The 72,089-nt window shown below is 39.3% G+C and overlaps 1 protein-coding gene across 1 annotated transcript; it reads right to left on the bottom strand.

Moving 5' to 3' along the window:
• Positions 1-21,960: 21,960 nt before the first annotated feature.
• Positions 21,961-42,910, bottom strand: LOC149798668 (uncharacterized). Its single transcript, XM_089957512.1, has 2 exons — positions 42,661-42,910; positions 21,961-27,054 (listed from the first exon to the last, which is right to left on the bottom strand). The coding sequence occupies exon 2, from the start codon at positions 26,826-26,828 to the stop codon at positions 24,384-24,386; it is 2,445 nt and encodes an 814-aa protein (XP_089813638.1). The 5' UTR covers positions 26,829-27,054; positions 42,661-42,910; the 3' UTR covers positions 21,961-24,383.
• Positions 42,911-72,089: the final 29,179 nt, after the last annotated feature.

Here is a 72,089-nt window from a genome sequence, read left to right as displayed (position 1 = left end):
TCCCATAACACTATTTGAACGTTCCGGCTCGAAAACCGTGTAGTAATGTTTTCTTTCACGTCCGCGCTTTGACAAAAAAAACGGGATAGTCTCCAGTCTGCCCATCCATTGTTAACTCATCTTCCTACGAAGATGTGCTCAAGATTAGCCAAGTTGAACGAAGCCTATGTGAATTTGCATAGGGTCATGACAAGTCTGATACCGAGACCTGAAGAGATAGACAATATCATAATGTTGAAAGTCACTGAAGACCTGAAAGAAGAGCTCTTCAAGGAGGAATTCAAGAAGGAGAAAGAAGGATGGATGGAGAAGTACAGACTTCATAAACAGCAGAGAGAGCAGCAACAGCAGCAGCATGAACCTGACAGAGGCTTTGTCAACAGTTGTATCGACACCAAAGAGTTCTTCTTCTCTTTTCCGAAGAAGCAGACCTTATCCTGTGAGAAAGCCTCCATCTTATAACCTAAGCGATCGCCATAGCTTCAAGTTCCAAAAAAAAAATTTCAGGGCTACCCCATACTCTCGAAAAGAAATAACATTCCATTGCCTATGATATGTTAGTCAGTTAGAAGAAAAAATACAGAAGTGAGTCTATCAGCACATGATTTTTTATCTTGGTTAGAAAGTGCGACTCTAAGTCCTTCGTTTCCGTCGCTTATCAAAATTTTAAAAATAGTAATGTTCTGTAAAAAAGTGAGTGAGTGTTTCTTTTAGGTTTGTGCGTTTTGTTTTTTTTTGTTGGTGATAATATGGATAACGTAAGTTCGGGTACAACGAAATTAAAAGAATTAGGCCCAGAACTCGGTGTGGAGGGAAGAAATATACGCAACAGTAGCGGGAGCAAGAAATGCAGACCTAGCCAGTTAGCACTCCACCCACCTCGAGAACACAAATAACATCTAGTCAACAGCCGACTATACCTAACAAACAACCTGCCCCGGAAAGAGTGGTGGCAAAACAAAGGGCCAATTATGTTAGACAAACGGTATGGCAAACTCAAATGTAATTATCGGAGGCACTACGTTCTTTTCTGGGGTCCCGAGTGGCCGAGTGGTCTAAAGCACTCTCCGTTACGGATCACTGTCATCTCACCTTTGTCTGCGTGGGTTCGAGTCTCGGATTCGGCTAATATGGGTATGTGAGAAAGCTTGCCAGTAGCTTCTCGTGGGTCGGTGGTTCTTTCCGGGTTTTTCCCGGGTTCTTCCTCCAGCATTAATACTGGCCGCCATGTATAGCCTATCGCGTGCTGAAAAATGGCGTTAAACCCTACAACAACAACAACGTTCTTTTCTCACTCCGATACTACAGGCAATCTCAGCTGAAAGAACAACCACAACAACAATAACAGCGACAGACACCATAGCAGCGGATTTGAAACCATCTACCTCAACTAAAGAATTAGTACCAGAACCAGAAGAGGAAATTGAGGCGGTTGAGGAGGAGGAGGGGGACGCTGACCCTCGTTGAGAAGTGCACCGAAATGGGACTAGATCAAGCATTGTATGACGTCAACAAAGCAGGGTAGTTTATTAGAGCCATACAATACGTTGCCTACAAACCTCTAGACACCTTTAAACCAAGACCTTCTCAATGGGGATTAGGGTCAGAGTTCTTCCCCAATTCTACAGACAAACCTACACTGGATACCACCTCAGTCAACTGGTACAAGCCGCTGCTCACATTGCCGCCCATCATGGCTACGCATTTCCTGATATCAAGAATCATGAGACTAGGAGTGCGGGAAAGAACGTGAAAGACAAAGACAGACGTGTTACCTTCTAACAGAAAAAACAGACTTTTTTAGGGCTCCAAAAGATTGTTTTTTATTAACTAGGGAACCATATTTGGCTTGATATCCCTCCTTGACTAAACTATTCTCGAAACAAACTTGACCCATTGGAACACCGCAACAAACTTAACTTTTTAAACCTAACAGTGACCAAACTGGTATATGTCTCTTAGACATAATAATTTAAATAAGATCAGTATGGCTATTTTTATGTACACTAAGTACTAATATTAGATAGATATGGTAGGAAGTAGGAAATTTAACAGACTCGTTAGATTTGAACTAATTGCACAAGTGGTTAACACATTATTGGTACTTTTTACGGTCCATTAGCAAAAAACGGGACTTGATTTGAAATAAGTACGGGCTAGCGTTTTGTTGAGTACTTAACACCCATGGCTGTCTTTTTGAGCACCTTTTTCCTCCTTTACCACGCTCGGACAGAAAAATGAGTGTGTGGTGAGACTATTCCCACTCATGTTTAAAGCCTTTCAGTCGGGTTGTTAAGAACTAGTTAGTCCTACACCTGAGTGGCTAAATTTAAAAGTAGTCTGTGAGTACATAAAAGCCTGGGAGATGAGGCTCTCTTTCCTTCCCCAGGAGTAATTAAAAATCACGCGGTGCGTTATTAAACCAGTGATATATGCTCCATTAGAGCGAAAATCACTTTAATTCAAGTAAGCAAGCAAGCAAGTTCGGGTACCGTCTCTAGCACTCTTGATGACACCAACTGTCTGGGTTATTTTCTTTCTTGCAAGCCCCTATGTTCCACTTCTGTTTGTGATAATAACTTGTGATACTTCACATTTTTTAAAGTGGAAATCTTTACAAGCCGTACAAAATACAAACTTATATGACATTGGCTTTTGACACTTGCACAGACTCTTCACTTTATAAGTGTCACGAGAAAATTGTATATCCAATTTTTACCATTTTCAAAAACACGCACACACTTGCAGCTTGACCAGAAATATGTACATCTTGTTTTGTGGATAAGTCACAGACAAGTCCAAGTCCATAGGTGGTTATGAACGTTAGGAATATCCCCTCATTTTTTCAGAAATATCAAAGCTTGTATGTGCATTTTCCCTTTTCCACTCTATATTAGTGCTTAGATTTGTTCCAAAAAAAGAAAAAAGAAACGAAACAATTTTGAAGACAAAAACAACTGAATTTTGAATTCAGGTTTCTCTCTGTTTATAATTTTTTCTCAAGTTGATGGTGCATGACAGAGTACATTAGCCTACCTTTCCAAAGTGAGAGACATTTCTTCACATGTCACTGCCTTTGTTAAATTCGGTTTCATTGGTTAGTTATCGTTAATCTTTAATTTTTTGATGCATTTCTTTTTGATAGAAGATTTAAGGATTTCTAGTGTTGTAACGGTATTTATGTTGTTTAGTCTGTTGATGAAATTATCTATAGCAAAGTGCTTAAGATTTTTTCAGGTTTTTTATTATTTCAAGCCCTACAAAAGGAGACCAAGTTTGTCATCAAAGAGGATTGAAACTCTAAATTACACGGGCGTGAAGGAAAACATCGTTATGTTCATTCTAATCATGCTTCCCGTATCTCTTTGTGTTTTAGAGGTCATATTTCTTCTTAAGTAAATACACGCATCAATAGACAGACAGATTGGGTCATCATCCTTGAGTTTCACTGTACCTTCGGTTCTTTACTTCATACAAACCCCAAATTTATTAGTTTGAAAAAAAAAAGATAACATGCCCCTCAATACTGTAACACGTATGTTCTGACTCTACCGATGTGAGTGTGAGTGTTTATGTTAAAATGTTTAAGTGAGATATAAAAAAATGGTCAGCTTGAAAACGCGAACCAATACTGTGACGCTCAGTATTTTGATGTGGTAAGAAGAAATGGTACAACACACACAAAGAGGGCTTGTAAGTTCACATCTCAGTCTGTCTGCACTGTAATGGTAACAACGCAAGAACATAGGGATTATTATGCCACACAGTCCTAGAACAAAACAATGCATCACCCGTTGTAAGCCATTTCATTGGCTATACTTATTTTCTTACCGCGTTCCCTTCGAATTGGCTTGAGTAGCTATTCACACAGTGACAAGAATGGCCATGCTTTACTGGGTCTATCCTATAGGCGATTTATATAAAAAAATATTTTAAAAACTTAAACTAATGCACGAACAATGGGTTCCATGGGCGATCCCATAGAAATTGTGTCCGTCTTATTGCAAAATACATCAACATTTAATTTAACCGTGCAGATCGCTAGAACAAACCTCTGATCATATACATTTTGAAAAGTGTTGTGTGACACGGATCGTAATTGTCGCTTGGTGTCTGCTTTCTTCTTCGAAAAGAGATCGTTTCGTCTTGACTATAAAAATTTAATTTGACTAAGTTTTACGCACTACTTGAACTCATACATTTCACGTTCTAGGTGTAAGCCGTCGTTCTCAGTTTTCTGGAAGTTCGTTTTTGCGTTTCTCAGATGTGATACTATTTTTTATGGACCGAACGAAATTTCTTTTGGCATGAATCAGGACTCGTGGTTTTGTGGCATAAATGGAGAGCATTGATAAAAGCTAAGTTATGTCGTCTTCGAAATCGCTGACACGGATCTGAGCTAACACTTCAGGTTTTGTGTGAGGCGATACGGTACATCATTGCCTTTTACTTCCTCAATGAAATCGTTTCATCTTATTGCAAAATTACATTTGACTAGGTTTCATACGCAGCAGGTCCCTGTACATAAGGACAGTGTCTTAGCGTCAGAGTATTCATTCCACTCTCAAACGATCAAGAAGATGGAAGAGTCAGCACAGATCTACCTGCTGGTCAAATATTTGCTAAAAGTCATACGAAAGCATAATTCACAGGCGAAAGTGGCAACAAAACTTACCCTTTTGGTCGTTGATTTGATGAGAGTCATACGAAAGTGTGTGCTAATGAAGTTTGATATATCTGCAAAGGTAAATGGGTATTTGTCTCCAGAATACCTGCTTCGTCTAAGAAAGAGAGACAAAAGTCTAGATACCTAATATCGTTGTCAGGAGAAAGGACACTGGAATTCAGAGTGCCCTACGAGAAAAGAGAAGAAACAGAAACAAGACGAAACAGAGAAGAGGGATTCAGATGAAGAAGAAGAAATTGAAGATGATGAAGAACTTGTGCCAGTAAAGACATGGAAATGGAAAAATTGACAATGTGAGCCGATGCGTTGGCCCTGATGTGAAATTTCATACTACCTTCTAAAAGAGAATAGACCAGAAAGAAAACGTAAGTGTCTCTTGGTCTTGACATTGTATAATAAGGATGGCGTGTTTTGTTTTTACTCACACTTTATGAAATTGTGCTCTTTCACCTCTCTCTATCCCTCTGGATCATGTTTTAGTTAGAATTGAAATGGAAGGATGTTTTCCTTCACGCACGCTCTTCAGGCATGCAAGTCCGTAAACAATAGTCAGTCTATTCATCCATCATTTTGTGTCTTGATGTTTCCTAAATCACACACTGATGCCATAAAATAACGGGTTAAATGGGTTTTGTAGTGTTGGGAGTGGGGGGTGGGGTGTAGGTGTTTGGCAGAGTTGGTCATTGCCGGTGAGGGCTTAGGTGCTTTCAAAAAACTTTTTCTTCTTCACTCTGTGTTGATGGAATATAATGGGTTATTTTCTTCACTCTCTGTTGATAGTATATATAAAGGGTTATTTCTTCACTCCGTGTGGTTAGTGTATAATGGTTTTCTTCTTCCCTCTGTGGTGTGCGTGTGTGTGTGTGGTGTGTGTGGTGTGTGTGTGTGTGTGTGTGTGTGTTCGCGTACGTTGTGTAGATGGTATATTTGGTTGTTTTTTTCTTCTTCTCCCGAGTGTGGATAGTATATTTGGGGTTTGTATGCGTTAGTGACGTTGTGTGGATAGTATATTTGGGGTTTTTATGCGTTTGCGTACGTTTGTGTGGATAGTATATTTGGGGTTTGTATGCGTTCGCGTACGTTTGTATGGATAGTATATTTAGGGTTTGTATGCGTTCGCGTACGTTTGTATGGATAGTATATTTAGGGTTTGTATGCGTTCGCGTACGTTTGTGTGGATAGCTTATTTGGGGTTTGTATTATCTCCCCTCTGTGTTGATAGTATATTTGGGGTTTGTATTATCTCCCTTCTGTGTTGATAGTATATTTGGGGTTTGTTTTTTCCTCTTCCCTCTGTGTGTGTGCGTGTGTGTGTGTGTGTGTGTGTTGGTCTCTGTTTGTCCCTATAAAACTCACTTTATCACTATCAGATACACTCTACCTACCTACCTACAGTAGCGCGTATTCAGGTCAGCCACTTGCAACACTGTTGCCATTTATCCCCTAGTGTTCAGTACAGTGACGTCACTGACGCTGGAAATTTTGAGACTATAAATATGGACTTGGGGATTTTCACATTTTGTAGCTATACATATATACTAGAGTTCATAAACAGGAACGTCACTCAAGCTGAGGCTATAAAAAGATAGTGGGATTTTCCAAAGGAATAACCCACAAGTTGGAGCTATAAATAGATAGTGGGATTTCATAGGAATTTCAGCTGATTATAGATACATAGGTATTTATCCACGATCGTCACACAAGTTGATATTGTAAGTAGTTACTAACTTTATCCATTTTAGTCTAAACCATTGTAACTTAATTTTCGGGGATATGTTTATTTTCCTTTAAATTCTGGGACAATTTCGTCATTTTAGTGTTTCTTTTAGTCACATCCATTTTGTCGTTGAGCATTGCCTTGATTATAGCTATTTATAGCATCATTACAATTATGCAAATTTTTGAACACCCCAGCAAGATTTCAGGTCTTGGTAATGCTTTATATATAAATCTCACGCTTGTACTAGTGTATGTATGTTTCTGTCTCTGTTGTGTTTAACCCTCTACCATCATTGTCCCTAGACAATCCCACCATGTTCAATTCCCCTTGACGCTATACAGACCCACCATGTTCAATTTCCATATGTTAAATTCCCCTAGTCCCTAGACAGACCCAGACTCTATTCCCATGTTCAATTCCCCTTGACACTCAACAGTCCCACGATTTTTCTCCATGTTAGTTTCCCATTGTCGCCAGATTGTCCCACGATTTTTCTCCATGTTAATTTCCCTTGTCGCTCAACAGTCCCACGATTTTTCTCCATGTTAATTTCCATTGTCGCCAGATTGTCCCACGATTTTTCTCCATGTTAATTTTCCATTGTCGCCAGATTGTCCCAGGGGTGGTCTGTAATGCTAATTCCCATTGTCGCTAGGGTATCCCACTTCACTACTCACGTACACAAACACAAACAAAAATACACACACATCCAAACACACACACACACACACAAACGTACGCTCGCACAAATGCACACACAAACTCATAACCACTATATTTCGCATTTAGGGATAACATTTTTGTTAAGGAAAAACCAAACACATATACACACACAAACGTACACGCATACACATACACACACATACACGCACAAACGTACGCACGCACACATACACATACTATTACATCAGTAAAAGATTGAATGTTTATAGTCACACTACTCTACATTAAGTCAAACACAAACACTAATATAGTTTGGCAAATTGATCAGTCTCTATTTTCTAGAGATCTGGTTAGCCATGTGCAGGGCTGTTTTACTTGTGAACTTCACTTGCACCTTGTTAACGTCCGAACCGAGCACCACACACACATCTAAGACTCCAATCGTTCTCTCACGAAATGGTAAAGATCGGGAGTGATAAAGATTATTGATTCGCTTAAATCTCCGAATCTTCGGTTTGAGGGATTGTGAAGACTGCGTCCCTTTCACGTACGTTTTGATCCTGCTGATGCTGTGGTCGCTGAGGTTCCTACTCTTGGCGTTTTGGCTCCAGTTCCAAGTCCAAATCTTCTTTACAAGGCACCCTGAACGATGGAAGTGGTTTTTTTTTCTTTAAATTTTACCCTCACCACAGGCTTTACATGACAAATGGATCTCATCTGAAGGATTATACCCTTTTCTTTCTCCTTCTCCACCTCTAAGTCAACTTCTTCTTCCTCAGCAATAGCTTCCATGGCTAGTTTGTCTAGGAGGCATCTGGAGTTCCATTATTTTCCATTATCTTCTGTGCTCTATTCATTGTTTGAATGTGTTGACAGGTCAATGAAGGTTTCCAGATTGACGTTTTCTACGTTTTGTATGCCCGAAACACGGACGTGAAGGAAAACAACCCCTTACACAAAAACTAACAAATACCACACCACCATCAAAACATGGTACGCGTAGACCTAAATGAAACACCCATATTCAATTGTTTTACCTAGAAACACAGTTTATTTACACTCATCCATACAAAAAAAAAAATCCACACAGACTATCTTTCAAGATCGGAAAACGAAGTGCTTATAAGCATTCGTCTATTGTTTTCATACAGACAAATACATACACACTATCTTACAAACCCATTAAAACGAAGTATTTAAACGCAAAATTCTATTTTATTTCTTACAGACAACAGAAATACAGATAAATATCTTGGCAATTTGACTACTTTCTCCTTTCTAGATTGTTGGGATAGCCCTGAAAAGGGCTGTTTTGTTGGGGATTGTGGCAATCACTTATCGTCTACGATTGCGTCCCTGACTGAGTGCAGGCTTTCCGACAGGATACCGTCTGCTTCTTTGGAAGGAGAAGGAGAACTCTTTCGTGTCCACACGGCAAGTCGACAAAGCCTATGCCAGTCTCTCCTGCTGTTTCGGCTGCTGCTGCTGCTGCAGAATCTGTACTTCTAGGTCCATTCTTCTTGTTTCTTCTTCATTTCGTCTTTAAAAACCTCTTCTATCATGTTTTAAGCCACTTTTAACGTCCTGACATTCTCTATCTCTTTAGGCTTGGGTATCATAGTTTGCCTGACACAATGTAAATTAACAGTTTAGCTAGTCATCAAGTCATCTTCATAAGTGGGCAAGTTAACAATGGATGGTCAGACTTGAGAGCGCAATGTATTATATGATCAAGCGTGGACGCGATAGAAAACATCCAAACGCTGTTTACGGTGGGAACGCTATAGCTTATCTCATGGTGATGGATAGAGAGAGAAGTCAAAGAGCATATGTTCACAGTGTTCGTTTTAAACCAAACCACCAACACTTATTTTTCTTTACATTTTTATTCAACCAGCAATTAACAAACACATAATATAACAACAACACATTTATTTCAAATAAACTAGTTTTGACAAGGTTGACAACGTTGTGAAGTCAAATAATGATGGACGTCATTTAGCTCTTGATGTAAACTAGGTTTCCTAGCTAAAGACAAGAGATATTCATAATGGGCACAAAACCATATATCTACTTTGCAATCGTTTCATAGCAGCCTCCTGCATAATCTTTGTACGAAATACCGTGACTGGTGATGGTCCCTAACTGTCCCGTGGCTTCGTGCAAGGACAAGTACGATCTCAAGTAATTCTTCTCGGCAAACTTAGGTTCGAAGGGTCTGGTACACAAGGTTTTGCCATCGCCACTGACTTCGATCGTGGACACTGTACAGCTTAAACTCGAAAGGATTGGCAGTGACGGCTCCGTTGAGGACTTCGTTGCTAACGATATCAACGATTACACTTTTGGGTAACTGTCCTTGGAACAGATGATCTTCGATCTTTCATCGGAGTCCATCGGCAATGGTGAAGGTTTTCACTTCCACACGTCGTATCGGATACTTGGTGGTCGTTCTGCTCAAAGTGTGTCTAATGTCGTTTCCCATGTTAGGTAACACATCCACGCGTCGCACGTAGAGTCTATTTTCTTGGATGATGGTTTTGTACTCGTTGGCATGAGCCATTAAATGGAAAACGGTACTGCTGCGATTCCGTCTCAGGCGGATATTCATTCCGTTCAGCAAATACTTTTCTTGCAACCATGTGTCCAAATGCAGACGATTCATCAGTTCTGAACTACGTCATTGTAGGATTTTCTTTCGCCCGTCGTTAAAGCCAATATAGTGAGGATCGTAAGCTGCTGTTACGACTGTGTCGTTAAACATGTCCTGTCAGGTTTCCATACCACTCAAACATACAGATGAGTGTTCTTGGCATCTTTTTCATACGTAAAGTGATTTTCCAGGTAAATATCCATACTGCTGCGGACTTCTTTGTTACTCCAGTACAAATCAACTTTACTGAACAAGGAATGCATGAAATTGTTGACGGGAGCTACTCTAACATCGGATCCCAGGAGCGGTGTTGTCCGTTTTGTTCACTTTGACATTCAGGTACAAGTAACTGTTATACTGATCGATGTAATCTTCGGGCTGTCCCTTGCTTTCAAATTCGACGGGGAATGACGTATCAACTTGAAGACGGGATTAAATTTAACTCTCGGTGCATCATTTTGTCTGTTTAATAATCAGAAACAAATAATTCTCTGACGGTTCCTCTTTTCGTGGTCTTTCTAGCTCTGGTTGTGTGAATTTCCATGGAGGGATGCCTTCGTCGTCTTTTTCTGCCTTGTCCTTGCTGTTGTGCCAGGGAAGCAGAAATAGAAGTTTCTTGTCGGCCCAAAATATCCTTGCCAGTTTGAAGCGAGCCATTTTTGCCTGTCTCAAGAAAGCTTCTTTCGGGTTTTCGTTGTGGCTGATGATATTTTAGAGAAATTCATTGCCGGGCGTCAAAGCGGCATCGATCAAGACGTGCAATCCTCGCGTCACCATCAGTTTAAAAAAAAACGGGGGCCACCGAATGAAACACCGATTTTAGCATATCTCCTAAACCATGCCCTCGCTGTCAAGCAACTCCTCGGTACAAATTATACATGTCTTTCAAGTCGGTAGAGAATCGTTTTTGAAAATGTAGTTGCACTGTGTCCAAAAGAGGGTTATTGTGGTTGTTTTGATGGTGAATGTTGGAAGGGTGACTGGTGCTAGACGCAAGACTCCCGTTGTTACCGTTATAAGAGTATTTCAGGGAAGGATTGGGGTAAGGTAACCAATGCAACTGTTCAGTAAAAATTGTTCACGATTATTTGTCTCCTTGTTGCAAACTCAAATTCGCAATGGAAGCATCGATAAGACAAAGATTTGGCAAAAAAGACAATTTGCTTTTTAGGCACACGTTCTCCACACCACACCCACAAAGGTTGCTTTCGTAGATCTTGCAGAGAAGAACCCGGTGAAGGAGTGGTCACTGTGGTGGTTCTCCACACAAAACCTACAAAGGTTGCTTTTGTAGATCATGCAGAGAAGAATTCGGTGAAGGAGTGGTCACTGTGTTGGTTGAGGGTGTGTTGAAGGGCACGATGGTAAATTCTTTTTATAGTCTATAACTTGAGACGAGTCAAAACGTCGGATATCCTTTCCAATGTACCTTTTCTTGTTTGACACGACGTTTTGCATCTTTTTTGCTTCTTCGATCGATAATGCTTTCGATGTCGTACACTTCGTTTTCTTTTTTCGTCACTAGTTGTAAGTCGGTTAAGTAGAACGTTCCTTTTAACATTTCCCCGTTCATGTCTTAAAATTTACAGGTAGTATGGTGACGGCCACGCACTCGTCTAGTGGTACAAAACAATACGGTGGTCCAGTTGGGTAAGTAACCCTTTGTCGAAAGTGCGTTTGGTTTTGCCAATGCGCACCCAAACTCCCGTCTTCAATACTTCACCTTTCTTGGGGGCAGCCACATGCGCTCAAGGACGGTCACTTCGTTGTCGAGAGTCACTTCTGGGTGGGGGGCATATCCGATGCTCCGGTCGTAAGAGTGGTTGTACGCTTTGACCAGGTGCGGTAAGACGTCGATGTACTCGAGAGTATGTTGATGCGAAAACTATTTCCACATGCTTTCTTTTCAAGGTGTTTTGATGCTGGCTTTGGTTTAGAGATTCTCTTTGGTGAAAAAATGAATGTCTCGTTTCTTTAATTCTTGGTGGAAAGCTTGGGTCAGAAATTTGGTGCCTTTGTCGGTTTGCCATCGAAGAGGGTGACGACGGCTTTGTTTTAACACAACTTTTGAGGGCTTGCACTAACTCAGTGCTCGATTTGGAAGTCAATGGCGAGACACAGGCAAATTTGGAAAATACGTCGATGACACAATGTTCTTTTTATGTATCCACGAATGTAGGTGGCCGAATGAGAGACATCAGCTAAATCGTCTTGCCATGGATGATTGATGCCCTCCACTTGGGTGCGATATCTGGAAAAGTTTCGTCTAATATGCTTGTGTAAGGTGTACGTGGATTGTTATTGTAACCATCGTTGAATTTGAGGTAAACGGACACTTTTGAGCCAGATTGTGGCAGCACGATACAATTTCTGGACTCTTCCGTATTCTGCGGGATGGGGATGGATCGTAGTAAATGCCAGATAACACATTCTCCATCAGGAGTTTTTTTTTTTTTAAAAGTCACCCACTGTTCACTGCGGCTGGGGTGAGGTGGTGGTGGATTGGAAACTGCCTTACGTGTCCGACGTGCCACGGGAGGAGAGGTCGAGGGCTGTGGTGGTGGTAATGGTGCTAATGGGATGGCTTTTGTCGTGCCTTCTTTATTCTCTTCTGCTTTCCCTTCTTTCTTCTTGACGTCTGTCGAAAACGGAATGGACATTATCTTTTTAACCCAAGCTTTGAATTCTTCTTGTTGGGCTGTGGGTCAACAAGGACGCTGATACCTATTGTCTGGTACAGGTCTTTCTTATAGAGGAATAGGTCGTCATTGATTGTCGGTCCATCGTATCATCTTCATGGCAGACATCATTCGATTTTACGAGGTTCGCAACGGTCTAAATTGGGACAGTTCTTGCTTGGATAAATCCAGTAAACTCTGTAACATGTCCGATCTCTCTTGAACTTTGATTTTGGGGCAGGTACTTTGTTAGCAGCTTTCGCAACAGCTAAAGAGGTGGAGGTTGTCACCACTGGAGGAGAAGTTCTTGGAGACACGGTTTATTATTTGTTCATCCAATTAGGAATGACGTGTGTCAAATTGATTTTGGCTGGCATCACCAGCGATGAATTATCTGAGGCTGCTGGAGACGCGGTCACCATCGCTGCAGGTCGTGGCTTGGGGGCTGTCTTGGGGATGGCTCTTGGGGCATTAGGATCTCATTTTATGAGGGAGCTAATGATGACACCTCCTAGAGAACCTCTACTTCCAGGTTTCAAAACGATTTGCCTTTTGGTTTGGGTGTCAATGCGGAAATATGCCATTTGCGTCAAGGCTACTTTGTTTCTCTCAAAAACACGTTTGGTTTGATGAAGGATGTGAATGACATCTTGCAGTAATTGACGTGCTGTCACCGTAAACCATCTTAAGACTTCTCTGAGACTGGCTTCTAGGACATGAGCTCGTATTTGTGGATTTTGTTTCGCCACTGATGCCGTACAAGGCAAGAATCAATTTGACCGGAAGATGAGCCTGAAAGGACGTCATGTTGACGATGTGTTAGACATACCAAAAGTGACAGAGGTTTTTATAGATTTTTAAGTCAACGGGAACTTGTACACAACAGGCCCTCCGTCGTCGCACGAAGTGGTGAAACACATGCATACGAAATCGCCAATAATTGGGAGTGGTGGGTTTTAATTTCACTAGTAAATAGGCGTGCGGTGTTTGAGTAGCATCGTCATGGGTCAGCCAATGAGTTCCTAACTGTTTGACTAACACTTGCACTTGCGTTTTGTCTCTAGGACTTTTAAACAAGACCACGAAATGAGAATAGATATTGATGATACGATGGTCTTTACTTTGTTGAAACAAATTTTAGTGATGTAAGTGACACTGACATTACGATGATGCCCTTTGCGTGTAATCCACAGTTTAATTTCTTCTTCATCCTTTCCTAACATGTCGTCGAAGATGATCAGAGGGGTTTGACTAGGGTCAGAGACGATCCCGTCGTCTTCGCCAGGAATGCCTTCCACAAACACGATCGAATCGCCTTGACTTTGTACACCGATTGCCATTCTTTGTAACACCACACGATACGGTGAGGTGGACAATCAATGAAATGATGCTTACATTAGATCAATCGTTTGACAAATTCGGTTTTCCTTGAACCGCCCGGTTCAGCGATTAACATGTTAAAGGGAGGGCGAAGATACAAATGGAGGAAGAGGGAGCAGTGACAGCAGGGAATGTCACTTTGAAACGAAGATTGACAAGACAAGAGTTTTTTTTTCAGGACACGTTTATTTCAAAAGATTTTTAACATTCAACACGAAAGACAAAAATACATAAAATCCAACTGGCTAAGTACATCGATAAAATACACATCAAAATGATCAAAGTGGAACATAAACAAGTCACTGTTCAGCATCTTTATTGACGAAGTTGTGGTGCCCAAGGGCCATTTGTAATGTTCTTGGAGTGTCTACATCACTTGGCACAGTCTCACCGGAGCCCTCACGGAATGGCATTTCGGGGATGTCCATGTCGATGACAGTCTGGTACCCACAATGAACTATCAGTCTTGAACCTTTTCCTTTTTTATGCTAAACAATATTGATGTGTCCGTAAGGTACAGTGAAGTGGTTGGGAAGCCGCACTCGTGGTACACGATTTGATACAGGTTTCCAAAGGTCGACTGACGATTTGGTGTGTGGCTAAACGTACACTCTCGCGAGGCTCGTAGGTGGTCACTTTAAAATGTTGATCCTCTCAAGATTCCAAGACTTATTGCAGTAAACCAAAGTTCACTACTTGATTGGTGCGATAATTGCGAGTCAATCCGTTCATTTTGCACTCGGTGTGCACTTCTCCTTGGGGGTCCGGAATTCGTAGCCGTAATTGATGCTACCGCCACTAGCGAAACTTAGAATCTTGTCGTCGGGGTGCTCCTCCGCCCAGGCTCCTAAACGGTCTCCTTCGATGTCAGGGTGACGTTGATCCAGGCGATAGATGTAGATGCAACTGTCCATATCTATATCCAGCACACGATCACCTAACAGTTCTAAATCTTCGTACAATTTTAAGCGAGCAGGTTGCAATGATTACATTTCTGAATTCCTCAGGCTGTACAAAGTCCAGTTCTTCATCGTAATTGATCATGACCAAGTCCTCACGAAGGTCGTCCACGTATTTCATGTATTTGGTTTTGTCGTGAATCATCTGGAAGTAGCAGGAAGGTTCTGTCAAATACTCCATCTTGGGTAAACACCGACCTTGTGCTATTTTGTCCAACAAAGAATTTAACATCACTTTGGCAAACGATCGCCTTCCTTCGTTTTTTTTTTCTTTCATGTGGTTTAATGTGATACCCTCCTGCTCTTTGAATTTTTCTTGGTCTTCGGGAGTGTGTAACCAAAATGGCATCCACGTAGTCTGCGAAAATGCTTTTCTGAGTCTCGTCTTCCTTGTGGTACTGTTTGGTCTTGGAAAGGTGGTAAATTTCGTACATTGCTAACTTTTGGTATCCTATGTCCAGAGCGTTGAACAATTTCATGCTGACCCACGGTTCCTGTCAGGGAGTGTAATTACTTGGTGTGCTGACCAGGTTGGCCTTGGTTGCATGTTTCGGCCAAGTAAAGCACAAGAGAAACATCTGTTTTCCTTGGCAATGGCTAGGTAAAACGGGATGGTACAAGTCCGCGGAGGCAAGGTTTTACATTGTATCAATCCTTTGTATTGTCGAATGTTGTCCTGGTCGATGTGATTTGTCACCGGTTGTGGGTGCCCTGCGGAAAAGTGACAATATTTGCACAAGTAAAGATACAACGAAAACACGTCTAGGTATTTAATTTATTCTCCTTTCTTCATTGTTGGTGTGGTACAGCAAACAGGTGACATTCCTTCGTCCTCCATACAAAACTATCCCACGGGTTCAGAAGGTACACCAACTTGTAACTTTCCAGGATGCGTTTAAACCCTGGTTAGATTTTCAAATGGTGATCGTACTCGTGTTCCCACATTTCCACCACTTGGTACCATTGCTGTTCTAACTGTAAGCGATGCTGACAAGTGGCCTCGTACAGTTCTTCCGTGGTACGTTGTAAAATCTTATTTTTGGTGTACCGTTGAGGGTAGCAGGTCGGACACCCGTGAAATAAACAACCGTTAAACTCGTGCACAATCTTAGGGTTTTCTAAGTCCCAACAATCGACGGAATACTTTCCAATGTTCTTTTCACCTCCTCCGCTTCGGGTGTGTTGGATCCATTTGTCTTTCTTGTCACATAAGTAATGTAGCCAGCGTAGGGCTTTGACTGGATATTGACAGCTAGGGTCTTCTACGGCATTAATCGTTTGCGGTACACTAAGGAACACGCTTTGGCAATGGTGCAGCCCTTTTCAAGGGGTCGATCGCTCCGTGCTAAAATAACTATTCTCGAAATTGTCCGCATCATCGCTGTAAAATGTCCACGTAGGAACGACAATACATTAACATTTCTTCTTGAAAGTCAAAGAGGTCCGAGGCTTGAGAGAGGTTCCAAGCGTAGAACGTTTCTCGTTGTTCGGTGAGCATGTTGTCAGAGTCGTAGTAGTGAGCATCAGGCAAATGGGGCAGAACGGTATGTTGATTGGCTTCGGTATTGAAAAAGTTCGGAAATGACCTTTGGCCATTTCTGTCATTCCAAATGTTTCGGCATTCGACTCAAGGGCATGGTCAAGTAATTCATTGAATCGTGAAACTGCACCTGTCTCAATTGCATGAAAATGAAATTGGCTGTGTTCAAACTCACTTTCAGACGTTATGTGCTTAGATCCGAATAGTATTTGAGAAGAAACTTGCTCATTGTATCCCGAGAGATTGTGAGCCATCACCGTGGCATTATCATGGCGAAATCCGTAACGTTCGACGTCCTCTTGACTCCACGTCTCGACGGTGGGGTCCAAGATCCATGAGGCAAAATCGGACAGCGTGTTCAGTTCCCGAAATTATTTTCACGGCCTCCAGGAATCTTGCTACAGTGAGGGCAATGACAAAAGATCGGTTCTTGGATGCACTTCTCACACGCTCGATGAGCCACGCAGAAATTAGCAGTTCGGGTCTCTTGTATGCATTCGAAATGGAGAAAGATTAAATTTCCTTTCTTCTTGTGGTTTTCTTCTTCCTCCTCCTGTGGGGATGGTATTTTTGAATGTAGATTTCGTGTTCCAAGTCCACGATTTGGTGACAAATGTGACATCGTTACCTTCCTGGCTAACGTTAGCCTTGTTATTATTGGTACGTATGTCTTGTCCACAAGTAGGGCACAATCACATGAGTTGACAAACACTTTTTTACTGTGAACCTTGCGTCTTTAGATGTTGTTGGTACCAAGTAGAGCTCATAAAAGTGCGCTGACAAACTGAGCCAAGATAGGGGTTAGAGGCCAATCATTCCTCATATTTCGATCCACAATGCGTATGTTTCTTTCAGTTGTTATACCCATAGTCAAATTTCTCATAATAATAACCGAATCCCAGAAATGCGGTGATACTAGAATATGACATCAAAATGTTGTCGTGATGATAGACCTGAACTTATTTTTAATCTGTGAAATTTTTTCCTCGAAACATCAGACGTCCACGCACTGATGAGGGTGCACTTTCAATGTGTAACGTGTAGTCAAGACGTCTCGCAGTTTTTGCATTTCAGGAATGTCAAAGGGTGTGTCTTTGGACAGGCCAGCTTGCTGTAACAGAAGTTCTGCTTTTTTGAATAGTTTGCCAGCCACTTTTCCATTCTGCCGTGTCGTTCCTGTCGTCATACGTTCGTGCCACCACGATGGCACAGGCTAAACACATCTGGTCTTGAGTGTTGTTAACTCGGACAATGCTGCGCTTGATGCTACTAAGTTTGTCCACCAACACACCTTTCTGCGTTGTCCAGTCCCTTTGGGAATATAAACGTGGGCCATGTACAGTGTCGCTTTTCCATACGTGATGTGGAACTTGTCGTTGGACTGCTGAACATGTTGAATCTTGTCGATGACTTTGAAAGGTGTCATTTATGATGGCCTGCTAAACTCGATCCAAAAGGGTGATTTCAGACTATCGTGATAAATCGAAAGTGTCAAGCGATCGTTTTTGTTGGCTCGATCGACATTGTCTTTTCAATGTGGTTAACAAATAATCCCACAAATCGGAACCCCTCTGCTTTCTCCAGCGGTTACGCCTGACTTAAAGTCTTTAAACTTCACGTGTTCGTGTAGGTAGTGGTTCTAAATTTCTCGAGGAGCGTTTATCCGTCTCTCGAATGTGGGAGTGCTTTTCAGGAGTTACTGGGGGTGCACTTTGTTTTTATGTAGACTTTCTGAGTCAGGATTCTGGCTCATTCATGTTATCTTCAAAATCGCTGTCATGGATTTTCGCCAAGTCTTCAAATACTGTGTTAGGCAAAAAGTCACGTTTCTGCCTCTTACTTGCGTCTCGTTTCTTCACGAAATTAAGCGATCGTTTCATCTGGATTGCAAAATGTCAAATGACTACATTTTAAACGTCATGGTCCCCTTTGTATCAATTTGATTTTGATTTTTATAATAAGGACCTACACTCTCGCAACCACAAATGTCCATTATTGGGATAAAAGGGATTTGAGTTTTAACTGATTCTGGCAAACACTGAATAGTCTCTTTTCGAAAGAGAAGGGTGGCCCTGCAAAAGGACCGTTGGGTGTTTGTTTTATACTTTTTAAAAAACAAACTCAGGAACGGCAGGTATAGAGCATTAGCTGCCTTATCCATTTGCCTCGGCAAAGGTCTGCTTCTGGACCAGTTGCTGTTGATGATTTGGTAGAAATCACTTGGGTTGGTATCTCAGACGTAGTGGGTGTGTTAACGTGATTGGAATGGTTGGCTCGGGAAGGATTATTTTTCTCTTGGGTCGTATTATAGAAGTCTGATACATTTCTTACAGACTCCTTAACTCTGCTAAAATGTCTAAGAGTGCCATGACCTTTTGACTTTCACTGTCCTCCTTCTCTCCTAGATCTTGTTTCTTCTCTGCTTCTTCTTCTCGGTTTCTTCTTCTCGCTGTTGCTGTTCAACGAGAAAAGCTTGTTCTGCTTCTTGCTGCTGTAGCAAATATTTCTCCAATTCAACTTTCTGCCTCAGTTTAAAATCCTGGACGTACGTAAGGAAGGATACAGCGGAGAAGGTATTGGTACCAGGAAAAAAATTGTGAAGAAAGAAAATCCTCTAAATCCAAAGTAAAATCGTTCTCTTCTGGAAGTAGAACTGTGGTTGTTTTAGTAGCCGATGCTATGCCATCACTCCTCGTCTCCACAGCCGGGTCACCCCAATTCATGGTTTTCGTAGTTTCCTTTATGTTCTAGCGCTGTCGCATTGATTCACTGCGCACAGGCACTAACGGACCTATATAGGGAATGTGATCTCACAGGCAGCTCTCTTCGGCTTGGATGAAAAACTCCTTCTGTGACTGAATTTTGTAACGGGTGTTAGGATTGGTGAAAGAACTCAATCCGTTCCTATCCGCTCTTCCACTATAATTAAGCGCGATTCACTTCATTCCGTTCACCTATTCTCGTCACAAGATGTGGACTAACGTAGAATCGGCTACCCTCCTATCGTCAATGCTGTTCAACCCGGTCTATCCCATGTCTACCAGAACGTCATGGGAAATTTCCCAAATCACAGACAAAGTCATCTGGAAACGAAGGATCTATGTGGAGAAGCAAGGTTGTCTGAAGTGAGTCTTAATCTGCGGTCCAGAGGTCAGACGAAGTTTGAGGATGACAAGAAGATCCGTGAGATGCTCTCTATGTTAACTGAATGATTTTAACAAAAAAACCAAAGCCCCTTTTCAGGGCCACTCTATTGCCTGGAAAAAAATATATATTCTCTCTTGCCTAAAATAATTTAGTTGATTTTGTGTGTGATAGATTTATGTTCATCAATCTATGTATGTGTGTGATAGATTTATGTTCATAAATCTATATTCAGGTCAGCTAATTAGTCTCTAGTAAACATTGACCATGAAATCCAAACAAATGGGGACATAGAAATAGGGATATAGAAAATGAACATTATAGAGACACATTTAGGGACATTGTAGGGACATAAAGCTACGCAAACTTTTTAATCCGCATAGCTATAGCGTATTTTATCATATGTCCCTAGATACACAAATATTCTAATGTGTAACGGATCACATAGACTAGCTCAGATAACTACTCAGATCTATACAGAACTTATTTATAATTAACTACGAGATCTTCTACTCGTTTCAGCCGAAGCTCGGAGTCTTTGTGTGTGTGTGTGTGTGTGTGTGTGTGTGTGTGTGTGTGTGTGTGTTTATGAGCAGGTACGTGTGTGTGTGTGTTTTTGTGGGTTTTTTTGCCTTAACAAAGAAACACTTGTCCCTAAACAAAAAATTTTTTGTATTAATGTGTTGGCTTGTTAAAAAAATATTTTATGTTAGCTCACTTCATTATGGAGATTTTTGGCAGGTGATATGGGTAGTTGGTGAGAGTGGATGTTTTCCTTCACGTCCCTGTTTGAGGTATATAAAGTGTAGCGTTCGTCAATCGCGCCATTCAACATTGAATAATTTAACCATGGTGACAAACCATATTGACATATTGATGACACTGCAAGCGGTAGTGGATGACATGGGCATGGTGGAGGAGATGATGATTAGAATGGAGTATGGTGCCTATAGACCACACCGACTCAACATGGAGATCAATAATTTGAAGAAGGTCAAGGTACGACTAAGAGACCTAACCAAACAAGAAAAGGAGGAGAAGGAGGAAGAAGATGATAAAGAACAAATGAGAAGATGGGGTGAAAAAATTGAAAAAAGAAGAAAGTAAATAGAGGAAAAAAGAGGAAGAAGAAGAAGAAGAACGTAGTGGAGAAAATAATATGTTGGTGGAAAAGAAAAAGACAAGACATACATTAGAAGGAGAAAAAACCCAAAGGCCCTATCCAGGGCCACTCTATTGCCTCGAAAAGAAATCTATACTCTCTTTGCTATATTGTTGTATTTGTTTGTTTGTATATGTCTCTGTCTATGTCCCTATACCTGTCTCCCACCACGTCTCTATGTCTATATCTCTATTTGTCCCAAGAGTATCGCATTTTCAGGCCAAACCCTTGCCACACTGTTCCGCCTAATTGAGGTCAGCGTCATGCAATACTGTTGCTATTGTTTCTCCATTGTCCAGTACCGTGACGTCACCCCTGCCCAATTTATATTGTCCCTAGGCAGTCCCTATACATTTCCCTTTGTCCCGCAATAGTCCCACCCATGTTAAATTTCCCCATGTTAAATTCTCATTGTCCCCATGGTACAAACATCCAAATTTAACATAGAAGTCCCATTGTCCATATATAATCCCCATTCACTACTTTCGGGTAATTGGCACACACAAACACATATAAGCTTTTATCCGTAAATGCAACATTATAATCGATATTTATCTTCTTGTCTCTGCCTGTCTGTCCCTCCCTCGCCCCCTTCTCTCTCTCTCTCTCTCTCTCTCTCTCTCTCTCTGTGAATATCAATGTTATAATTATGAGACAGAGGGAAAGATGAGTCATGGAATAAATGAAATATACTGCTTTTTGTATATTATACATATTGGACAGATGATTAAATACGAGAGGATGTGACTTTACTAGTGAAACCCAATTAGTATGTAGATTGTCCTTGATTCTTAAATCTAAACTCCAATTATGATTTAATTTTAGTCGCTCAGGTTTTAATTTCGTAGACAGTGTTATTTTTGCTACAGAGCAGTTATGCTAACTTTTACATAGAATATTAAGTACGGGATGGGTGTGTGTGGTTTCCTTCGTTCCACCATTGATACGAAGTGAAAGTGTCGGAAAGTCGCACGGAAAATGTGCGGATGACAAGTTACGGTTGAAATAAGTTCTATATTTTCTTATTTGTCCTCCTCCTCCAGTCTATTGTCTCTGTAGAAACCGGGTAACTGAATTGATGGTCAGTGTGTTGGACATGCGACTAGAAAGGTGCTTGTTCGCATTATGTTCTGACAAGGCCCCGGTGTCGCGTCAGTAAGTACGACACTTTACTTTATTAATTTAAGAATCATCTTTATCCCATATCCTTGTAATTGGTAATAGATTGGCGTCAATCAATACTCACAGTATAACCCTTCCAAACAAATTCATGTCTCAAATGCTCATCTAAGTGAAACGAGAGAGAGAGGGGGGGGGGGGAGGGGAGGAAGGGAGGGAGAGAGTGAGAGAAACAAACAATATAAATCTTCAATGTGATGTTACTTCATTAGCATAAATTCTTGGGCTGAATCAAGAAGAGTGCGAATTTTATTGTGCAAGACTCCATCTAAAAACAACATTCAATTAATATTGAAATGTGAATAATAGTTGTGTATATTAAGATTAGACAGTTTATTTATATGCCACCTACAGATAGGGGAGATTATAACTTCCTCTAAATTAAAAGACATAACTTTCACAAATAAAGTCAACAATACAATGCAGGAATTACTTTATACATACTTATGATTGACTTCTTTCTCGGCATATAGTCTAAACTAAAATGCAAGACTCGCTCTCTACTAGCTATGGCGGACACAATTCGTGGTACATTAGCAATATCAATATAATAAGCTGATGTATATAGATCAATACAAGTATAGCAGCTACCATATCTGACATCTCGTTGACACGAATAATAAGACAATGTTTAAAGTTTCTACGCTCCACAATCAAGAAGCAGAGTTTTTGGCAGTATACTTTTGGAAAATATAGGTTACATAATATAAAATAGATTTCCCCTCTTAATGAAATGTTTAATAGTTTGGGGTAATTCTGATATGATCATCAAACTGTTGAAAAGTATATCATTTTACAAATTATCTGGAACGCTCAATTCGTCTTAGACAATATCGAGACAGGTAAGATATGTTTTTTAGCATACAGGTAATTACTCATTAAGTGCATTTTTATGTTCTTGATTGTTCGCTATTATAAGGCATGAATGCGCCTCCACCAAACTTATATTTTATTAATACACTTATGAACTTTTTAAATATGGAAGAGAAAAACTATTTTATATCTGACATGTTATCAAATCGAGATCTCCCCATTTACATCAATGAGTACATGTGCCAGCAAATGAAAATCATCTCAGGTTCAAGTACACCGTTGCGTACAATTCATTCATGGAAAAGAATTGAGTTTTAAATTCTGGTAAATATTTTCGTCCAATCAGCTACCATCATTCTCTAACATGCAATATTTAATCTCAAGCCACATATAAGTTTCTATTGTAGCTGGGAAAAGTAGTAGTTGTAGGTGACCTAAAATCAAAATTTTGCTTTCATAGAAAATATTCATTGACAATATTCTTTTAATATTCTTTGACAATATTCATTGACAATATTCATGGACAAAATTCATTGACAATATTCATTGACAATATTCATTCAAAATTCATTGACAATATTCATTGACAATTTTCATTGATAATATTCATTTACAATATTCATTGACAATATTCATAGACAATATAGTATGGTAAAAGTATTTCCCAGATACAGAACGTGTTTTATGGCCAAAGGCGATCACAAATAATACCATTCCCAAAATAGTAATGTTTCATTTTTGGGGCAAAATTAGTATACCTTCCAAGCAAAACAAGAAATACACACTATTTCCGATCTAGATATGACTTCAGTTTCGAAAGGTGTGTTGTTGATGATAGTGCTCTTTGACATGCATCAGACAGGTAACTAATCTAAGGAAATTCATGACAAAGTCAGGTATGTAAGCAAATGTACGACTGTTACCAAGCAATCTTACATCTATCAAGCACTATAGATAACCGGGAAATATACATTTAAAACCCCAGTCTTCATATACATCTTCTATGATATTTAATGTATTCACAATGCTAATAAAAATACGCTCTTTCCCATTACTTAATATAAAGTCAGTACATATTATTCTGTGACAGACAGTTGTTAGAATATCTTCTCTAAATATAGGAAACAGAATGAGCATTTGCAGACACTAATTCAAATAAGAAGCTTAGAAGCTTGTTACGGAAACATAAACAATAACATTGTGAAGAGCAGATCCTCTTTAAGCTGTGTAAACTAAAACGTTAACGATCCTTAAACAACGTCATCTGCGAATAAAACAGTTTGACTGGATATGGTGAGTCCTATTACGAACATTCTTTAAATAATATTAACACTTTGCATGTTTCGTCTTCTTTGAATTATTTTGTTTAGTGTTGATATATACAAGTCTGTTTAGGTGTGGTCCACGCGAATCTCGGTCGACTTAAATGTATGATATACTAATCGTTTGCTTTACTGTTTGTCTTCGAATATCAGCATGACTCAATATCATACCACATAATCGTCCCGCGTACACAATTTCTAGCATTTACATAGGTCATTTCTTTATGTCTTTCGTAACATATATCAGGCGTATTCCAATATGGTCGTCGGTGCTCGATCATGTCTTCGATAAATATTATTGATAGATGCTGAATATACTGATTACACTTGAGCCTTAATCCAGTTGAATTTACTCGTAGAATTTGTGAAATTTTATAGGTGGCCATTAACTGGCAAGAGGATATCTTGATGACGTGTTTCTGAATTTTGTCGCAGATTATGTTACAGTGAAGATGAATTTTTCAGCGGAGGCAGATATTCTTTTTAACAGCAAGACTCGTTTAACTCCATTTTACTTTGATCGAACTCATGCATCAGCATCTCCAACATACGTAAATGAACCTCCCTGTGAACGGCCTTATCACTGTGGGATAGTGTTATCTCCAGAACACGTGGAAGAGCCCCAATCACTACAATGAAAAGCACGTGCATGACCTCACTGATCTCTGAAGACATTCCTTGCGAGTTCATAGATAGTTTCACGGTGCCAACTACGAGCAGAACTATCAGTCCAATTCTAAAGATTGCTTGGAAAACGGTTATGTGAACAGGCTTGGACTTTCGGACGATATACATAAAGAGACGTCGAGAAATTCCTGGAATGTGTTTATGGTAGTGAATGTACGTAGTGACATTGGCGGTTGCCGAGTTGTGCATCATATTCGTTTGCTCCTCTGTCAGATTTATAGTTGTGTCATTGACCCGCAAGGTAGTTATTTTTACACCAGGGGGCGCAATAATCATCACCGTTGAGTTGTGTAGCTTAGACATGTTGTGATCATGGTCACGATTGGAGCAGATTTCAAACAAGTCGGACAGCAACTCGCAATAAACATCCCCAATGCCTTTTAGAAGCTTCCAAATATAATACAAGAGAGCTCCTCCAAAAAACAAATAACCAAATGATGAGGATGGAAACAAAACAAGTGAATAGAAAAGAAAAACGATTATTTCTCCGACAATTGAGAAGCTTGCGAGATATATTGCAAGACATCCATACACAAAATACAATAAAAATGGCGCAATTATAGTATACATGGTAGTTCTCAAGACAAGGCCGCAAGAGAGGGGCATATTCATATGGGTCCGAGTTTGAATAAATTCCGTTGCACTAGAGACGAACCCTATGATCAACACAAGCAAAAACCAGATTAAGGGAATGGAATAATATATCAAAGAAAAACACGTTTCTAGTGATCCAAAGATTACATGTAATGGAACCATAATGCAGGCAAATATGATAAATATTGGCTGAGGCAAGTATTTCTTTAGGAGATCAAGGTGACACTTAATCCTACTCCAGACTATATGGACTGCCTCTACCCAGAACCCAGGCATCATAATAAGATAGAAACGAGCCAAAAGTAACATTGATAACCTCTTGTAACCATGGTACTGGTTAACCGACACCATCGATATTTGCTCAATCAGGTCTGTGCTTAATATAAGGGGAGACAATCCTGCATATTTAGAATCAAGGGATCCTCTCTGAATAATATTTCCAAGACTCCGGGGAGTCAGGAGAAAGATGAAACCTGTAATGTAGTACACGAATAATAAACAGTAAGGTCCTCCAAGCATAGGAACAAAGAGCCTTTTGCTTTTCTCCATTCCACCCAACATACTCAGAAAGCCCATAGGAACTCCGTGATCAATCAAATCCAATGTGATATCGCCTTGATACGTGCTGTACAGAAGAAATTGCAAAAATATTATAATGGGACTAAATAATACAAAAATCCCTCTTCTTAAACGGGAAACGGCTACTGGATGTTTCCAACCCAAGTCACACATGCCGCAAAACAGGTTTGTCAATGAAATGGGAGAATGTCCATCAAGGTATACCCATTGTCTTTTATCCGAGTCGTCTAAGTCCTCATACTGTTTTTCTGCAGGAATATTTCGTCCAGTTGCCTCCATTGTGTCACCCCAGCTACAAAGTATTAATGGGCAGTAGCAAAGAAGTACCAGTCCAATTATATAAGGTCCGAGTGTGCTTTCACTCCACTTTTGTCGCATCATTTCAGGACAAGAAACCTCGACTTTTTCATTAAAGTAATTAAATGAAGAATTACAGCATTTGTATCGGAAGAAATCTACTGGGAAATTGAAGTACAGTGCAAACTGATAGGCAATAGTATTCCTGACACCTGGTATTTCAGAAAGATAACACCAGTGACTGTAATTATAACTTTGATGGAATCGAACGAGATATTTTTGTGTGACCTCATTTAAAGCAGCAGCAATAGCCAAGGACGTGTTCTGATGTCCTAACGCAATCGTACAATCTGGTGGCGTAACATTGATACGGACGAAAACGTCCTTCTCGAGGCACTTTGCGCAGAGAAGACCAAACGATAATGTCGGAAAATCAACTGGCCAGTAGAGATACGGGTTAACACTATTTGGCGGGTGATAGGTCCAAACCCATTGTAGTGGCCTAATGGTCGTCGAAAGTGCAGTGATGAATGTAGTATTTGGGAATACCAAATTGTAATGTGCAAAGTTTGGCTTTAGTACTCCTATCCAGTGCTCCAAATAAATCCCAGTGAAATGTTGAACTTCCATTTTACACATGGAAGATTTTGGCATCGTAACATTCATATTAGCAGTATCTGTATTATAGTCGTCCTTCGCATCTTTAATATTCTGTCCACAAATGAACGTTGTATTAAGCACAACACAAAGCAGAACAATCAACGCATGCATTGTTTCAAACTAAAGTGCATTTATTTTCTTCTTTCGTGTACACTGTGAATCCAACATCTGATATCTGCTTTAACGTAACAAGACTGAGGCCTGGTATACCATGAAAATGTTAATTGACAGTTGAAGTGGGACCTCTTTTACGCCCGGCTAGATTCTTCTATAACCGAGTGAATTATATCATATTCCTCTATAATCCGGATGAAAACATATTTAGGCGAATTAGCTTCTGAAATAAAAGACAAAATGTCTTTGAGTAAATAACACTGATGTGTGTGTGTGTGCCAGCGAGAGAGATAGCGAGAGAGGAGGGAGAGAGACTGATTACCAGGAAAAGGGATATCGTCCCCGATTCAATACGGTCCCAAGCAGACAAATCAATATTTAATGTAATAATAATACAAGTCGCATATGTGGCAGACAAACGTTTCCTATGTTAATACGAACGTTTGCATTTTTGTTAAACTTCGCGAAATTGAGAGCCGAATATGTCATGACAATGACAAGGTAAAGTGAGAGAATAAACAATGCCTTCAATATATTTCTGGTTAAGTGTATACAACTAAGTAGTCTGAGTCCCCTTACTCTAATCACATGCATACTAAACAACCTCCTGTTTTCCTACTGTTCAAGGCTAAACCAAATCAAGCATTTTTATTTAAGGAAGGCAAACTTTTAGATAAGGCTAGGGTGATTTTAGCCGCATCTGGGAAAATAACAATGGTTCATCAACCAGACTTGGGGTTTATATCTCCATTACCTATTTCTTTAATGATATAAAAAATACGAACTAACAAATTTGAAGTAATGGAATAAAAACAAAACGTATTTTAGATTGAGATCAATCATGCTGTGCTTGAATAAATCAGAAATCTTGACATGATGTCTTACGTGGAAAGGTCATGTGTGATTGATAAAGAATTACAGCGACTAGGAGAAATCGAGTATATGCTCAGCATGTACCTGGTCTCGAAAGACAAATTCCTCATGACAAGTCAGCTCACCAAGTTAGAAGTCCAAAAGAATTTTCAGAGCTGCAACATTATTTACGGAACTGCCTATGTGTTTTTAACGTTGGACATTGAATAACAGACACCACGTAGAATGTATAATTCTCGGACTAACGACTCTCGGGCTAGTGGTATTTTTGTGCTGATTCACACAAGTAGTAGATTATTTCTTAGGGCTACATTTATTACTAGCATCAGCCAATACGTGAAGGACGCAGGAGTTATTAGGCTGTTATCACATTTACGTATCGTTCACCGCCTTTGTTGTTGAAGGGTAACGGCAGTGTCAACTACAACAATGCATATCCGGTCAGCGCAGTTTTATATGGAATATACGTTATGAATGAACTAAATTGCGATGCATTAGACCCAATGAGAACTGCTATAATTAATTGTTTTTCCGCGTGTGGCAATGAACATTTAACTGACTCAGTACTTGGCAAAGGTTTAAAGGAACATCTAAGTGAAACGTTAACGAAGTGGGAAGGCGTGTGAGAGAAGGCTTCACTAGATTCAGTGACGTTGCCGCGTTGGATTGCATGTTGAAATGTTAAATCATCATCAAGACAATAACCAATCGCCAACAAGTCATGATGTATCTGTATAATACAGAAAAGACTTCGAAATTACGTATCTCATGGAAGGGTGGGGTGGGTTGGAGCTTATCGCGCAAGTTGGATTTAAATTGAAATTCCTCAAATGAACTGGCCAGTAAACAGCTTTCTGACCAAATGGTGCAGTAGTTGATGATTTTTGCCTCTTTATATTTAACTAGCATGGGCAAGACCGCTCCAGTGGCCTAGTGGTTAGAGCGTCCGCGTCGGATGCGGGAGGTCGCGGGTTCGAATTATTCCTCATCATTCTTATTCAACTTTTGCTTTTTTTCCGGTGGCTGAACACCTATCAAATGCCACATTTTGCCTGTCTGATAAGGAGTCAATTATGCCTTGTTTTGAAATAAGAGATGTTATAGTATAGCTGACGCGAATTATTTAAAGCAAGAAAGGGAATGGCACAGTGTCCTTTATATAAGAACGTCAGAGCAAGTAACACATTTCAAATGTATATGTGATGGTCATCATCACATATACATTTGGGTCACCATCACATATACATTTGGGTCACCATCACATATACATTTGGGTCACCATCACATATACATTTAGGTCATCATCACATATACATTTGGGTCACCATCACATATACATTTGGGTCACCATCACATATACATTTAGGTCACCATCACATATACATTTGGGTCACCATCACATACACATTTGGGTTACCGTCACATATACATTTGGGTCACCATCACATATACATTTGAGTCACCGTCACATATACATTTGGGTCAGTATTGTTGTTTCATGTCTGATTTTTTAAAAACCATTTATGTATCTAATGTCTTGTGAGCTATGTCAAGCATAACATGTAATGAAAGAATACATTTTGTGGAATGCTTACAAGTTAAAATATCATCAATATGGTTAGATTGGATGTAATACAAAAGTTAATTATTCTATGCATGTATGTTCTTTTACCACTGAACAGGATGATAAAAGTTGTTCAAGTTAATTTGGCAAGTTTCTTAAAATTGCCAGATTAAAACACCTGCTTTATTTGTTACATGTATGCACACATGCACGAAATGAAAATATGCCAAACCACACAAACACAAAATAGAGATGCCTTTTTCTGTCTTAAAAAAAAATCTTTGTTTCTCTAAAGTTACACTTTCTTAAAAACGTTTCTTCTGTGATCACATTTGAGTGTTCCAGAGAAGTCATCAACTGATTATAGACGTCAAAATACATGTACTCTGTATCATTATTCCAGACTGTGTCTGCAGTCTGTATATCTAATGCTCATTCAGAAACATCTAAGAGACGTGGTATTACTGTGGAACAGTCATAGTATACATCAACAAAAAACGGAGGATGTAGTTAATGGCATTCTGGATATTCATTTCAGCATTCCAGAAATAACAGGCAAGAATTGTACAAAATTTGCAGCAAATGGGCTTAACTCTTTTCCGAATGATCTATTGTCATTTTTCAAATACCTAACCAACAGTTTGTGAAGGAAGGACGCGTTGATATCCATGTCTCTATTTAAAATATGGGCTTTTAGAAATAACAGAACCTATTATTCTGTTGACTGCCATTGCAAGTGTTAAATACTGATTTATGCTGCAAAAACAAAAGTGCCAACATCTTTTGAATTGTTTTCATTTTTGCATGATACGCTCGTACTGTTTTATGTAGCCTGCACACTTGGTCAGCAAGCTCCCAAACAGTCTGATGAATAAAATGATCCAGGTCATTTTAACTTCTGTTGGTTTCAGAAACTACACTTTCTTCTGACAAAGATAACTGCTGGTGTTCTCTGTGAAATAAGAGACTAGATAACTTGTTTGAATGGACTTGTAGAATTTGTGTATATGCCCCTCCTGGTGTCAATATTATTTCATGTACTAAAATTACAGTTTTTTTTCTAAAATGTTGAATTAAAAATGAAGGGAATCTACTTTGACACAGTACATGGTAATTTACAGAGGCTTTGGTGCATTTATTATTTTTATATTGTAACCAAACAACGCATTTCAACCTGTCGTAAGCTGTTATTGCAAACACTTTAAAGAACATGGTCTCTTAAGACAGGTATAAATTATTTATACAAATCAGTTACAAGAAGCATTAAAAAAATGCTGCTTTAAGTCAGGGATGGAATAGATTCGTGGTGAATGTGGCTGTTAATGCTGGTTTAACTGTACATCAATACAAATTATTTAATCTTAATACATTTTTTTTTTCAGAAGCAGAGAACTGTTAAGCACCAGTTACAGAGGAGGAAATTTAGGACTTGAAGGAATTGTGTCAAAATAATTATATAGAACTTGATCCAGATTTGATTTTCTTAGGATTATACAAGAAGCAACAGAGACTTATCAGATACCAGATGCAGCAGATGACTTTGATACTGCTAGAAACTTTATTGTTTTGCCAGAAGTGATTACAAAACTGTATCATCAGATGTAACAGAACAAATTAAATTGAATGATAATTATTATCCAGACAATTATTATCTTTACTACCAAGACATATACAATATTTCCTTATTACAACATGTACTTAAGAATAAACCTAATTATCCAATCACATCACTAGCATATAACAAGAGTATCAGAAATCAAAAGTAAACACATATAATCTTGTACAATGATAATAACTATGGTCTTCTGAATAATGACATTATGTTAAGGTAACAATAAATACAATTCGGAGAGAGGAGCTGAGAGAGTGAGATGCAAGAAAAAGTTTTTTTACTCTTGCACACAGTTCTCCCTACATGATTGCCATATAATAAAATGTAATTTGTCATACAGAAAAACCAAGATAATCAAGCATGATTAAAGACTTATAATGTCAGATCTAAAGGCATTCATTAGTGTAAGCCAATGTAATTGTCGTTTAATAATAAAGGTTGACTTAACGGGGAATAAAAGTTCATCAGCTATTGACACAGGCGCAAGTAGAATCTACATCAGCCAAGTTTTTTTTATCAGAACAAATTAACACAATGTCACACGGTCATATATAATGAGACTTTCCAGTGACACTTGATGTTGTCACTGCATCATGATCTTCAATATGCCAGAATGTTAATATTGACTTCATTACCGATACATATACAACTGAACAAGTACACAGGGCTCCCATGCTACTGTGAAATCAGGAAAAAGTCGGAAGAAATGATAATTTCTTTTCTGACCATGAAAATGCCTTGAAGTTTGCAAATATTGATGAAAGTCAGGAAAAACACGGAGTTTTCTGCCACTGCTTGATGACAGAAACAATTGCGTAATTGAGTTGTAACTGATTGTGAATTAAATTTATTGAGTTCTGCCCAGAATATTCGGAGGTTGCAGTATGGATCATTTGGGTGCTTACCATAATTATAGTTGTTGAGTCAATCTGACCACTCACTGGATTAGATTAGAAGACTGGTTGTTTCAGAGTCAGCTTGATATTGATATTTTATCTGACATGAAAGGTTTGAAAACCAGTCTAGCATCACAAGACACCAACATGTTGTCTGCAAAGCGTAGCCGCTTACCAGATAGCCTAGCAAACTTAACGCTGTTACCCCGAGTCATACCTGCGTGAAACTGATATGAAAATTATTTATTTTCCAGAAAATGCAAGTATTAGAATAATTATGTCTTCAATCTGCTGAAAGATAAGATGAAACTATGGCGTTGATGAAATTTGACCTGGTACTCACCATTTGCATTGCTAGTCGCATGAGTACACAAATCTCAGAACCCACATATTCATGACATCATAGGTCTAGTTGTCACATGATGTCAGTAATAACCCATTTCAGATGTTGTAGAAACAAATAAAATATTAAATGAAAGTTGTAAACTGTTCGTAATAAAGAAACTAAAATGAAAGAACACAGAATTCTGTATATATTTATTCAAAAAATAACTACCTAGGTTTATGTTGTATCACGTGACTACCTTGTTGACATGTGCTCTTTGCTTGATGAATCTGACTGTCCAGATTACAGTGACAGCGACATGTTTCTGGTCGTTTTCTCAACATAAACATGTTCTTTCTGGTTTTTACAGAAACTCTCTGACTTTCATTTAATATATTTTAATTTTTTTACAACATTAGATAGAAGCTTGTTGATATCATGCGACTATTGGATTTCTGATGTAGTGTGAGATTTGTGTAATCATATGACTAGTAATGCAAATAGCGAGTACGTGTCAGGTTCCATCTATGCCGTGGTTTTGTCTAGTCTGTCAGCGGATTAAGACATAATGATTATAATACTCTCCATTTCTGAGAAAATGAATCACCTTCCTACTGATTTCATACAGCTATGACTTGATATGACATTGTTTCAAGTTTTCTAGGACCACGGGTGGGGTTCAAGTTAAATTTGTAGTCAAAATGTTGAATCTCTGATCTTAAGTTTGGTGTTAAACTATGACGGTGAACATGTGGCTCAAAGGATTGGTTTCAAATCCTAAATCGGCCGTAGGAGAAATGTGAGATTTGTTGTCCCTTGTATTGTGAGTATCAGTACAGGTTTGGGTACTACTCTTCTTTCTGTAATTGCAGTTTCATTTGTAACTCTTATTTTTGTATATGTCTCTCTCATTTTCCTGCATTTGCATCTCCCTTTCTTTTTCCTGCATTTGTCTCTGTTTCTTTTTTCTGCATTTGTATTTTTATTTCTCTTTCTTCCTTTTGCATTTCTAATTTCATCTCCACTTCTTTCACATCTTTTTGAATTTGCATTTGTTTCTCTCTTTCCTCTTTTTCAAGCTCAAGCTTTCTTAACTTTATTTTGTTCTTGAATTTTAATTTCAATTCCTTAACTTGCAGGTTTGAGCCAGAATCAAAGCACTTTTGTCCAAAATATTCTTCTCTACCAAATATTGAACCAAAGTGTTTTTTATTTCTTGTTTTAACAAATATGGCTTTGCACCTGGAAAATCATATTGTCTGGAACGTTGGAGCAATTCGTCTTCTTTCAAAGACTCTAATTGTTTCCTGGCTAGGATTTAAAGTACAATTCTCCACTTTAGTTTACATCATAAAAGCTTGTTGGTTTCACTATATAAAGTTAGAAAGATTAGGGACTAAGATAATTTAAATTTAAAAACAATTTCAATTTCTCTGAAATTCGTATCCCCGATTAGCTCCCAAGTTTCTGTTACGACTCAATGATTACAAACTTAAGTAACAGAAAAGAAGCAAAACCAACAAGTTTTATAAAACTTAACAGTTTGATTATCAAAGTTATAAATGAAAAATATGAAAGGAACTTAAAGTATTATGAAGTGAATCCAAGCAAGTCCTTATAATGGTCTATTAAAGTCCTAAATGTAAGAAATGTTCCTCATAAATTTCAATACCGGAAATGTACTGGTCCTCTAAGAACTGTGTCGTTGTCAAGATTGCGTTGTACTGAATTCCTTCGATAACAGTTCCAGATAAATATTTAAGTCCAAATAATGAGCTCTTTCTATTTACACTGAACAGTCCAAACAAATGTTTTTCCTGTCTAAAAGTATCTAAGTACAACATAAAATACGTCTGTAGACTTAAAACAGGAACACAATGATGTGAATAACTCCAAAATTAGGAATGAAACTGAGTGATTAACTTTCTCCTTTTATATGCCATTTGTTGCGACAGTACTTCGCAATATACCTCACGTGACAACATACACTATTGATTTTACGTTGAATTAAGCATAGTGAATATTATTAGCATAACCTCACGCAACCAATGGGAAGCCACATAATTCTCGAAACATCGATGTCTCATCAGTCACTGTGAAACTACAATGTAGGCGCCAGTTTAAGTCTTATTAAGATTATTATTACTAATTGTCACCACGTACGTAAACATCTATTTATAAGTCCTGTGTAATACTATGCTCATCACGTGGGTCAGACTGAACTAAAGGAGCTTTTTGCTTAAGTGTGGCGTTCGAATATCCCAAAGACCAGACGCCATGTAATTTTCTCAAGAAAGAAAGCAAATGAACTGGAGATTACCAAGCTTAAGTTGGAAGATGGAGTAATACTTTAACTGCAATGATTTTGAAATTTATGAAGAACTAAATTTAAGAACTGAAAAGTCAACCCTTACATTTTGTTACTACATTTGCAAAAACAGTGTTAACTACGAAAGTAAATAGGGTATCAGGGCTGATCAAATATTGTTTCCACATACTCGTCCAAGACAAAGAGTTTCATAAAATTCACTTGTCTCACCTTACTTTTTACACGTCCCAATACTGTAATCTTTTCCAAAGATTTGATGAAATGCATGCGCTTTATTCCATAGATATAAGAAAGGAAATAATATACAACATTAATTCCTAAAAGGATTTACATTTTTCACAAATATTGGTTGATGCTACTTATTTCGCTGCTTAATGTGTATATATTTTGCTGCTGGAGATCGATCTGGCGACTGCCTGTATGCCCTCATTTTTGCTGTTAACTCCAGATGATTGAGAAAAATCTTTAGGTCTTTCCCTCCATATTTCATCAGATCTGTCCTCTCATGCGCAAAGTGCATCTACTAACTACAAATACACTGGTTTAATTTCTAACCTCTGCCAATTTCAGATATTCTTTAAAATAACTGCAATCTAAGTAAATAAATTCAAGCCAACATTTTAACCATCCACTTCACATGAAATTTCTTTGTCCTGATCTTCTTTGTTTCTGTCCTTGTGAAAATATTTTAGCAAACTTATTTTATTCATGGAGTAAATATAAGTTTGCCTGACAACTAATTCTAAAGTGATCACAACATTTTATCGTTTAAATACAGAGGCAGCTCATTCATTAGCGTAATCGTTTCACATGAAAAGTAAATATCACGCGTGGAAGTTAATCCTGTATATTGAACTAAAAAATAAAGAATCATTACTGTCATTTAACCAGTTCATAAAGAAACCAATGCTCATTTCCCATTGCCGAAAAAGAGAAGGGGTGGGTGCATGGTACTTGCACAGTGGATAAACACCATGTCGTCCGCATCCAAAGTGTTTAATGTCTAATTATAATATTTGCCCACCCACCCCTCAAAACTTGGGTAAAGAAATGTGTCCTTATATCATTACATAATGGGCATGTACAGAAGTATCCAAAGCTTACAGAACACCATGAACTACATCATTCCTGTTGTGTAAAACAGACTTGCCCAAGCATATATGGATTAAGTGTTAAAACTATATTAGGTGTTTAAGGCGAAAGTTCAGCAATTCGTGACATTTCTTAAACTGAACATGGGGATGGTGTTGTACGCTTTTACTTACGTACAAAAACTACTGAACCAGAGGCGACGGAAAGTAGTGCCCATGGGGCTGATTATAATATACCTATTACCCTATGCTAGTTAACAACTAGTTAAATATAAAGAGGCAAGAACCATCAAAGACTGCACCATTTAATTAAAAAGCTGTTTAGTCGCCAGTTCATTAGACGAATTTCAATATCAATCCAAACTACGCGATAACCCCTACCCCACACTTCCCTGAGATACTTAATTTTGAGGTCTTGTGTTATACAGATACATGCCAACTTGTTGTTTTAACCATATTTTTTCTTCTTAACATACCCGCGCCAACAAATTAGTTTATATTCTTAGTTAATTGGAAATATACCTTGCAACGAATAATATTGGATGACTGACCTTTGCTCTTCTAAGCTATATATAACTCGCTAAAATGCTCACTCTGCCAAGATAGAACACATTGATGCGGATAAGATAGTGGTATTCCGTATATAAAAGCACGTGATTAAAATCTTGTTTATGAGTTTAACTTTCGTTCGGTAGTACAGCCGGAAATCAAAATTATCAGCGGCGTTACTGTTAAAGGAGCCGGTGATTATAGTTAGTAGATCTCGTTTTTGAGTTGAAATCTCGTTTGGTAGTAAAGACAGAGATGAAATTTATCAGCGGCGTTACTGTTGAAGGAGCCGGTGATTGTAGTTCGTAGACTGAGCTTCAGATGTTTATTGAGCCGTTAATTGTGATTTTTATTAACGGAGCCGTAGATTAAAAAAGTGTTTTAGGAGCCACTAATTGTAGAAGGAGCCGCTAATTGTAGTCCATATCAAAATATTGAGAAAGATTGTAATCACCGTGATTTTAAGAGCCACTAATTGTTGTCGGAGCCGCTAATTGTTGCCCATATAAAAATATAGGGAAATATTTTAATCACCGCCGGGTACCTACGGCTTTCCATAGCTTAGATTCTTAGCAGCGGCGAGACGGAGGACAACTTTGTTCACATTTTGCTTTCCAGCTAAGATTGTTAACGCATCGATGAATGTCACAATAAACGGGTATCAACAGCGTTGAAATACTCATCGGAGATCAAAAGGTCTATCCGGATATTCATTTACAAAAGTATATATGGCCTTGTATTTTGCACGGCGAAAAAGCAAAAGGATGTCATCTTCAAGGTGTTTTCTCAAATATATACAGCGATCCTGCATGGCATATAGACATGAGGACTTTGAAATACCGAGTTGTCTCCGTCGACATTCAATACTGCTACCCTGCCAGGTTTCTTGGACGCGGTGAATGCCGACCATTCTTTGAGTGTTTTGGTCATCCCACAAGTGCGCGTATCAATTTGTCAATTAACAGGTCTTTACCCGTGGACACCAACGGGGTCGCCGTTGTCTTAACATAATTTCGCTGCATTAACAGTTTTGCGTTTATCTATAATGCTCACCATGTTATGTCTGCATGGTTTACAAGAAACTTAAATAAACGTCGTGACGATGAGAGCCATACAACTGCATGTGGATGGGTTCCGCTCATTTTTTAACGGTTTGTGCTCATGTGCGCATACTAACAACTTTAATCGTAACGAAAGCGATCATAACATAAACCACAGCGACATGCCTGTTTTCCCGAGCCATCGCCGAATGCTTAATGAAACGAAAATTTGGCCGCTGGAAACCTAGAGCGGAGAATCATAGGTAAAGTTACCACCAGGAAAACAGCGGATTGCAAACGTCTGTGTAATAGGCTTGTTATCGACGTGGCAGAGTTCGATTTTCTAATTAAGGATATATCAGAGCGAGTACACATATTTCGAAAACCTCTGTGACGCTTACTGATTAGATCAATGAACGTTTAAGTTCCTGCAGCGACCACGAAAGTTTCACCAGGAGGATGGTAATTACAGTATGTATTCGGCCTGCATATGAAGAAAGTACATTCGTCATCTGTTAATATGGGACGAAAGCACTACAGTTCCCTTTGAAACGTTAAAGATATTTTTAACATGACTTTATACGAAGTTGTGCAGTGTGATCTTTAATACGATTTGTATGCTGGAAACGTATTGCCTGCATGCAGTTCGGAGGATTCGCATCACATCAAAGTTTCCATCAATTTTCCCCACCACCATTTGAGCTACACAGTGGAATATATATTTCCATGTACGACAAAGTGACATAAATCACAAGAAACTGGACCACCACCCATTCTCACACTATCGGCATGTATCCAACAATACTACACTGCTAGCCACAAAGCTTGGTCTTCCCCATTTGGAGCCTTTTTTGCATTGATTCTTTCCATCCGTATGTATTAATATTATAGTTCGTCTAATTAATTTGTATGTGTACCAGCATTGGGGTGGGTAGGCCCATTCAGCGTTTTATTCCCAATTTTTTCTTGGCACTGTTCTAGCACAGTGGGACAGATTCTACTGAAAAGAATGTATTTCCTGGTCGCGGTTTAGTGTTTTCATACCTGTATGTGTAACAGCCAATAACAATATACCGGGAAATAAATTCATTTCAGTAGGAGTCGTCCTTTTGTCACTTGCACGGTCAAATATCACTTTTTGAGGACCCCTTACTCCGACAACCTTGCTGCTAGGTAAAAGGACAAATAAGGAAGTACAGAAAACTAATAAATTTACATCAAAGGATGTATGGATAGAGATAGCTACAAATATGTGATGCAAACATACTAAATGCCCTCTTATGTGAATCAGTATTTTGCATAAAAGGAAGGAATTAGATCACACTGGGAAAATATTCTTGGTATATAAATATATGAAATGAAACCTAGTGTGAAAAAATGAATGCTAGGAATTTTTGTATTCAATAAGAAACCATGAGTTTATTCGCTTCTTCTTAATAACGTCATATCATATATTGCTATTTAGATATTAACCGCTCCGGTAGCCTAGTGGTTAGAGCGTCCGCCCCGGATGCGGGAGGTTGTGGGTTTGATTCAGAACCAGTAAAAGTTGTGGTAAACATTTTTTTAATATTTTGTTTCATTTTTTCTCAGGGTAAGATTCATAGAGTGAAATCGAGGCAATACTTGGAGTACGTTACGAATAGCACGTATCAATTACGTTTTTCCAGAGGATTGACCCATATCCAGGCATCTGTTTTGCGTTGTAGCTAGAATTAATATTGATGTTTGAGAAAGAATAGTCATTAGTGCCTTAACACTTGAGAAGTTAAAGTCTTTCCTGTTGTGACCAGTTTTGGGGCTAATTATTTTCTTGTTTTCAATTTATTTGGATTACATGTTTGTTTCTGCTGGAAATACTAGTGTTCTACATGGACAATTATCGAAATTTACACAGAATTCAAACACTGGACTATTATTTCGTGTGATTCAACAAGGAACTGTTAACACAGCAGTAAGACGCTGAACACAGCATGCGTCATCACCTTACATTTTGGATTGCATCGGGATTCGAACTTAGTTTCATTAGGACTTTTTATTACTAGGACTTTTATTTTTAATTCCTTGATTATTCTTGGATTATTTTTTGATTTGATTCGTTGAACGGTTGGGGTTTTTTTCTCATTTTTAGCTTGTTTTTCTAAGGAAATAAATTATTTGTTAAAGTTTACAAAACTTGTTGTCTTCATTTTTTTCTTGTTACGTTTAGTAAGGGCCTAAACACGTAACAATACATACATACATACATACATACATACATACATACATACATACATACATACACGTATGTATGCATATATATATATATATATATATATATATATATATATATATATATATATATATATATATATATATGTATATATATATAAGCATTTGATCCGTTTGTGAAAGTTTCGAAGAAAAAGGATCAAGGAGATAATGAGTAAGGTTTCCACTCACATTTGGCTTATTACAGGTGATACATGCTTGCACAACTGACAGACTAGACCAGTCCGGAGAATGAACATCAATATCACTTTGCTCTAGCTGACTTCAGTGACCAAAACTCTGATTATCTACAACAGTTTTCAAAAGGAAATTGCCTCTATATAATTTTCGATGTGCTTTCTGTGTATGGTAGCAGTACTACAGAAAGAACAGCGACAGTATACAATGCACAGGTCTATTTGTGACAGTTTGATTCATATGTCAACTTCATGTAGCAATCCATCCGTGCTGTTCATCAAAATACAACTATAAAAATCAGATAATTTTATTTTAAAGATGTCGACTTTAAAGAATAAACAGATAACCCGCTGATGAAAGCGAGTTACACACTGAATATATATATATATATATATATATATATATATATATATATATATATATATATATATATATATATATATATAATATACTTACATCCTGCTGAAAAAATTCATGCTATTTACTAAATATATTTTTTACCTTTACTTCTTTTCAGAATTTTTGAAAATCATGTAACCTTAATAGTATCTCATAAAGGGATTCGATTGCTCACTTCAATGTTCTGTATATCTACGTTCTTGTCAGTTTGGGCAATACTGTATATTGGTCACTGCGGCCTTTTGTGCACTAGTACCTTTGCCTATGATCATGCACACAACTGAATAGTCCCAGTATCACCAAACGCGTATACATTATTTTCACAGGGTATAGTTCAAGCCCCCCAAAATATAACAGTGAATTTAGATCTCAGTTTCGTTTATAAAATGGGGTAAACGGTGCAAACTAATCTCTTAATAATATCTAATGGGCTTTCGTCAAACGAACACTTACGCCCGAGGATTAGTTCTTTATCTATGTCTGTTTTCTTAGGATAAATTTGTTAATTTGATAAGTACCATGGATGGTGTGTGAAAGAACTGTTTAAATGTGGTTATGTATGAAATGAAAGGAATTGTCAACTGAAATGATTTTATAACATTACATAACTCAAAAGCTCTCGACCTAAGAATAATAAACAAATATACAAGAGAGTGAAGAAAAGAAAAGCATATAGGGTGGTTATCATACTTGTATGACCGTAATATTGTAGCTGGGATGCATTCCATTGTTTTTATTATATATGCTCTATGGCGATGTAAATAAACAGCAGAAAAGGGTCTATGCAACATTTGCCACTGTACACAGTCCACATATAATTAACTCAAATAGCACTTGATTACAATGATCACTGTAAGCCAAGAGACTACAGGGACCCGACTTAGAATACATTCTACCAAACATCAGCACAAAAGACCGTAGCAAAATCCAAGTCAGTAGTCCCAGGTGTAAGCAACACTATTTCTTTTCTAAGAAAATATGGTAGGCCACATATTAACCGAAAAACTCTGATTGCACTTTATGAGCAGATTTCGGTTGTAAGACAATTGTTTTAAGCGTTGATTAGTACAAACAACGCGATTGTCAACATAGTTTCAACATGGATTTGGAGCTTTTTTTTGTTATTATTCAAGGGTTTAACGCTATTCTTCAGCACAAGATAGGCTATACATGGCGGCCAGTATAATTGGTGGAGGAAGAACCCTGGAAAACCCAGGGAAGAACCACCGATCCACGAGAAGCTACTGGCAGGCTTTCCCACGTACCCACGCTAGCCGAGCCTTGGACTCGAACCCACGCAGACAGAGGTGAGATGGCAGTGATCAGGAACGGTGAACGCTTTAGACCACTCGGCCACTTGGGGCCCCGGATTTGGAGCTGAATGAAGCTATAAGCAGTCATACTACCCGCCTTAATTTTGTGATACTTTCTTCTGTAACAGCTCTCTTTCGTGGAATATGAACTTTTAAAAAAACCTTTTTTTAATTTAATTTGATTTATTCAACGAATCGTCAATATGGATTTGCAGTGTATGGTAACATTTTAAACTATACACTTGCTATTAAATAGTGCATGTTTGAAAATCGCACATCCATGGTAGATTGTACTCTGCGACTGCGATTGCTATCAGATATGAAATATTACATTGCGTTAACATCGAAACCATGAACATTTTACACGGGTAATTTCATGCTAGGGATGTAGCACAACCAAACACAAGTACTTACATATATTTATGTCGTATATAAATAATTAGTTTACTGTATATAAATAATTAGTTTACTGCCTTGCACCAGGCTTGATACTGCGGTTGATTCAGGGGAATGTCTTTATATGTTTTCAAATATAAGTTTTTAAGTGACGTCATCAATACATTAAATCCTACTTATCTTGGTTTGTAAATATATACATATCAGTGTATGTCACAAAGGTTTATTTTAATTGCAAGTTCCTTGCACTTAGTTCATATACAGTATAAATTTAGCTTCTTTCTTGCTGGCTATAAAGCTACTTCGAGATATATGGTGATCGAGGGTCTGAAAAAATATATGTATACATGAGTTTTATTGATTGGTGTTGCTGCTTTTTTATGTTTCATTTTACCATCCATACATTAAGTTCTATTTATACTACATGTTCATAAGTGATGAATGTAATACAATTTTGTACTGTACTTATAGTGGTGGTAGAATACATTGACGTAAAAGTTGTCCCTTCTAAGCACTTACTGAGTACTACATTGTTACGATTTACAAGATTTTCATTTAAACATATAAAAAAACAGTTAACGTTCAAAACTATTGTTGTGGCTGGTAGCAAACCATACACAAATATGTAGATCTTTTGCACTTATGTCAGCTAAGTTTCCATTACCTACGCTGTTGCACTTATGTCAGCTAAGTTTCCATTACCTACGCTGACCAAATTGTTAGCCAAAGAGCAGCTTTACCAGACGCTTTGGTAAGCTCTTGTTTTCGAGTGTTGCAAACGTTTGCATAGGCATTTATTAAGGCGTCTTATGACCAAGATGTCACAAAGTATTGCTGAGCGATACCAATGTTATAAACCCAAAATGTACATGACAATATTTATATGACCTGTTAAAATTTTAAAAGATGAACATATGATATTCGAGTGATATGCTTCACCCATTCAAGATAAAACTACTTGGAAAGCATGAAAGAAATTAATGTTATAAAGTACCTTATTCGTGTTTTGTTCCTGTCTGTATCGATGGATCGTCAAAATATATTAAACTCGTCGTCGAATTACATTGTCCCTTTGCGCAGACTCGAAACAAAACATGTAGCTTTTTGTATGAATCTACTAAAAAGAGTAATACGCTTTCCTTAGTTATAACAATGCGACCGTTGTGAGGTAATATCCATTATGCGGGTATTGAAACAAGGAAGCAACCTGTTAGGACTGAAAAGGTGTTATTTAAAAAGCTATGTTGGTCCGTGACCGTACAATACAGTAATGTTATTATCATCCAATAATGATATAGTCCTGAGCAAATGACGACATATTCCTGAAATACACAAAATGATTCAGACGAAATTTAATCTCAGATGGAGTGGATTGATATACAAACAGTTATTTTAGGCTTGTTCGTACTAGTGGACGTTTCAAGAGAAAAAATGTTAACAATTCACTGAAGTGAACTATGTACATTGATAGAGACGTATGGATTGCAAAAGATTCATGTGAAAGCCTCCAAAACAATGTATATTTCAAGATGGTCTGTATTGTACAATGAAAGAAAAGGAATTTGTTAAATTGTACAAAGTCTGACACATTGATGTCAGCGGTTCTATTATTGGTATTCTAGAAATATTACATGAATACACTCACTTGCCTATATGTATACGTGTGGTATTGTGTGCACATTTTATTTCACACATTTAGACAAATATCAAGTTACAGGTGACGCAGATGTAACTCGTGGAACATTTGGTCACCTTACCATATGTATTCTATTACGAGCTTGCACATAATGAAATTTATCGACAGATTGGTATTCTTACATATTTGTCGGTAAAATAAACATGGGACACATAGACTATGAGAGAAAAAAAAGATATGTAATTCTCGATTGCTCTGCATAGTAAATCAACACGCTTGTTAATATGTACCTACCCTTCCTATCCTAAGTCTAATAGAATGTCTCGGCGATCTTAACCCCAAATGAGTTATAAATTATTTAGTGCTGAGACTGCATACAACGTTTCGGTCAACAGAGGTTCTAAATTCCCCCTATCCTTTATATTGTTTTACAGTTGACCTTTGGTTCAAACATAAAGACAGCAATGGTCGAAGATTGATTAATACAAGTAATGCACAAGGATTACACGTGAATTAAATAAGTGCAGTACTTCGTGATGTTCAATTCAGCATTTTTTTTGGGGGGGGGATTTCATCGCGATAAGACACGGAAGGATGAAGGTTACAATTAGAACTCTAATGCTAAATAGTCGTGATATAAATTCTGTATGGTATTTAAAAACTCATATCCATGCTTATTAAAAATACACAAAATAAAGCACAAAATTAAAATGGATACATTAATTGAACATTAATGTGCATTATTGAAAATTACCACAATTTGTGTAGACAACATGACATATGAATTTATAACACTGAGTATAAAATGAATTATCCCAATCAGTATTAACACTACAGTCAACAATCGTGGAAACATTTACTCCTGATGAATGTGTATTTTAATCAAATGCTGTCAGTCTTTCTGCTTTATCTCCTAACTTGCTAAGTTGAAGAAGAAAAGGAAGAAGGATAAGAAAAAGAAGACGAAAAGGTGCCTTAATAATAGAAGCGATATCCAATGTATATGAGATACACGGTGTTTACTGCTCGCATTTAATGATTCGAAAAACTCCATAAACTTGTAAATTATGACCAATTTTAAGGTGATTTGAAACGCTTATTACTTGATCCAAGTATCTGGTAATTATTACGTTATTACACAACAGCAACGTATGAAATGTTCAATCTACATTGTAGTAATATTAGTTTTGTGTATGCTGGAGAACGTACGTTAACATTTGTAGAAAAAATAATCAAAAAGCACTTGATAACAATAGATATAGATATAGTTCAAAGACGTTTTCTTTCTCATCTGCTACGCATCATATGATTTAAGCGTTATACTAATACATATCTTTATGAACATTTTGATCCTTATTTTGGTTTCAATTATTTTGTTATGACACATAATCAAGCTTTTTTATAGATGGTATTACATTATACCCATTTTGTTATGACACATAATCAAGCGTTTTTATAGATGGTAATACATTGTACCCATTTTGTTATGACACATAATCAAGCTTTTTATAGATGGTATTACATTATACCCATTTTGTTATGACACATAATCAAGCTTTTTATAGATGGTATTACATTATACCCATTTTGTTATGACACATAATCAAGCGTTTTTATAGATGGTATTACATTATACCCATTTTGTTATGACACATAATCAAGCTTTTTTATAGATGGTATTACATAATACCCATTTTGTTATGACACATAATCAAGCTTTTTTATAGATGGTAATACATTGTACCCATTTTGTTATGACACATAATCAAGCTTTTTTATAGATGGTATTACATTATACCCATTTTGTTATGACACATAATCAAGCGTTTTTATAGATGGTAATACATTGTACCCATTTTGTTATGACACATAATCAAGCTATTTTATAGATGGTATTACATTATACCCATTTTGTTATGACACATAATCAAGCTTTTTATAGATGGTATTACATTATACCCATTTTGTTATGACACATAATCAAGCTTTTTTATAGATGGTATTACATTATACCCATTTTGTTATGACACATAATCAAGCTTTTTATAGATGGTATTACATTATACCCATTTTGTTATGACACATAATCAAGCTTTTTATAGATGGTATTACATTATACCCATTTTGTTATGACACATAATCAAGCTTTTTTATAGATGGTATTACATTATACCCATTTTGTTATGACACATAATCAAGCTTTTTTATAGATGGTATTACATTATACCCATTTTGTTATGACACATAATCAAGCCTTTTATAGATGGTATTACATTATACCCACTATGTATTATTGGAACCATTTCCTCGTCTCAAATAATAATTATGTTATCTTACACATCCAGTAGAAAACGCCTTATATTAAGGTATATGAAAACAATCTTACATAGGCACTTTATGCTTTATAAAGTGTTTGCCAGGATTATTTGAGTCATCTCTCTGCAGGCTAGTTTGTCAACACCCTTAATCTGTCAACATCCTTAATCTGTCAACAATCTTAATCTGTCAACATCCTTAATCTGTCAACAATCTTAATCTGTCAACAATCTTAATCTGTCAACGTCCTTAATCTGTCAATAATCTTAATCTGTCAACAATCGTATTCTGTCAACATCCTTAATCTGTCAACAATCTTAATCTGTCAACATCCTTAATCTGTCAATAACCTTAATCTGTCAATAACGAGCTCTAGTGAATGAGGAGATTAACATCATCATGGTTTATGATGCAGGTATTCGCATCTGAGATTTTGTTTCAATCAACATTCGGCGGTGTCTTGTGTCTGTTAGTATCCTAAATTTTTCGTGATGTTTTGTACAATCACTCAGACATGACATGATGAATAATGACTAAATATCATTCGCTGTGCTCACAATATCTAAAGCAAATACTGAGTGGATAATAATGCAAATGATATCCTTAGTATTCATGTCCTGTTTGCTTTGTTCAAAGAAGCCTATTTCCAGAACACTGAAATTTGTACTAATTACAGAAATGGATTAAGTTAGAAACTAACATTAAACGTCACTCAAATATCTGTTTCAAAATTTCAGGTAAGATATAGTCGTTGCAGTGTTGCAAACTTGCGTAACGTTCTTGTTATACATTTTTCTATATATGGCTGTATAGTTGATTACATTGACCAGATTATATATGACAAAACCGAAACCGGCAAACATAATACATTGTAACATGCCGGGGATATATGTTGCAAATGAGAACCTTTTCACAGGCATATACTGCTGTGATTTATATAAGTTATGTGTGCAGTTGTGTTTTTATTAGTAGGCTGTCACCACCATTAAAGAAGGATAAATATGAAAAAGGCAGTGAGACGATGAGAAAAATAAATATAAAACTAAATAAAATAAATAAGACTGTAGGTGTTTCTTAAAGGAATATGGCTACTGTTGCAATTCTGGAAGTTCTCCCCACAATTGCTAGATGATAGTGAGAATCGAGAAGTAGAGTTGATGGATCAAAGATGGATGAAAGGGAGACTAGAGAAGAAGATTATAAACAGTAAGGATGAACTCTGCTCTGTCATTGCTTTCCTGATAGTCTGTCAAATGTTCAGTCCTTACCTGTGGAAAAGAGACCATAGAATGGTCGCAGGAAATGAAGAAAATTAATATATGATGACAAATGTGCGCCTGAATATAGTATAATATATTGAACAATCCCCCGAACGAATTATCAATCCAAAGATAATTGAATCTTCATTGCGGTACTTTCGATTTGAAAAGAAATTGTGACTGAGATCAATGGAAAAAACAGTTTCTTTTTAATCAAGTTGTTAATAAAATATATTGCGTGGATATTGATAAGTATACAAGAATTTATATTATTATTTTGGAAGAATCTTTTTATCACAAACCACTAGAATCTTTAGATTTAATTGTATCTCAACTATCAAAGATCGTAGAGTTTAAAAAAACGGGATTGTCGGTGGGGATGGTATAACGGCTGTCAAAACAGAAGCAATGCAAGAATATTGAAATAAATTTTGGAGGAATTTCAATTAACCCTAATTTTCAAATAGAGGAAAAATATATGTTATATCAATGTTGTAAAAAGAGTGTACAGAGGTGCACAGCAATTCAAAAACTTGTAATCTGAAATTGCCTGAATGTGAGGAGATACATGTAAAAATATTTATCGAAATTGTAATTATAATTTGTTATAATCAATTACTGATTAAACTATTTTTCTTCAAACAAATCGTTTGTGTTATTACCTTTTTATTAACTTACCCCAGGCAGCACTCTAGATTATCACGTATCTTTAATGAACACTCGGACCGCAGGATTGCGAATCAAACACATCCCGCCGGTCAAACTTTATATACTCTAGTCACCATCAGCAAACAATGTAACCCCGGACGTCACGGATCCTAAACACAGATTATGGATACCGCAAGCAGATCCTGTACTGATAAAGAAAATCGAGATACCCCGTGACTGATCTAATACAAAATATGAACTTTTACCGACAATTTTCGCGCTAATACGTGGTGACTGCATACGTATATAACTCTAGTGAGATGCACATTATCAGCAATTCTGGGATATTTGTTAAAAATTTGAGCTCATGAACAATCAATCTACGAGCAGACGTTTCGCGAGAACTGTGCATAGTTCGGCTCCGCGAGGGAAATACAGGTAAAGTTGGGCACATCTAAAGTCGAGTGTTGTTACAGTATGATATAGTGATGAAAATAATGCCACATTTAATTATAAGCAGATTTTCTTTTATTTCTTTTATATCATCAATGATTGCATCATCGTCTGTTTCTTTCGACATTATTAATTCGACTAACTTATTTCTTTTCGTTTCAAAATTATTAAACAAGTCTGTGTTTTTTTCTCATTACAATAGTACAACAATTTGCACCTCATGATGTTGTAAGTGCTCGTTTTGCTATTTCTTCTGCTTTTGGTAGCCAGAGAATGTATAGATTTGTTAGTCTGTTCAGATCAGTTTAAGAGATTCATATATTTATGGGATATTCAGTCTTTTGAAATGATGAGATCTACATGTGGGCTATCTGATCACGTGAGCGTGAAGGATATATGTTCCATGTATTCTTTTGCATGTTATTTGAGGAGGTCAGAACGATGTGCTTGCTTGGCTATTTATAACTGATATGCAAAGTACAGTTTGTTTGCAGTTAAACTGATAAGCACTTTGCGCCTCTAATCGAAGTTTCATCCTAAAAAGATGTTTTTGGAAAAACTGCTTGACTGTAAGTAGTAAGGTGGGATACTTTACGGACAATGGAAATTCCAGTCAAAACACCCCTGGGACACTTTACGGACAATGGAAATTTAACATGGCGAAAAATCGTGGGAACATATACGGACAAGGGGAATTAACATGGGAATAAATCGTGGGACACTTTACGGACAAGGGGAATTTAACATGGGAATAAATCGTGGGACACTCTACGGACAAGGGGAATTTAACATGGGATTTTTTTTTAAAATTTTTTTTAAAAAAGGGGTAGGCAATTCAAAGACTATCTCTTTTCGAGAAATATGGCTGGCCCTGAAAAGGGCCTTTGGTTTATGTTAATATGCCCTTAACATAAAGGGCATTTGCGACATCTTCTTGTCCTCAAACTTCGTCTTACAGCAGGGCCATACATCAGAGTCCTCTTGAGGCAACCTTGTCTCTCTATATAGACTCTTCTTATCCACAGGCTGCTGTTGGTCCTGTGGACAACGGTCCACTTGGATCGGACATACATGAGCATGTCCGTCCTGAACATCATTGTTGACACAAGGGTTGAAGATTCAACGTCTGTCCACATGTTGAGGCTCCGAGAATAGGTGAATCAATGCAGTGAACGGCGCTTATTTATAGGGACAGAAAGGATTGAAACGGATTGAGTTCATTCACCAATCCGAACACGCGTTACAGAATTCAGTCAGCTCGCATCCAATCCGAAGAGAGTAGTCTGTGACGTCACGTAGTCAATATATATTCGCTAGCGCTTGTGTGCAGTCAATCTATGCGACAGTGATTCAACATGACGGAAACTCAGAAAACGATCCATTGGGGTGCACCAGCAGGGGAGACCGCCCAAGGGAACTCGGACTTACTTTCAGAAGAGGTGAATTGGGATTTTGTGGATTTTCTCTCCTCGCAAGAATTTGTTCCGGAACCTTCGTTACCTTCTTCGTTACCGCAAGTGGAGAATTTTAGACAGAGACAAAAAGAAGAATTGGAGAAATTTATACAACGACAAAAGGAAGCGGAACAGGCTTTTCTCCTACAGCAACAGCAACAAGAAGAAGAGGTAAGAAAAAAACAACAGCAGCAACAGCAAGAAGAAGTAGCAGCAAAGAAACAAGAGGGTGAAAATCAAACGGTCACGGTACTGTTGGACATTTTAGCAGAGTTAAGAAGTCTGAAACAAATGTATCAAACTTCTTTATCACGACCGAAGAGAATACGACCTTCCCGAGCCAAACACGTCAACCCTGTGACTAAGCCTACCGTACCACCCTTAGTGATTTCAACTCAATCATCATCAACATTACGCAGTCCAGAAGTAGGCCTTGGACGTGGCAAAGGCATAAGGCAGTTAAAGTTGATTGCTTAAACTCACCCTTTCACCATGAAGAAAAAAAGGCCCTTTTCAGGGCCACCCACATTTCTCGAAAAGAAATACAATTTCAATTTGCCAATAACTCAAAAAAAAATAAACCCCACCCATGTTACCCTTTTAGTACGTGTCTGTGTATGAGTGCGTGAGTGTAGCTTCTTATTTTTTTAAAATCAAAACTCAAAGACTCTTACCTTATATCATTCATTTATTCTTTTCTCCATTTTTTACAATCCAATTCACAATTCACAACACAACACTTTAATAAAAAGTTCATTGATTTCTTCTTTTCTCCTTGTTTAGTCTCTCTGTTTTTTTAATTTCTTCACCGTCACACTCTTTTCCTCTTCTTCTTCCTCCTCGCTTTCTTCCCTTCTTCTTTTCTTCTCCTGTTTCTTTTTCTTCACCTGTCTTCTTTCTTCCTCAGAAGAATCCCTCTCTTCCTCTGAAGAATCCCTCTCTTCTTCTGAAGAATTCCTCTTTTCTTCTGACTCCTCTTGTTTCTTTTTTGGGCAATCTGGAGACCAATGTCCTTTTTCTTGACAATAATAACAGGTATCTTGACTTTTGTCTTTTTTATCCCCTGTTTTTTTTCTTTTTTGACGGTCTGGACACTCTGAAGACCAATGCCCTTTCTTCTGACAGATATAGCAAGTATCTTGACTTTTATCTCTAAAGGAAGGAGAGTAGTCCGTAGGCTGGTCTGAAGAGAATTTTCTAATGACCCCTCGCAAAGCTCTGACGAAACGTTCCATCTGGGTAGTCTCTTCCATCGTTGTGCTCGGCTTGAGAGTGAAATGAATAGTGAAAGGACAAGACACACACCCTTTTATATACGCTGGTCTGCTATGACTATAAAGTAGTTTATGGTGTTTGAACTTGAGTCATTTGACTTTTTGCTTTCAAGATGAAACGATCCCATTCATTCGAGAAGAAAGAAGAAGAAGAAAGTAAGAGGCAGAAACGTGATCTATCGCCTCGTACCAGGGCTGAAATCTTGGCACAAATTCATGCCAGTGATTTTGAAGAGGACATGAGTGAACCAGAATCCCAACCCTCTAAACCAAGTTCACCACCCTTAGTCAACCCTGAAAAGTACTATTCCATTCGAGAGACGGAAAAGCGCTCCTCTAGAAAATTTAGAACCACGGCTTACAAATACACGGTGAAGTTTAAAGATTTCAAGGCTGAAGTGCCGTTAGAGAAAGCAGAAGTGTTCATCACCGAGGTGTGGGATTCTTTGCTCACTGCACTCAAGCGACAATGTCAACCCAAAGAAGACGATCGCTTGAGACTTTCCATACAACACGACGGTTTGAAATCCCCTGTTTGGATCGAGTTTAGCACCCCTGCAGAATTGACTGCTTCCAAAGTCATGGACAAGATTCAACACGTACAACAATCTAATGATCAGTTTGACATCACCGATGGTAAAGCCACACTGGACATGACCCACGTCTCTCCTCCTCAAGGGACAGGACGCAAAAAGATGTTATTGGTGGACGACCTTCGCAACACCAAAAAGAGTCTCGTCCGAATTAACAACCCTCAAGACCAGATGTGTTTAGCCCGTGCCATCGTGGTGGGACGAACCTATGCCAACAAGAACGACACGGTAGAATGGAAAAGAACCTGGGACACTATTCAACGTTCCGACCGAGCCAAACAACGAAACGAAGCAGAACTCCTGTTACAACAAGCCGGACTGCCCAAAGACACACCCTGTGGCATTCCTGAGATGCAAAAATTGCAAGATGCCCTAGCTCCACGCTACACCTTGAAAGTGCACCCTCAAGAAATGCGCGGGCCTCTATTGTTTCGAGGCCAAGATTTTAAGGACGGAAAATACATTCATGTTTATCATCACGATGACCATTTCGATACCATTACCAGTATCACCGGATTCCTGGGATACGGTTATTACTGTGAGAAATGTGACTATGGTTATAATAATCGAGAGCAACACAAACATTGTGGATGGAAATGCTCAGGATGTTTGGCCTCTCCACCCTGTCTGAGCGAAGAACCAGTGCCTTGTTCCACTTGTCTGCGCACGTTTGTCAGCCCTACCTGTTACCAACAACATTTGAAAACACAAGGTTCACAGAAGAAATGTGCTTGTCAACTCCTGAGATTGTGCTCTACGTGTGGACAAGGCATACTTACCAACAATGCCAAGGCACACGTATGTCGAGGAAAGAAAAAATGTCACATTTGTCACCACATCGTGGACTTGGAACACCAATGTTACGTGCAAAAATACCAACCCCCACCAGAGAAAGAGGACGGTCACAAGAAGAAAGGCAATTTCATCTTTTTCGATTTCGAATGCATGCAAGAGACTGGCATTCACATCCCTAATTTCTGCGTGGCTCATCGAGCGTGCGAGAAGTGCATTCAAGAACCTATCTTCAGTCATTGCCCTCACTGCAGCAAGATTCCTGGAGGACGTGAAAAAATCTTTCGGGGACCGAACACGTTAGCCGATTTTGCCCAATGGGTCTTAGACCCCGTCGACAAGACGTGGAGCCAAGAGGACATCGAACGTTACGGAGATTGTCATCGTCATGCCACGGTGATGGCTCACAATTTTTCCGGATACGATGGACAGTTTCTTCTCAGATACTATACGGAACAAGGCACCGAGCGTCCTAAAGTGACTTTGAACGGAGCCAAAATCATTTTCATGCAAGTGGGATAAGTGCAGTTTAAAGATTCGATGAGCTATTTGGCCATGCCTTTGAGTCGAATGCCTAAAACGTTTGGAATGACAGAAATGGCTAAAGGGTACTTTCCACACTTTTTCAATACGGAAGCCAATCAACACGCCGTTCTACCCCATTTACCTGAGGCTCACTATTACGACCCCGACAACATGCGTACCGAACAACGAGAAGCTTTCTACGCTTGGTACCAGATTCACGCCTCGGACCCTTTCGACTTTCAGGAAGAAATGCTGAAGTATTGTCGTTCCGACGTGGACATTTTACGGCGTTGCTGTGGAAAATTTCGAGAACTGTTCATGGAACACGGAGGGGTCGATCCTTTGAAAGAAGCTTGCACCATTGCCAAAGCGTGTTCCTTAGTGTATCGACAACGATTCATGCCTGAAAACACCGTGGCTGTCATCAGCCCTCAAACGACCCACTTTGTCAAACGTCAATACTCGGTCAAAGCCCTACGTTGGTTACATTACTTGTGCGACAAGGAAGACAAGTGGATTCAGCATGCCCGCAACGGAGGGGGCGAAAAGACCATCGGAACGTATTCGGTCGATGGTTGGGACTTAGAAAACCCCAAGATCGTGTACGAGTTTAACGGTTGCTTATTTCACGGATGTTCCGTCTGCTACCCTGACCGTGACACTAAAAATCAGTTTTTGCAACGAACCATGGAAGACTTGTACCAGGACACTTGTCAGCGACGCCTAAAGTTAGAACAGCAAGGATACCAAGTGGTGGAAATGTGGGAACACGAGTACGATCACCGTATGAAAACCGATCCCGAGTTTAAACGCCTCGTGGAAAGTTACCAGTTCATGGACCCGCTGAACCCGAGGGATAGTTTGTACGGAGGAAGGACCAATGCCACCTGTTTGCTGTACCAAGCCGACGAAGAGATAGGAGAAGAAATCAAATACTTGGACGTGTGTTCGCTGTATCCCTACGTGTGCAAATATTGTCGCTTTCCTGTAGGGCACCCGCAATTGTTAACGGAACACATCGACCTGAAAAACATTCGACAATACGAAGGCTTGATCAAGTGTAAAGTTTTGCCTCCCACGAACCTATACCATCCCGTCTTACCTCACCATTGTCAAGGCAAATTGATGTTTCCCTTGTGCCGTACTTGTGCCGAAACGTGCAACCAAGATCAACCTTGTCAGCACAGTCAGGAAGAACGGGCCTTGACGGGAACCTGGGTCAGCGTAGAATTGTTCAAAGCTTTGGACATGGGATACCAACTGTTAGAAGTGTACGAAATTTGCCACTTTCCCAAGACACAACAGTATTGCAAGGGTGATCCCAGTCAGAAAGGCATTTTCGCCGACTACGTGGATGCCTTTTTGAAACTGAAGCAAGAAGCCAGCGGCTATCCTTCCTGGTGTCACACTCCCGAAGACCAAATACAATTCAAAGAGAAATACTACGAACAAGAAGGCATCACTTTAGACCACATCGAGAAAAACGAAGGCAGGCGATCGTTTGCCAAAGTGATGTTAAATTGCTTGTGGGGTAAAATGGCACAACGACCGTGTTTACCCAAGACGGAATATTTGACAGAACCTTCCCGCTACTTCCAGATGATTCACGACAAAACCAAATACATGAAACACGTGGACGTCGTTCGAGAGAATTTGATCTTGGTCAATTACGAAGAAGATCTGGACTTTGTGCAAGACGACCCTTTTGGAAATGTCATCATTGCGGCTTACGTGACAGCCCATGCTCGCTTAAAATTGTACGAAGCTTTAGAACTGTTAGAAGAACGCGTCCTGTACTTTGACACGGACAGTTGCATTTACATCCATCACCCGATTCAACATCACCCTAACATCGAAGGAGACCGTTTAGGAGCCTGGACAGACGAGCATCCCGACGACAAGATTCTAAGTTTTGTCAGTGGCGGTCCCAAAAATTACGGCTACGAATACCGGGACAAACAAGGAGAAGTGCACACGACGTGCAAAGTGAAAGGACTGACTCTGAATTATCGTACCAGTCGAGTGGTCAATTTTGGGGTATTGAAAGAAGCCTTGCAATCGGGAGAGGATGGAAACTTTAAAGTGACCACTTACCAACCGAACAAGATTGTACGTTTACCCACTCACCACATCGTCAGTCGACCCCTGGAAAAAGTCTATCAAATTGTGTACCAGAAGCGAGTTCGACTTCCCAATCATTTCACCTTACCGTACGGTCACATCGGTATTGGTCTGTATATAAAAAAGGAACCCTAGGCAAGATCGATAGTTCATTGGGACTACCAAGACCGAGCGAACAAGATGAATACTTTGAAAAAGACATCGTTCCAGTTTGGGGATTGTAAAAAAGCTGTATCTTCCTCTAGTGTGACTAATACTGGATGGATAAGACCCATGCATTGCGACGGAAAATGTCCGGAAGGAAACTGCGATTGTCCATGTGGTTACCATTGTAATTGCGTAACGGAGTTTGCAGACGAGTGCGATTGTGAGCCTTGCGATGGGACCGATGCTGTACGTTGTGACCTGAGCGATGCCGTAAAGCATCATGGGAACTTTGTTCTCACTACCCCTGTCATGGAAAGTGATGCTGTGCGTGTCAAACCTGAGGGATGCGAAAGCGATGCTGCTCGTCCTCTTGGACATTTTACTGGGCTTCGTTTTAAAGGGGAATGTCGACCTTCACGTTTACCTCCCTACGGATGTCATCCAGCCCTGAGCAAACTCCTGCCCATTTCACTCAACCCTCATCGAAACGAACCTGTGAAAAACGAATATTCGTTTCCTGTGCGTTTGTCGGAATACTGCGACTTTGAAAATCGTCTTCAATCGTTCAAAGGAAAATGGCCTAAGTATCTGGGAGGACCGACCCCCGAAGAATTAGCCAGAGCCGGATTTTTCTACTTGGGCGAAGGAGATAAAGTCAAGTGCTTCAGTTGCAGTGTGTCACTTCACCACTGGGAACCGCAAGATTCGGCCTACGTAGAACATGCTCGATGGTCACCGAATTGTCATTACTTACCTTTAGTGGGACCGAGACATTGAAGTAACTTTTTTACCATAATAATCTGTTCATGGATACTTTACAAGAGAACATTCGTGCTTTGCCTGTGGAGTTGAGAGAACGCATTTATCGAGAACTGGTCAAAATACAAGTGAAACGTAAAGAACAATTGCATCCGATACGTCACCGGTGTTTGAACCACTGGTACCTGAAGGCTATACAAGGACTGATTCAATTGAAAGTGTTCCATTGGACAGACATTGATCAACGACCTCCTGGTTATAAAAAGGAATGGTTTGGTATTGACGATTTTATCTACTACATTGTAAACGTACTGCATCGAATTCCAGAGGAAGAGTTAACGAATTACCAACATCTTGAACACAATGTCAACTTGGTGAAAGAGGAAACTTCTGAACGAATTGTAATGTGTAGATTAGTGACTCAACGATTTAAATTCGACACTGAAGTGAAACCATGTTTGTGCAAAGAGTACATTTCTTGTGTCAGACCAAAGAGGATTTAGTATGACCTATTCATGGATACTTTACAAGAGAACATTCGTGCTTTGCCTGTGGAGTTGAGAGAACGCATTTACCGAGAGCTGGTGAAAATACAAGTGAAACGTAAAGAACAATTGCATCCGATACGTCACCAGATCTTTAACCACTGGTACCTGAATGGTATAAGAGAACTGATTCGTCAGAAATTCTTTCAATGGTCAGACCTTGTTCAAAACTTTGAGGTCGCTAATGATCGACATGTTCATGATTATGGTTACTTCGAGATTCACCTACAGCAATACATTGAGGAAGACAAGTTAAAGGATTACCAACATATTTTACGTGGAATCTACTTAGAGGAAGAGGAAACACCTAAACGAACTCTGACGTTTCGGTTACAGTATGCAAGATTTAGATTCCCTACTGGAGAACGAAGATCTCTGGCTAGAAAGTACGTCTATTGCATCCGAAAAAAAGAGAATATAAAAGCAGGCTGTCATGCCACGGTTTATGTCACATGTCATCCAACAGATTCCGTGGAAGGAACTCAATGACCATATTCAAACCGTGGATCATTACCATCAATTATTACAAGAACTGTATCCATTCAATTTTGGACGACAAGTGGTGTGTGTCTTAGTGACTTGTTTTCTGGGATTTCGTTTACCAGCCGATTCTTTGTGGACTCTTTACGATCAGTACTTACCACCTCCATGGCCTTAAATGGTCACGAAAAACTCCTTTTGTTCAAAGCCTTGCGTTTTCATCTGGATACTTCTCGACCTCAACAGGAAAAAAAGATTCGTCAACTTTTAGCGACCCAAGACGTGTATGACGATGTGTGTGTAGCTTGTGACTTACACCCTCATTGGACAGATGTTCGTGATTGGAAAAAGGGGGGTTTTGAGGCTTGGACCCAAGAAGTGGCCCAGTATGCACAAGAGTTGTTCAAGGAAAAAAGTTACTTTTCAACCTGTGTTAGTGACGGTGCCAGAAGAACCCGTCACCGAGAACAACCACTCGCTTCAGGACAGGACTGTCATGGACATTCCTGAAAGGTCATTCCGAGAGGACACTTGTGTGACAATACCTCATGTAGAGACTGTAAGAACATTACACACTGTCCCTAGGACATCTTGGTTACCCAAAACATGTTGTACAGACACTTGTTTATATTCCACTTTGATCGCTTTGCTGTGTTTTATATTCCTGTACATCACTATTTGGGTTGTATGTATTTTTGTCTTTCGTGTTCATATTTGAAACATTCAATAAACGTGTTCTGAAAAAGTATATAAACTCTTGTCTTGTTTGTTTTCGTGTCACAAGTGACATTTCTCATACCATGGCTACCTCTGCTGTCTCTGCTCCCTCTTCCTCTACTGTCAAAGTCATCGACGAACACTTAGATCGTGCCAGTTGGGAGGCTTTGTATCTTCGCCATCCCTTTAACATGCTCATTGCTGGACCTAGCGGTTCAGGCAAAACCGAATTCGTCAAACGTTTGATCGAACATAAACATCATTTGATCGATCGGCCCCCTCAACGGATCGTGTGGTGTTACAAAGAGTGGCAATCGGCGTACAGCCTTTTGCGAGAAAGTCAAGGCGATTCCATCGTGTTTGTGGAAGGCATTCCTAAAGAAGACGACGGCATCGTCTCTGACTCCCGTCTAACCCATTTGGTCATTTTCGACGACATGTTAGGAGAAGACGAAGAAGAAATTAAATTGTGGTTCACGCGCAAAGGGCATCACCGTAATGCCAGTGTCATTTACATCACCCAAAATTTCTTTCAACAAAGTAAAGCCCATCGCACCATCAGTCTCAATGCGCATTACGTGGTCTTGTTAAAAGCCCTCGAGATAAATCGCAAGTGCAAGTCTTAGCCAAACAGTTAGGAACGCCTTGGCTGACTCAGGCGTACGACGATGCCACTCAAACGCCACACGCCTATTTACTCGTCGATTTGAAACCTACGACCCCCGAGGATTTGCGATTTCGTACCCACTTGTTTCACCACTGGTGCCAAGACGGAGGGCCTGTCCTGTACACGTCTCCGTCCTCGACTTCATTTCACTTACCATCAAAAAATCTATAAAAACCTCAGACCCTTTTTCGTCTGTCTCACACAGTGTGAACATGACGTCCCTTCAGTCGCATCTTCCCGTCAAATTGATTCGTGCCTTGTATGGCATCAGTCGAGAAAAAGATCCACAAACACGAGCCCGTGTCTTAGAAGCTAGTCTCAAAGAAGTCTTACGATGGTTCACGGTGACGGCACGTCAATTACTCCAAGGAATCATTCAGATTCCTCATCAAACCCAACGCTTTTTCGATCGAAACAAAGTCGCTTTGGTCCAACTGGCCGATCCCCGCATCGACACTCAAACCAAAAAACAAATCATTTTGAAACCTGGAGGGAGCGGTACTCTAGGAGGGGTCATCATTCGCTCACTCTTAAGATGGGATCCTAATGCCCCCAAAGTTATCCCCAAGACAAAAGTCCAACGAAGCCCCAAGAAGAAAAAGAAAAAGACCAGGTCCCCAAGAAGAATAACTTCTCCAGTGGCAGGACCCTCCTCTTACCAGACACCACCCCGGAAAAAGAAAAGAAGCCCCCAAAAAAAGAAACAGAGAAAAAGTCCCCAGAAAAAGAAAAGTCCACAGAAGAAAACTAGTCGCAAGAGAGGCACTTCGGCCAGGACGCAACCTTACACTCGCAAACCACGACCTGCCACCACGGCAGTGACTGCGTCTCCGGCATCCTCACGTTCATCCACTTCTCCGTTGATGACACCCAGAACTGAAGAGTACTTGGAGACGTTGATCACACCAAGAACATCTCCGTTGATGACCCCCAAAAGAACTTCCCCAGTGGCAGGACCCTCCAATTTAGTGGCAGTGGCTGCTGCTCACAAAGTACCTTCTCCCAAAATCAAAGTCCAAGAAAGATCGGGCATGTTACAAAGTTTACTGGATTTGTCCAAGCAAGAACTTGCGTACCCCTGCACGACGTGTCATGCCTGTCCTCAAACTGATAAAACGTAAAGACAATCAGTGGCGACGCGTTCCAGTATAAAAAGAGCCTGTGACCAAGTCGGGGTATCAGTGAACTTGTAAAAAAGATGTCACCTCCAAGAAGCCACAAAAGAAAGAGACAAAGGCAGACGCGTCATCCGACAAAGCGCTTAGCCAAGCATCGACATTACCCTAAGAAAAGACACAGTCGTTCCAAGAAAAAGAGGCGTCAACAAAGGGGAGGATTCCTTGGCGATTTTGGGAAAAACATTGTCACCTTTATGACAAAGCGATAGTCCCAAAAAAAAGATAAAAGGGTGTGCGTTAAGTCATCGACGTTAGTGTCTGTTCGGTGAATGTCCCGGAACCCACAAGCAAAAATGTCACCCTCCAGAAAACCCCAAGGAAAGAAAAGGAAAGGACTGCCACCACGTTTAGCTAAACATGGGGACATGTTATCTGTCCTGTCCAAAGCTTCTTCGCCCCTACGAAAAAAACTCATTCAAACGGCCTCCAAAGAGGTCATCGATACCGTGTGCGAATGTTGTTTGAACGTTTTGAAAGGCACGATCCCTTTGTCCAAACACCAGAAATAATGCTTAGGCAAACATCGTCACGTTCTTCGCCAAATGGTACAAAAGAAAATTCCCATTCGTCATAAAAAGAAGATGTTGGTTCAACGTGGAGGCATTTTGCCTCTCTTGCTAGGCCCCATACTGAAAGGAGTCTTGGGAACCATGTTGGGAGGACTGATGGGAGCAAGATAAAAAGGCCTTCGGAAGTCCCAAGATCTCAGAATTCACCCCTGACAACCCCATGGAAGGACGAAAACTAGCTTTAGTGCCTTACAAACGATGGATGGAATACCATCGGTGGCAAGAACAACACACCCCGCATTTACCTCCCAATCCCAATTTGAGCGAGATGTCCCAGTTACAACACGAATTGCAATCCTTGATGGATCGCCAAGATTTGTCCGAAACAGAAAAATCGCAAAAGTACGGTCAACTCTTGCAAAGACTGCAACTCTTTCACCAGAAAGCTTTAGACGAAACAGCTTTACCCACTCTAAAAGATTTTAAGACCTTGATGAAAAGTCCAGCACCATCATCATCATTACCACCACTACCATCCCCAAGGGTCACCAGAGATGCTACCCCACAAAGACCTGAGGAAGAAGAGATGCGCGAAGTGTTTCAAACACCGTCAGCAGCTCTCATTTCGAGTAAGATTGCAGCATCCTTATTGACCCCGTCCCCTACACCCCAACGAGAAGAAATGAAAGCTTGGGTTAAAAAGATGATGTCCACGCCTCCTTCGACAGAAGTGAAAAAGAAAGAAGGGAAACCAGAAGCGAAAAAAGAAAAGAAGACCAAAGCCATTCCATTGCCACCACCACCACCACCACTACCTTCGACTTCTACTCCCGTAGCCCATCGGACACGTAAATCCGTTTCCAAACCACCCTTTCGACCCACCCAAAGTAGCATCACCGAAGAGTGGGTGACTTATTAACACGCCAACACAAAAATGGAAAAAGTCTTAGCCAGCATTTACTACGATCCCTCACATCCTGCAGGTTACGCAGGAGTTCAAAAATTGTATCGTGCTGCCAAAACTCGACTGAAAAGTCTCCGTTTACCTCAAGTGCAACGATGGTTACAAGAACAAGCTACCTACACTTTACACAAACCCATTCGACGCAAGTTTGCCAGAAGTCGCACCCGAGTGGAAGGCATCGATCATCAATGGCAAGCCGATTTAGCCGATGTCTCTCATTTGGCCAGCTACAATCGTGGTTACAAATATTTGTTTTGTGTCATCGACGTCTTTTCCAAATTTGCCTGGGTCGTACCCTTGACTTCCAAATCCAGCAGCGAGTTAGTGCGAGCCCTGCAACGGGTGTTGAAACAAAGTGGTCGTCGCCCTCTTCGATGGCAAACGGACAAAGGCACCGAATTTCTGAACCAAGCTTTCCAAAAAGAATTAAAGAAACGTGACATTCATTTTTTTACCACCGAGAATCCCGAAACCAAAGCCAGCATCGTGGAACGTTTTCAACGCACTTTGAAAGAACGCATGTGGAAATATTTTACGCATCACCACACTCTGAAGTACATCGACATCTTACCGCACCTGGTGCAAGCGTACAACCAATCTTACCATCGAAGCATCGGACGTGCCCCGCAAGACGTGACTCCCGACAACGAAGTGCTGGTGTTCGAGCGCCTGTTCGGTACGTCCCCGACGAGGGCTGTCCCCAAGAAAAGTGGAGAGTTGACCGTAGGAGATTGGGTGCGCATTGGCAAAACCAAACGCACTTTCGACAAAGGTTACTTACCTAACTGGACGACCGAATTGTTTCGCGTCACTGGACGAGTGCATGGCCGTCATCCTGCCGTCTATAAATTGGAAGACATGAACGGAGAAGTACTCAAAGGAACGTTTTATTTGCCCGAGTTACAACGTGTCACCAAAAAAGAAGACGACGTGTACGACATCGAAAGCATTCTCGAACGCAGAACCCGTAAAGTGGGCAAACGACGTGTCAAAGAAGTCAAAGTACGTTGGAAAGGATATCCACCCAGTTTCGATTCTTGGATCGACGCTTCGCAAGTCATCGACTATAAAAAGAAGAAGTGACCATCATGCCCTTTCACACATCAGACGCAGCTACGTCGACCAGTCCTTCTTCCCCTAGTTCTTCTGTGCAAGATTTACAAAAACAACCCTTGTGGGTGTGGTGTGGAGAACGTGTGCCTAAAACGCAAATCGTCTTTTTCTGCCAAATCTTCGTGGTGTATTGTGTCATCGGGGCAGCCATCGCCAATTTGAGTTTGCAACAAGGAGACAAACAATTGTTGACCATTTTATTGAGCAGTTGCATCGGTTACCTACTTCCCAATCCCTCCCTGAAATTCTCCTCGAACGGGAACGTTGTGTCCAGTGCCAGTGCCAGTCACCACTCCAACAACCACAACCAGAACCCCATTTTGGGCGGAGACACGCCTCTGACATCCACTAACCCCTTGGACAGCCACAGAACTCTGGAATTATGAGTCACCAAAACCAATTTTACTTAACTTTACCCAGTGACAGTTCCATGGAGGTGTTTCCCAACAACACGTTGTGCTGTTACACGGCCAAATTACCTCAGGCCATCCCCTTAGATCACGAAGCCCATTGGGAAGTGGCTTTAGTAGAAATGATTCACCCGACCCAAGTCCTCAATGTCGTTGCCAATCAAAATAAATTTGATGTGGAAATTTATGACGAACAAATACAACAGTGGATGGATACCCATAGCAAATATAAGCATAAAACCCCTAACACAAAAAATCGACATTACACCATCTATCACTTGTTCATTCCCCCAGGTTATTATTTTAGTGGTCAACATTTGGTCAACACCATAGCCACCAGGTTTAATGGCGTGTTTGGGGAAGCTTTTAAGAATGTCAAGAACAAAACTGTCACCCTGGAATACCACAAAACAGCTCGTCGCTTCCTGATAAAATTTCCTGAGGATAAAATCATGGGTTTCTATTTTTGTGATGAATTGTTTGACATGTTGGGCGGTAACATGGAGATGAGGAAGAAAGTAGAACAACAAAAAAAACCCCCCGAATTATCAATCATTTACGACAACGAGTCTTTTGGCCAGTATTTTAATACCCCGGTAGAACTGAACCAAGGACTGAATTTGATGTTCGTGTATTCCGATGTGGTGGAATACAACGTGGTGGGACACACCTCCGTGCCGTTACTGCGTGTCATTCCTTTCAAAGTGGATTCTGCCGCAAACGCTGACGAGGAAGGTGGAAACACTTACCACGTCCACCGCGAATTTGTCCATCCTCACTATTTGCCGGTCAGCAAGTCGTATTTGGACACGGTCAACATTACTATAAAAGGAGATTTGGGACAAAATATTCCATTCACCAAAGGAAAAGTCACGGTGAAACTCCATTTTCGAAAACGGTTCTCTCACGACTCGTAAGTCATGTATCCAGTGTACCAAGGGGTGGCTCGACAGCGAGGACACGGTTTAGGAGACATGTTAAAATCGACCTTTCGTTCGGTGGCCCCGGTGTTGAAACCGATGGTGACACGCGGATTGCACGCCTTGAAAGATGCGGCACTGACACAAGGCAAAGAATTTCTCCAAAATGTCATCATCGACAAACAAAACCCTAAAGAAGCCTTCATGAGGGCAGGTAAAAATGTCTTGCTGCAAACGGGCAAAGACATTTTGGGCCGACGAGACACACCTATAAATGCCCTGCACGCTACCGAGTCAAGCATTCAGCAAGGACAAGGCAGAAAGAGACGACGAAGAAGAAAACACCCTTTCACCAGACTTCAAGCGAGAAAGGCCAAGAAAAGAAGAACCGTTCGAGACTTAGACGTTTTCGATTATTGAAACACAGCAACAACAAAAATGATGCACCGAGAGTCTTGCGCCTGTTCCAAGACGGAACTGGATCTGTTTGCCATGCCCCCCACCATGATGACCATGCAAGAATCCCAATGGGTGGAATTTAATCCCATCTCCTCATTGACCGATTCCGCTCCCATCGAGTTTGAAATCAAGGGGCAGCCCGAAGATTACATCGATCTGAATAGCAGTTACTTGTACTTGAAAGTCCAAGTTCTAGAAAAAGATGATAGTGGAGTAGATGACGCTGACGAAATAGCTCCCGTCAACAATTTCATGCATTCCTTGTTCAGCTCAGTGGATTTGTACTTGAATAACAAACTAGTCAGCAGCAGCATGGATACTTACCCTTACCGTGCCTACTTGGAAAATCTCTTGACGTACGGAATAGATGCCAAGGATAGTCATCTCAATGCCTGCGTGCTGTGGGTAGCTGACGAAGCGAAGAAGTTCGAAAAAACAGATGGAAGCAATCCCGGCTTTGAGGCAAGAGAAGAGAAAATCTTAAACAAGAGGAGTTTAGAACTGATGGATCGTTTGCATTTGGACATGTGGTTGCAAGAGAAATATTTGCTGAACGGGGTGAATGTCCGCTTGAGACTGAATCGCAGCAGTGCCGCTTTCCATTTGATGGCTGCTGATTCTGCTAAGGCTCCTAAAAGCATAATCCAAGAAGCCAAACTCTACGTACGACGCGTAGAAGTGTTACCTAAAGTGGCAAACGAAATCAGTCAGACGTTGAGCAGAACAACCGCCAAGTATCCCATACGACGTGTGGAAGTGAAAACGTTCACCATTCCCGCTAACCTGCAATCCATAACCGAAGATCATCTGTTCCAAGGACAGCTACCCAAGCGTTTAATCCTTGGTATGGTCTGGAATTCAGCCTTCAACGGAGCCTTCAATCAAAATCCTTTCAACTTTCAACACTTTTTAGTGAAGAAAATCGAAGTCAGTCGTGATGGCAAGACCTTGTGTACCCGACCTTTCGAACCCGACTTTGCCAACAAAAATTACTTGAGATCGTACTTGTCCCTGTACGAAGCCACCGGTCAGTTAGGAACCAACACCAGTCACGGCATTGAGTATGACGATTATGCAGAAGGCTATGCTTTGTGGGCTTTCGATTTCACTCCAGACCAAGGCAGCGCCGAAGGACATTTCCACCCTATAAAATCTGGCCAGATTCGTGTGGAACTTCAGTTTGCAGAAACACTGAAACAGACAGTGAACGTCATCCTGTATGCAGAATTCGATAATACCATAGAAATCAACAGTTTGAGAGAAGTCATTCTAGATTATTAGAAAGCCATGGAAGACTGTTATCCCTCTTTACCTAGTGGAGAAACTTTGGAGATGGAATGTAAGGAGACCGTGGAAGGAGAAGAATCTCAAGACAAAGACGAAGAAGATATCATGATGAAGTCGAGATGGCCAGAACAAGAAGCCCATTTAGTCTCCTGTTTTGCCAAACACTTGGTTGACAAAATGACAGAATTGATCAAGAAAAATTGCTATGGATGTCAAAACGATCATCCCAGTCAAATTCAACACGATAAATGCCTGATGTTAAGTCAAGAAGAAAAATTGGACGAGTATCTGGACGAAGCTTGGAGTCTCATCTCGAACAAAGACGTGTTGCACCAGTGGTATAAAGACTTGCGTGAACATTCTTGTCCACCATTAACCACTCAAGAGATCCATCGTATCGAAGCTCTCCTGAATCAGAGTGAGGAAACAGAACGAATAACCGTTTATTCGTCAGACATTTTCAAGCAAAAAGTCAGGATCGAATTGACGACTTATTATTACCTGTGAAGAAGAAAGCAAACACAAAAAACAATGGATACCTGGGAACTTTATTACCTTTTGAACCACAGTTCGTATACGTCTTCTTGGAATCCCGTCGTCTGTGCTAAAGATGAACTCCCTCATCGCAAACCTAAAGACCATCAAGCTTACGTGATCAACACGGACGACAGTCATCTCCCAGGAACCCACTGTGTAGCCGTCTACTTTCCTCAAGAAGGCTGTGTGGAATATTTCGATTCGTACGGATTGCCCCCTTTGGAAGACGATATCATCGACTTTATGAGAAGAAATGCTCAAACCACCCGATTCAATAACGTGAAATTACAAGGCACAGATTCCTTGGTGTGTGGACAATATTGTGTGTATTTTCTGCATCATCGCAGCCTGGGCTATTCCTTAGAACATTTAGTGACTCATTTCGATCCTCGTTCTTCTGCTAGAAATGATGTGAAAGTAGATCGATGGTTTTGTGACCATTATGCTTATCTTTTGTCTCAAGCTAGGAAACGTAGTGTCCATCAATGGCCTAATGATTTCCAACAGTGGAAATCACAATTTCATTCACAACGTTGTCAGCCCTGTTTAAAGTAGATTGTATTTGAAGAAAAAAATTGTTTGATGTTATAATGTTGGATTATTGTTAAAAATGTTGATGTTTAGTGTTAAGTGATTTTTTGAATAAAAAATGTTGTGTTTAGAAAAAAATGACTTTGTGGTTTGTTTAGCTATAAGAATGTTGGATTGATGCTCTTTCATTTCTTACTATCCCTCTCATGAACGTTGCGGCTCGAAAACCGTGTGGGGGATGTTTTCCTTCACGTCCGCGCTTTCACTTTAAGAACCGGGTTGTTCCCAGTCTAGTCATCCATTGTCGACTCATCCTCCTAAGAAGATGTGCACCAAACTAGCTAAGCTCAACGAAGCCTACGTGAATCTGCATAGGGTCAGACACAGTCTGATACCGAAGCCAGAAGAAATAGAGAATGTGAGAATGTTAAAAATCACTGAAGACCTGATAGAAGAGCTCTTCAGAGAAGAAATGAACAAGGAGAAAGAAGAATGGACAGAGAAGTACAGACTTCAGAGACAGCAGCAACAGCAGCAGCAACAACAGCAACAGCAGCAGCAACCTGAAGCTGACAGAGGCTTTGTCGATTGTCGTATCGACACCAAAGAATTCTTCTTCTCTTTCCGAAGAAGCAGACCTATTGCCAGAAAGTCTATCCTCAGAGGACATCGCATTCTTAGAAACTAAAAAAAGAATGCCATAGCAAAAAAAAACAACAAAAAAACAGCCCTTTTCAGGGCTACCCCAATACTCTAGAAAAGAAATAACGATCCATTTGCCAATGTGTGTAGGTAGAGTAGTGTGAAAATAAACACTAACTCTTTCTTAAAAATTTTGAGGGTATGTGTTGGTGTGATTGTGTTTGTAAGTGATAAAGTAGGTTGGTGTGGATAGTAGATTAAAATGATGTTTGTTTTTTTTTTTTTTTGGGCTGCTTGAGGTGTATATTTGGGGTTAGATTGGATTGCTTTGAGTATGTGGATAGTCTATTGAAGTGATGGGTAGCATAAAAAAGTGAGCGAGTGTTTCTTTTAGGTCCGCGCGTTGTTGTTGTTTTTTTTTGGTCATGATCTAGGTAAGATGAATTTTATGTTTTTAGGGGGATGTTTTCCTTCACGTCCGCGCTTTCAGTATAAATTGAAACTCGTTCGGCAGTCCAGCTACCCTTGTTGATTGATCAACTCAGCCAGAAGAATGACTAGCAGAATAGTGAAACTGTTAGAACTCCAGATGCACCTGGAATATGCCAGGCGGATAGTAAACGAACTATCAGCGGAGGCTATCGTAGAAGAAGCAAGAATAAAGAAGGAAGAAGAGGAGAGAAGACAGAGGGAAGAGGAGGAAAAGAAAAGAGAAGAGATGATGTCGTTTAATATTCCTGAAACAGAGGATTGGGGTGTTGAAGCGAATCATCCTCCCTCTGCGCTCCCCAGAAGAAAGGTGAAAGAAGACTGGGGAAGAAGATGCGTGTGCGGCGCCAGGCCAGGAAGGTGCAACCATTAGATAGGTGCATCTGGAGTTTAAAAAAAACAGCCCTTTTCAGGGCTACTCAATACTCTAGAAAAGAAATAACTATTAATTTGCCAATGTGTGTAGGTAGAGTAGTGTGAAAATAAACACTAACTCTTTATTAATAGTGGAAGTGTATGTGTTTGTAAGAGCTAAGGTATGTTTGTGTGAATAGTAGATTATGGGTTTTTTAGCAAATGTGGAGAGTATAGTTAGGGTTATATTATATGAAATGAGAAAGTAGGGGGATGTTTTCCTTCACGTACGCGCGATGTTGGGTCATCATCTAGGTAAGATCCATTTTATGTTTTAGGGGGATGTTTTCCTTCACGTTCGCGCTTTTCGTATAAGAACCCACAGTATTCGTTGTTCAAACCATTCTGCAAAGAATACAAAGAAGATGGCGTCAAACCAAATGGACAAATTACAAACCTTGCAAGACGTTTTAGACAACTTAGGAATAATGGAACAGATGCTATTAAGACTGGTTGAAGACCATTATTCCTATAGTCCCCATCGTGTGAAGATGGAAATTAATAACTTAAGGAAAGCAAAGGACAAGATTAGTGGTGTCATGAAAGAGATAAAGGAGGAGAAGGAGGATGAAGAGGAAAGAATAAGAATACGTAATTGGAACGAAAAAATTAAAAAAGAAGAAGAAAATGAAAAGAAGAAGAAAGAGGAGGAAGAGAAGAAAGAAGAGGAGAAGAAAAAAAAGAAAGAGAAGAAGAGTGTAGGAGATAAAATAAGAACTTGGTGGAGGAAAAGAAGAAATTAGAAGAAAACCCAAAGGCCCTTTTCAGGGCCAGCCATATTTCTCGAAAAGAGATAGTCTTTGAATTGCCTACCCCTTTTTTAAAAAATTTTTTTTTAAAAAAAATCCCATGTTAAATTCCCCTTGTCCGTAGATTGTCCCACGATTTATTCCCATGTTAAATTCCCCTTGTCCGTAAAGTGTCCCACGATTTATTCCCATGTTAATTCCCCTTGTCCGTATATGTTCCCACGATTTTTCGCCATGTTAAATTTCCATTGTCCGTAAAGTGTCCCAGGGGTGTTTTGACTGGAATTTCCATTGTCCGTAAAGTATCCCACCTTACTACTACTGTATGTTTGTAATTAACTTGGTACCGTGGGTGAAAACTGGTTGAAAACTATATGATCGGAGTTCAGCTTTTCTGCTGCAAATGTATCAAATGATTAAAATTACTGAACTGTGCTATGAATCCTTTTAGCTTTATCTTTCCTGTTGCATCTCATTTCCAATTCATTAATGACACGTGGTATAGAAGTTGACTTTTTTAATTAATCCCATCCCCGCCATCTCCTCTCTCTCTCTGTGTCTCTGTTGTCTGTCCATTTATAACTACTCCAAAAATAGATTTTCCTTTTAAAATATGTTGTTTTAGGCAGAATAATTTGATTTGCATCGACATTTTTGTCCATTCTTTGCCAAAGCGATTAATGTCTGCATTGCTACATCGATACAAATAAGTACTAAAAGTCTAGGATAATTTTAGGAAATCGACTTCTTAAATGTAGCTTGTATATACAATGCTTCAAACTGTGTATTTCATAAAATTAATGACTGTTTTTACACAAAAACGAATATGATTTCATTTTCTTTGACACGTTTTGTGCACGGAGTGGTATTGTGTCCATTACTGGAGGGGGAGGGTCCTGGAGAAACATCACAGATGGGTGGTACATCACAGTCCTCGGAGCTAATTATTATTCAACAACAGATTCTTATAAATGATGATTGTTGTTGTAAGGATATTTTTTGTTCTACTTTGTTCTGCATTGAAAATATTTGTGTGGACTTGGCGAGATCGGGATTTATTATCGTAAAAAACACTACATCCAAATATGGATTTTTGTTCGATTTCGATTTGCAATCCACACTGGCCAATGCCTTGTTTGTCCATCTTTTATGATATGATACGATTAGGATGATATGATACGAGTAGGATGATATGATACGAGTAGGATATGATACGAGTAGGATGATATGATACGAGTAGGATGATATGATACGAGTTGGATGATATGATACGAGTTGGATGATATGATACGAGTTGGATGAGAGCTAAAATCACTAATTAAACAATTTTACTGCACTTTTTAATGAAGAGTTTTTAGTTGTAACTGTTTTTTTGAAATTATCTTCATTTTGTGCTTAGAGCATAGCATATATATGTTACGTATACAAAACAAAGTGCATTATCCTTAGTCTTACATGATAGACTATTAATTAGATAAACAGGTTATGTACACACAAACCAAAAACCTACAATTAAAAGTTTTTAACAGGAATTCCCAATGCTTGTATAATGCGAACGTCATAAACTCGCACGTAGTTGAATCGGATGGAAAGAATACAAATTGTGAGAAGTAATTTCTTTGTGTTCGATTGTCCATCGCCGTACATGCGTATGTTTTTTTTTTCTTTCCGGCTCTAATGTCATGAGTTTCGTTTATGCACCCTATCTGTTAAAGAAAATTTAATTGATGTTCACATAATGTAGCTTTGGGATCAATTCCAAGAAAAATGAGGTCAAGGATGACCTGCACTTTGATTCGGCAAAATTGATTCGGTTATCGGCTCCAGCTGATGCATAAATTAGGTCAAGTCTCACGAATTATTTTACCACTCAGAAGTATTTCGAGGATTAAAACCCTATTTGCTGTAACAATATCTTGATAAAGTTTTTAAAAAAAATATTTAACTCATTTATGGACATGATTATGCGTCAGTATCCATTTCTTTATTTCTTGATCTTAACTACGTTCGATCTTGAAATCAAAGGCCCTTGCATGTCATTACTTCTATTCCACATCCTTGAGTAGCAATATTGTGCAGAAGCGTCAAAAGAGGCACTTGGAATGATACGGGAAATGCTATGTTAAAGAAGTACATCTACTCAACATCGGTTTGGGGGGGGGGGGGGGCACTTGGGGCTCAAAAGAGCCATATGGGGGTCAAATGGGAATTCCCGTGTCATATGTTTCCATAGGGATATTATTTTGGAGCCTCTTTAATGTCCAGCATATGTATACGGTCAAATGGTAACAGTGTTACAAGTAGCTGCGTCAACTGGGGTGACAGTCACATTGTCAAGTTGGGAAATCATATGCTAAATTTTATTGAAAGCGTTGACATGCGGCAGTCTCTATAGGCTTAAAAGACTTTATGTGGTCAAATGGGAAGAGTAAGGTGAATAGGACAGAGGTAAAGCAACTACGGCAACATTAGAATTATATCACAACTAGAGATCTGAGGGCCCTTTTCTTTCTCACTTCGTCTCACAGCGGGCTCGGACAGAAAAACTCTCTTCAGACAGCCTTGCCTCTCGAAATAGATCCTTTTCTTCCAAACAGCTGTTTCCATTTTCTTAGTGATGGCCTACTGTTATGTATATTTAGTTTGTATTATTTGTTGGCTTTTCTTAAATGATTGTTTATTATGTGCATCTGTATTTTGTGCCTGACTTTTTCCAAAATCAAGGTCAATGTGTACCTGACCAGTAACATTTACTTCGTAAACAATATCATACACAATACATATAATATTTCTCTAAGATGATAGATTATATACTCAGATCATTATTAATGGAGGTAACCATGTTTTGTTTTAATCTGAGCCTAGGACGTGGTGTTTGACTTTGAAATTCCTAAATTTGTTGGCTACATCTTCCTCTTCATCGTCTACATCTGTACTCATTGTGACTGATGACAATACAGATCGCCAAAGTTGTGAGGAGCTGTATCTTCGCCATCATTTGAACACGCTGATTGCTCGACCGAATGTGTCAGGTAAAACCGAATTTGTCAAACGCGTGATTGATCACAGAGACCATTTAATGAATCGTCCACGCGAGCGTATCGTGTGGTGTTTAAAGAAAGTCAAGCAAAATCCATTGTGTCACCCGACGGAATAGGTTCTGCCTCGAGTGAAACACGTCTGGTCACTGATATGTTAGGAGAATGAGAAGAAAATACAATTTGGTTTACACGCAAAGGGCATGATCGTACTGCCAGTATCACTTACATCACACAGCATTCATTTCAACAAAGTAAATCACATTATACCATCAGTCTCAACGCCCATTACGTTGTCTGGTTTAAACGTCCAAGAGATAAATCTCAAGTGCAGCTTTCAGCCAAACAGTTAGGAGCACCTAGGCTGAAACACTTCATGCTTATTTTGCTCTCAATACTCACTTATTTCGACTGCAAGAACAAACTTAAAGACCTAATAATGTTTCCTACCTTAAATATTCTCAGCACGTATTTTTTAATGTTTTCTAATTTCATGGAGTTTGTTTTTGCAATAATATCATTATATGATTTTTATCTTATAGGTGTTGTCTAATGTTGTAAAGCGCTTAGAGCTTCTAAAGATTAGGCGCTATACAAAGTCTTCATTATTATTATTATTATTATTATTATTGTTGTTATTATTATTATTATTATTATTATTATTATTATTATTAGTATTAGTATTATTAGTATTATTATTTACCCGTTGATTTAAAACCTGCCACACCCGAGATTTCGTACTCATCTGTTTCACTACTGGTGTCAAGAAGGGGGGTCATTTGTATGTCGTCCCATCA

Source organism: Sinohyriopsis cumingii, chromosome 5, assembly GCF_028554795.1.
Source record: "Sinohyriopsis cumingii isolate HCF-2022 chromosome 5, ASM2855479v2, whole genome shotgun sequence".
Taxonomy (NCBI): domain Eukaryota; kingdom Metazoa; phylum Mollusca; class Bivalvia; order Unionida; family Unionidae; genus Sinohyriopsis; species Sinohyriopsis cumingii.
The sequence above is the reverse complement of the archived record's forward strand: the minus strand, read 5'-3'. Positions and strand labels throughout refer to the sequence as shown.

Bases quoted from the DNA above. Each gene is read 5' to 3' on its own strand.
- LOC149798668 (XM_089957512.1), bottom strand. From the start codon at position 26,828: ATGCATGCGTTGATTGTTCTGCTTTGTGTTGTGCTTAATACAACGTTC.